Source organism: Phasianus colchicus, chromosome 5 (genome assembly GCF_987193195.1).
Source record: "Phasianus colchicus chromosome 5, bPhaCol1.hap1.1, whole genome shotgun sequence".
NCBI lineage: Eukaryota > Metazoa > Chordata > Aves > Galliformes > Phasianidae > Phasianus > Phasianus colchicus.
The window spans coordinates 57098623-57170711 of NC_143440.1; the positions used below are offsets into that span (position 1 = coordinate 57098623).

The following is a 72089-nucleotide window of genomic DNA, read 5'->3' on the forward strand; positions in this document are numbered from 1 at the left end:
ACTTGGCTTGTGCCTGCAGCAAGCCTTGGGTTTTCCCTGCATTGCTACAAACCTATCAAAAGCCATGTCATAGTGGAATCAACACAATCTCTTTTTGGGACCACTGCTCTCACTGTTGGATGAACTCCTTTGACACTGAGTTTTTACTAAACAAAAGCCACATACATCAAGACAGATAAAACATCCTATATGTAGCTGTGTTGCATAATAAAGCACTGGCACAGGTTAACCAGAGAGGTGGTGGATGTCTCATCCCTGGATACACCCAAGGTAGGCTGGATGGGCTCTGAGCACCTGATGGAGCTGTGGGTGTCCATTTTCATTGCAGGGGGGGTGGACCAGATGGCCTTTAAGAATTCCTCCCAACTCAAATGATTCAGTGATTCTGTTGACCTCACCTGTGGGATGTAACACAATTCACTCACCTCCAAACTCTTTATGAAGGATTTGTCCTAGTATAGCCAACAGTGGAGACTTTCCTGGGTCAGTGGTGGCCTGGAGTCCACGTCTCTGAGCAGCGAGGAAATAGAGAAAAGCATATGTAATTAAAAGGCAGCAAAATACCTCTTCTCCCCAGTTTTGATTTTCTCAAGGACACTGGGAGGCTTCTCTTAACGAGAAACATAGAATAGCTTAGGTTGGAAGGGATCTCAGAGCCCATCCAGTTCCATTCCCTGCCATGGGCTGGTAGACCCCCACTAGAGCAGGCTGTTCAGGGCCCCATCCAGCCTGGCTTTGAATGCCTCCAGGGATCACAGAATCACAGAATGACAGAATGGCCTGGGTAGGAAGCGACCTCAAGGATCATGAAGCTCCAACCCCCCACCACAGGCAGGGCCACCAACCTCCACATTTCAGAGCAGCCCAGGCTGCCCAGGGCCCCATCCAACCTGGCCTTGAACACCTCCAGGGATGGACGGGGCATCCACAGCCTCTCTGGGCAGCTGTTCCAGCACCTCACCACTCTCATAGGAAAGAATTTCCCCCTGACATCCAACCTAAACCTTTTCTCCTTCAACTTCAGACTACTTCCCTTTTTCCTGTGAAGAGTTGAATGGGATGGGGCATACACAGCTTCTCTGGGTAAACTGAAACGCAGAAAAACCCCAACAACAATTTTCTTCATACAAGAGAGACACTGCAGGACTGTGACTGGTTCAATCAGCAGCTTGCATTGTCATTTCCTTGCCTGTCCCTTTTCCCCCTCACCCAGGATGCTCAGGATGGTGGTGGCTGGAGCTCCAGATAAAACCACGACAAGTGCCATGCCCTCTCTCTGCTGAAGGCAAACTTCCTTTTTCCCAAGCATGCTTCCACCCAAGCTCAAAACAGCAGGCTCATTTCAGCCATGGCTTTTGCACAACCCAGCCCTGCACACACAGTCTGTTCTGCACCCATGCGAACCACCCACAGCCATTCTGCACTTCCAGTCTCCTGGAATCTGCTGCTTGCTACTGGTCTGAGGGTAGGACCACAGAGTTGCCATGAGGTGAGCACACCGAATGTTAATTGGCCTGCAAATGAATCCTTACATACCACAAGCCAGGGAGTGCATGTGCTTTTTGAGCAGAGGTACAGCTGCCACAGCGGGGGAGAACGGTTCAGTCCCAGCTCTGTCTTGGCTGCCACGACCTATCTCCTCAATTGCCACGTGTGAAATTGCTCCTGAGATGAACAAAGCAGCCCCACATACAGAACAATTACAAAACCAGAGCTGTAAGATGTTCATCCTCACTTTATCTGGGCTCTTGCTGAGGTGTCCTTGGGGGTTGCTGTGGGATCCACAGCTGAACCCCACATTTTCACTACCCAAGGCAGTGGGGTTGGAAGCAGGTGATCCTTAAGGTCCCCTCCAACCTCAGCCATTCTATGCTGCTATGATTTCACCCTCTTTTGTAGAACGATGTCCAGAAGCTGACCTAAGACACCCGCACAGGGGTATTATATAACAATGGAGATTGTATGCGTAGTTTATGTAAAAACACTTAATCTCACAGCTGCTTCCCTCCCCTACATCCTCGGCAAAATTCTCCTTTCATCTCCCATTTAAATACCTGGTATTTAATCATTTCACAGGGTTGGCAAAACAAGTACAATGGAGGCAATGTTTCCTCAGACCTATTTTTGTGTGGATGCGCGCGCGTGAATTTTTGGCAGAACCGGTGTTTGCGAGGAGCAGATAAAACTTTTCTGTTCAAGAACCACTGACAGCCAGGAATTGCTGCCTGCCAGCAAATCCCTGCTCACCGGGGGAGATCATATCATTGTTAGCCAGGTAGAGAGGCCGGGCATGGGAATCTAGAGAGCTTCCTTGTTAGGCTGTCAATGGAAGGGTTGTTTAGCAATTACTCTAAGACAGTAAATCTCTGTGTGTGGACCCACTTCAAGATAAAATCCAGACTTGGTTTGCCCTGCTTATACAGCACGGATGCATATGCATCCTGGAAGCGACATAACCCAGTAATATTTTATTCACATCACACTCCAAGGAGCTCACTGACTGGAATTCAATAGAAACTGTTCTCTGTGTGAAAGTAATTTCAGAAAGTAATCTAGTTTATGGAAATGAAAGGCATCAAAACACAAAAAACACTGTTTCTGTACAAGTGCTTTGCTTCAAATATTTGACATGGAAATTTATATAATCCCTCTGGGGCACATGGGTTTCACGAGTGTTAACATCTTTTGAAATGAATTTCACAAATGTTTATTTGGAATAGCAGGCATACAAATAATTTAGAATATCAAGGCATCTTGTTGAATCAGTCTTAATGATACAGATCTCAGATGGCTGCGGAGGTTAAAAGGTATGAATTTTAATTGAGTGTATGGGAGATGTCATTTCCAATCATTGCGCTGCACTGCCACAGCTATCACTTTCCAATTCTAAGCTCCCTGCTACCTCCTCCTCGACTCTCTGTTACTTAAAAGACCAAAGTGAAACATTTTTCACATTTTATTTGAGTGCTGGGCATGTATTAAATCCAGAGTTTTGCTGCCTATCTTGGTTCGTACAAGACCACATCACCGTCATATTGCAACACTTCTCAAGCAAGAAAAAAGATGACTTTTTCCAGATAGATAGTAGCACATTGTTATTCCAGCCTTAGAAAAAAGTTAAACGATAAAAAGCAAACAGTGTTGAGGCCACCTACAGCATGAATGGTTGCTAAGACCCTGGCCAAAGTCAGATTTTCTTCCCTGCTCCTATGGCAGCCTCTACTTATAGTACAGCATAAAGCCAAGGAGAAATTCTTTTGCCGTCTAAAAGCTAGTTTTTAGTTAGAACATCTATATTTATCTGTGGCTTGGGGCAATGTGATGGATAAGCATGAAAAGAAAAACTAACTGGGTACCTGTCTGGAGATCTTTGCCCATCCTGTGTGGCAAAGGAGCAAGGATCCTGTGGGAAAAGATATCGTGTGATTGGGTAATTAAAAATTATCATAAGCCATAGGCAGTAGGAAGGCAAATTAAGCCTGCAAAGGCAGCATGCGTTCTGAGAGCTCCTCAGATATTGAGTGCTCAATATCACAACTTCAACGCTCGTTTAAAGTTCATTCGTAACCTAGATTTGTAATCAGCAGGATTTTATCCAAGTTCTTATTTGCCCACGTGTGACACACACACACATACACAAACTGGGGAAGAAAAAAAACAAAAGAGCAGTTTTCTCACATGGAACAAAGTGGTTAGGCCCATTGGTAGCTTGCTGCCTGGCTAACCTTGTGCTCCTTAGAACCTAGGTGTGTTCTGACAATATAAGGGAGTCAAGTTGGGCGCGTTCCAGGGGAAAAAAGTCTCTCTGCCATTCAACAGACTTGGGTCAGAGCAGGTGCCATGCAGACCATGCCTTCAGAGAAACACAGCTGCCAAATTGCAGCAAACCTCTAAAGAACATGCACAAGACTGATAACTTGGCCAAAGACGGATGGATTTCAACAAGAGCATGAAGAGCACTTCGTTCGCAGGCAGCGTACGGACAATTTCCTTTCTTCTCCCAAGTGTGATGATAAAAGCTCAGCAAATGGTTGTGAGGTTTTGGTTTTTTTTTTTCTTTTTGCAAGCAAAAACTTATTCCAAGAAATACTCCTTGTTTTCTTTAAAATGTCTATTGTCAGCAGTAAGAGTACAATATGTTTGAGGCAACCATCCGAGCCATACAAGTTTGAACCACTAGAAAAACATTGTTTTTTTTTTTGTATGACACATTCAAGATGCCTTGCTATGGACTGAATCATCATCTAGAGTGACTCTGGTTTCAAACACTTTTTTGTTTGCCAGGATTTGTGATCTTAACCAGGTGATAATAATCATTCTGGGTCAGACAACAGACAATCATGTCACTGACTTTGGCAACTACTCAGAACAACAGAAGAACAGGTAAGTAACTGTGTTTTCCCAAGTAACCTTCCAGCTTCTGGCAATCTGCTGGGATTTATGAGGCTACTGACCCTAAACAAGTAGGATTGAATGGAAATGACCCCCTGCAAGGCACAAATGTTCCTAGGACATCCCTGGGAGTTGGGAATCCGTGATCATAGAATCATGGAATCATTTGAGTTGGAAGGGACCCTTGTGGGTCACCTAGTCCAATTCCCCTGCAATGAACAGGGACATCTGATCCTATGGGGCCATTTCAGGGTTTCAACAGCTTCACAAGCAGAAGGTATTTCCTGGCATCCTCTTTAAGATCCTTTCATCTTAGAGGAGACTGGGCACAACATTTGTCCTTGTTCCCAGCAGCGCTGTGCTGCTGCAGCATCCCCTCTCCATGGTGCATGAGCACACCCTGCCCATTATCAATCCTGAAACTCCCCTCTAGTTAGGGCAGGCTGAGAGGAACACAAAGCCCTCTGTTCTGCTTGAGTCTCTCCTGTGAATAGGTGGAACAAATGAGAAGCACAGAAAGCAAGAGAGGTTGTTCAAATGGGCAAATGAATTCTCTCAGGGAAGGGCTTTTCCTTCCTCTCCATCCCATTTGGATGGAGTGAGCCTTCTGCTGAGCAATGTGGGCATCAGTTTTATCCCTCCACTCCTGACAGCCTGCCTTCCCCCTCCTATCACACACTTATTACTGCAATATCATTCCTGTCCTACAAACCACCCTTTCCAAACTGCATCTACTTGGGCATCTGCTGGTTTTAAAGGAGCACTGAGTTCTGTTCAAACTAAATCCATGCCTATAGAGGAGTTCTTGAGTCCCCTTGTTCAGCAAACCCATTTCCAACCCAGAAACCAAGTAGGGTCTGGACACTGAATGCTTACACTGCACTGGCTGATCCAAAAGATCTGCTTGGGTATTATACAATCATAGAATCATTAAGGCTGGAAAAGACCATTAAGATGCAGAGATGCCTGCTTGTCTTATATGAAGTAGAATGGGCAGCTGCTGGACCTATTGCTCCAAGTGCAACTATAAAATGATAAAAATTGTCTTTTGCGATATATATCGAGTTACATTAGAGGTCACTACTCAAGGAAGAGGATTCAAATGGGTGGTACCCAGTAATGTGTCTGCCAAGGGCAGGAAAGCAGTGCAGAACATTCAATTGCACAACAAGCACATCCCTTCCTTGCAAGTATGGCAACACTCCCCTTGTGTACACCTCATCCAGGGCACACATGCTTCATCCCTATTTGCCTGAGTTTGCAGAAAGCCTAAAACAGCGTCAACTGCCAGTTTCCTCAATGCATGATGGCAGCTCCAGGATTTTCTAGGAAGCAGCACCAGCACTGAAGAGGAAACTAAAGCATCCTAAAACACATCTGAGGACAAGAAGAGCCCCCTTTAATCACCAAGTCCTCCCGTCACTTTCCACAGCAACCAAGGCACACAAATCCCATTTCACAGGCTGAACAAGCATCAACTTCAAATGAACTGGAGCGTCTGCCCCAAGGCCATTCCCAAATCTCGGTTGTCTGAGAGTCTCAAACTCTCTTCTGATATCCAGCTTGAATATATTTCTCCTCACTTCATGTCTCTCCGTATTTGCAGCAGTGCAGTCTGTCAAAGCTAAACAGTCTCACTCCTCTCACAACCAGCAGCTGCATCCTCTTCAGCCAACATCACATCAAGTTAAATCCTCCTGGCTCTGCCCATCTCTGCTCTTCATTCCTGCCTCAAATTCCAAGCAGTCCCTGCTCCTGAAGACCCCAGATCTTGCAAAGATCCATGTCAAAAAGCAGAGATGCACAAAGAATATTGTGCCTTTTCACTGCAGAGACAAAACCAGGAGCAGGACAGTTGGTCTCATTAGGTGGCTGCTAACCCTGGCTAACAGCCTTTCCTTCCCCTGAGGTGCAATTCTTCCTTAGATGAGTTCTCAAGATGGGACAGGAATTTTCAATAGAGTATAGACATCTATATGGGCTTTCCAACACCCAGATGGCCACCATAAACACCTTCCTCAATGGACACCATAAGCACTTTTATACCACAGGAGATCTAACGATGGCCAATTAGTCAAATCATCCAATGGGAAGGAGCTAGTTACTGGGACAATTCACTCAGGAAAACAATCAGATCTCCAGAAATCATTGAACTATCTGAGTTGGAAGAGACCTTTAAAGACCCCCTGCAATGAACAGGGACACCCACAGCTCTATCAGGTGCTCAGAGCCCCATCCAGCCTGACCTTGGGTATCTCCATGGATGGGTCATCCACCAACCCTCTGAGCAACCTGTGCCAGTGCCTCACCACTCTTTTTGTAAAGAACTTTTCCCTTACATCCAGTCTAAATCTCACCTCTTTTAGTTTATAACATTTTCCCCTTGTCCTATCACAACAGACCCTGCTACAGAGTCTAAATGCAGGCCTTCTAATGAAGAAGCTGACCAAGCATCACTGAAATCATTCCGAGCCTTTGGCTTTATTTCAGTGCTGCTTAAGTATTTCTTTGGATAGATTTCAAATCCATTTCTCCATTCCTTTTGGTTTGATCACACTCATTGCAATCAGCATTTATTCTGATTTGAACAAGCATTGTTGTATAGATTGGTAAGGAAGGATCACATCTACAGCACATCATCTTGCTTGCAGAAAAATAAGTTTAAAAAACCCACAATCAGCATCAGCATCAAGTGGATTGCTTGGAAAATAATTTATCTTCCAAAATGTAATCATCTATATTGGATGCAATGTTTATTTCTTAAAAAGAGAATAAAAATGGAGTTTGGGAGCTCTCGTGTCTATAAAAAGACTACTTTTCCTGGCATTTATAAATATTAATATGGAACGGCAGTGAAGAACAATACATAACAATAATGAGAATCACCAAATCCCATCATTTTTGACATCGTCATATCAACAGCTTAAGGATTAGCAGGTGAACTTTAAACATATTGCTTCCAAATAATAATAATAACAGTGACGATAATAACATCAGAATGAAAAAAACCTCTCACCGCATTATGTATTCTTGATGGCTTTCTTCTTCTAATAGCGTTTACTGGATCATTGCTTTGAACATTTGGATGACATGCTTAAAAAATTAACCTGAAGAAGGGGGAGGTCTTCTTATCTCTTTCCATTCTTGCCAAGCTTTGCTTAGCCCCATCTTTGTTTCCCACTAACCCCTGACATTGGCAGAGTCAAAGGCCTATCATCTAATACCCTAATTTCAGCTGGATTTTATATATACGTATATCTATGCACGTCTGCAAATACTGTGTGTGCCATCTCTACGTCTGTGCACGAACTGAAGCAGCGGTTCAAAAGATAAAGATGCACCAGGTGTCAGTTCTCACACCTCCTGCTAAATACATGCGGTAAAAAACGACGCCACAATTTCATTGGAAATCCAAGCTATTGAGATCTAATCGCTGCTTAAGCTGTGGCTTTATTCAAATCTGGATCACCAATAGGGCTCAGGATGTAAATGAAGTGCAAAGAGAAATAAAGCAAAGGGGGAAAAAAAAAAATCTATGATAGCCCTTTTCCTTCAGCCATTTGATTCTCAAGTCCTTATCAGTCAATTAATGCATACTAAAACTTTGGTGGCAGCCTCAGTTTAACAGACCTAATAGCTGCAGCAAGTCCCAAGCATTAGCCAAACAAAACACACTTTCAGCAGCCTTAATATGAGACTGAAAAAAGGTCAAAATAGACAGGCTTTACAGAATAAATCCCGACGATCCATTCTAATTTCCACTCAAGGATCTTTTAAGCAGTTCTTGGATGCTCTTTATGGTACTTTGATCCAAGCATAGTTTCATTAAAACTTTGTGGCTTGGTATTTTTAAACCTGATAGCTTCACTAAACTAGTTCTCAAAATGTTAGCTAAGCCGCTATGCATAAAACTACTTTACTGTCATGGTGTCTTCTAATATCACCTAAGTACAGGCTGCTGCAATTTTGAAAATGAACCTTTTCTACATTCACCAGATCTCAGCTTGGGAATTTTTGCTTTCGCACTTGAAGGCTGTCTGGCAGCATAAAGGGAAGGTGCTGCCTTACCCCTTTCCTCTCCCCCTCCTTGAAACCTAAAACTAAAATTAGCTGCTGTACCTTATTTGTTCTGGAAGCAAGTTACACAGTACTTTTATCCACCGTGGTTTCCAATTGCGGGATTAACACTGGATGCTAGAAGAAAAAAAAAAAAAGAAAAGAAAAAGAAAAAATCCTAGGAAAATAACAAAACATTAAATGGTGGTTTAAAATCCCGTTTAATGATGGCAAGATAAATTCCCTAAGGACTCGGGAAAACAAATGTTACTTCCCACCTTCATAACTTGGCATGTTAATAAATCTGATTTAACTGCCCATGGATGAAAACCTCTGTGCCTCCAGAGAGTGTCCTTTGCTCCCCTGAAAATGAGGAGGGCTGTAAGGTTAGGTGACAATTTTCTTCCTTTCTGCCTGTGTTCACAAAAGCCTTGATTTCTCGAGGAGCTCTCGTGGGAAGCTTGCAGTGCAGTGTTTCAGAGAATTACAGAAAGATGGCTTCAGAAAAGGCTGGGCTGAGTTTTCAGGAGAAAATATACACAGAGGATTGTTTTTAAAACTAATAACAACAAAACCAGTAATAAAACAACTGCTTCACCAGGCACTAAAGTCCAGCTCTGCTATTGTTTGAGCCATGTGTCAACCTGCTGTTGGCTTTCATGGGAGCACGTGGCTGGTGCAGGGAAACATCCAGCAAAACGTGTAAAGTTGCCCAAAAAAACCTCAGGTGGCCCTTGGGTGGGAGACTGCTTCCATGTATGGTGGACATTCAGGGAACCCATGCTGAAATGAGCATCCAATTCAAGGTCTGAGCCCAAGGACCCAAAGTCCAACTGCATCTCTCCCCACAACACCAACACCGAAGGAGACAGAAGTGAGTATGATCATAGAATCATAGATTTGGTTGAGTTGGAAGAGACCCTTTAAGGCCATATGATCTAACTCCCTTGAAATGAGCAGGGACACCCACAGCTCCATCAGTGCTCAGAGCCCCATCCAACCTGACCTTGGATGTTTCCAAGGATGGGGCACCATCACCTCTCTGGGCAACCTGTGCCAGTGCCTCACTACCCTTAGTGAGGACACTTTTTCTTTATATCCAGTCTAAATCTCCACTGTTGTAATTTAATAACATTTCCCCTTGTCCCATCACAACAGACCCTGCTAAAGAGCCTGTCCTCTTCTTTCTTACATTCCCCCTTTAGATATTGAAGGTTTGCAGTGAGAGCTCCCCATAAACCCCCAAAACCCAGACTACCCCAAAAATTCATGAGAGAATCGTGGTTTGGGAAAAAAAAACCTGCCCCACTGACCACCTCTTGGGCAAGCTTTGCTTCTGAATATCTCATGGGAAAGGCCACCAAACCCTTCCTCTTTAATTCCCTTGGATGCTCTCTCAAGAAGCCCATGAGTTACCAGTTTTGCCATCAACCACAGCCCGGTGAGCTGGGACAAGGATGTCCCACTCCATCCCCATCACCTGGCAGAAATATTTGGGTATTTTCACAGCTTCCCACACCTCGGACAGGTCGGAGGCAAATCCGGTCAACTCAATGTCTGACAAAAGCGTCCTGATGTCAGGTATAAAGAATGCCACCTACAGCTTAACGTCTGCAAAAAAACCCTCCGAGTTCGGGCAAACAATGAACGTTTTTGTCTTCTTAATGCCCTGTATGCAATCGAGTGGAAATGCTACTTCCATCCTTAATCTACAAATGAAATTAAAGTTGTTGAAAGACACATGATAAACCGGGATCCTTTGTTTCTTACAGAAGAAGGGAAAAAATTGAAACCACTAAATATTTTAGCAGATTTACTAAATTTCCAATTAAATCTGGAATTATGGCAGAGCCTGTATCTGCCTCTCACTCCACCACACACATTTTCTATTTGAATAAAGTAGGTTAGATGCAGCGCTCCCTCCGACCGCCCGCCCCAGCAGGAATATTAATGAAGCAGATCCATCGTGCTGGGCCAGCGGGGATGCTCGGGCATCCCTGGGTCGGGGTGGGTGGGAAGGGCTGGTATGAAGGGGAACAGCCCCAGCTATCCGGAGGGAGAGGGATATGCTAGGCAAGAGCACCCTCTGCCCGCTGGCAGGAGGGTCTGGCTCTATAATCATGCCCCCATCGCTCCCCCTCCTTCCCTCTGCCGAGGAAAGGTCACGGGAAGCAGCTTACACAAGCCAGATGAGGTGGAGACCAAATCGGGACCAAGATTATGTGTCAGGGACTTAAAAGGAGGAGCAGAACGGCAAGTAACGCTGGTGCGTGATTTCTGCCTGTTTACTGCCCTTCCTTTCATCCCACAGAGCCTTGGCTATGTCAAATTAAGAATAACTTCTGGTCCCCCGTGCCAAGCTTTCCAGCACATGTGGCCAAGCTGGCCCCTGCTTGGCCAAAAAGGTCTGGGAGAGCTGGGTGTGCTTAAGGTTCTTCCAAGCTGGTCCAGATCCATTCAAAATGAAAGGGAAGGTGGATGCTGAAAGGGAATGGGGATGCATGGCTGGCCCTCTTGGCAGACACAGCCTCATTGTTTGGGGGAAAGATGGGGATTTATCCCCTGCCAAAGGAACCTCTGACCACAGAGCCCAGACCACCAAATCATAACACTGGCTATAAGAGCTGGATCTAAGGAAGAACCTACCTCCAACCCCAGGTGCATTTAAGACCATCCCTCAGCATTTTGCCTCCACATAAGTGGGGCTATATCAGAGACTCACAAAAACTGCTGACCACAGATCTCTTACTTCTCTCATGCATTACACTTCTCCTCTCTGGACTCATCACATCACTCCCCGCTGCACACAAGAGGCTTTTTGCCCTGTGCAGCAGCCAAGTCCACGCTAAGTTAGTGCAAAGTTTGTTGTGACACAGAGCAATTGAGCATAAGGCCAAAGAGATCAGAAATTGCACTTTGTTTTATTCTCTCATAAACTGGTCCATTGCAACTCATTCATACTGCCTCTATTTGTATCTTTGCTTCTAGGCAGCTGACAATTGATGCTGCACGTTGGCACTGGGAGGAATATACAGCTCTAAAATGCTTTTTCAATCACATTTCGATATTTATCTATACAGATATCTGTATAAGGACCAGTATTTCCCAACCTTGTATGCCAAGAGAACAGAACAGCTTTATTTGCTAGCGGTCAAAAAATGCAAATTGCAGCCACAGAAGGGTTTGCCACCTTTCATGGGATTTCCTACACTGCAATTCTCACACTTGGGCTCCCTTCTGTGCTGGTGTGAGAAGGGGGCCCAAACCCACAATGTGGATGGGATGGGGTGGGATGGGTCTCACATTCTGGAGGCACTGTCCAACTCAACCACAAAAGGGTTTCCATCCTGAATATCACCATCAGGGCAGGAATAAGAGATCAGCAACATTAGGGGCATTTTGGGGAACAGTTCAGAGACAAGTCATATTAGCAAAACCCTCATCTTCTCCATCACTCCCAGCGTGGTGCTTGTGGTCTTGAAGAATCCCATGAGGCAAATAAACTCCTTCTATTTTTTCCTATAGTTTTTATTCCTCTACTTTGCTAACAAAGGACTGGGAAATATATCGACCTGCCCCAACAAAGACCTCAAATCATGTTTTCAGTGGTAAAGGTACATAAGACACGTATGAATTACCACTACCTGAATCAAAAGTAATCCTGAAACACCAAAACCATTGCTATATTCAGGTAGATTTCAGGATATTTCATAGAATCATATCATAGAATCATAGAATGGTTTGGGTTGGAAGGGACCTCAAAGATCATCTAATTCCAGCCACAAGAAACAAGGTAGAAATGTCTGTAAAAAGCAAGCCAATATTTCATTATTAATAATTCACATTTTCAAAATGTAGGTCGGAATTTTTTTATTTTTAAATAATGGGTATGACTTCTAATTTTGAATGAGGAGAGTTTCTATTTTAAAATGGACCTGGAAGGATGAAAGCTATGAATTCGAAAGGCTGAAAAAATCTTCCATACGATGCAAACCATTTCACTGCTGGCTGAACGGAGAACCACAAAGGTGTATTTCAACAACAGAAAAGATGACCTAGTCTAATCCACATCGACCTCCTTCCAAAACCAACAATTTCCAGAATTCCCAGTGGGAATCCCTCTTTGTCATTGCCGTGTGGTGACAGAGATCCCCACTACCATCAACCTTGGTTGGAGAAGGACAGATCAAGACACTGCGACATCTGCTCCCTCGTTGCAGTTGTGGTTTTCCACTTCTCACCACTCAGGATGATTGAGCAATGTCTTGGGGCTGCAAACCTTGGGGACTACCTATGTTCCTACAAATGAAGGCAGCAGAGGGTTGGGATGATTCGCTCTCACCAGGTTTGTAGACACTACCATAGGTTATGTGATGAAACAGCAGCTCTGAGTTTGCAAAGCTGTCAATCCATACCTTTCATCAGCACTTAATTCACTGGGGAAAAAAAAAAAAAAAAAAAAAAAAACACCAAAAAAAACCAACCACACACCAACCCTTAAAAGCTTTGGAGTTGCATTTCTCATGGCTGCAATAATACTTACAATATGGACTCTAACCGCTTTTTATGTAACTGCCGCTCTTAATCAGCTCAGTATTAGCAGCTCTAACCTGCTCTTCCTTGATTTATTTTATTTTATTTCTAAAACAAACATAGATTTACGATCTCTCTGATTTCCCAGCTTTTATGCCACTCCACTGAGGCGCTTTAAACATCTCATTTATCTCCCATACGTTGGGAAATTACAACCCCCTCCTCTCCAAAACAAACAAGCAAGGAAAAAAAAACCTCCAGCTAAAATCTACACAGTTGGGAAGTGTTGATTTAAACAATAACCCTGAAACAAGATAGGGAGAGACGCGAACATGAAAACAGACTTTTATTTTCCCTTTGCACAGATCGAGCTGTGAGGTTGTTTGCATCAAATGTTGACTTGTTCCAAGGCAGCATCTATTTATATGTTGTGCAACCGTGAGGAAGCAGTGTGAAATAATAATTTTCAGTCTTTTGGGAAAGACTGCACCATTCCATTTGTTTTAGCACACGTTTTCCACCACGTTTTTCCACTTCCACGTCTGTCCTTCTGCAAAGCTGGAAAGCATGGCAGTAATATTAAGTATTGGACTGCCCAAGTGAGGTTTGGATAGGAAGTACATGTGAACATTTTTTCTGATCTGTATCATTTATGAAGAAAATCCTTCCCTAATTAGACAGGCGATTTAAGCTGTGATTGCTGCCGATGGATGTTTGCTGAATACAAAAGGCTGTGCTTAAACACAGTACCCACACATTTTGCACCAGGGAAAGCAACTCCGTGCACCAGCGTTGGAATCTGTTTTGCTAATTGCAAAATTCATTGAATGCACATAGTGCGTTTTTACATTTTTATTGGTTTAGACGCCTATGTGTCTTTCTCTCATTTCTCTTTAGTCTATATTATACAAAACTCATACAAAGCTTTCTCTTCCTAATTAATATTTTGTAAAATATGAGCAAGCAACTCACATTTTTCCATGAATAAAAGGGATAACATTCTCTTTCTCAGCATTATCTCCAACCTCTGTTTTTTTTTTTTTTCACTCAAATGATGTTTTTATTTACCCGTGGCAATCTGCGTAAAATTACCACCCAAAAACACTCCTCTGCGAGATGCATCAACTCCATATTAACAGTCAAGGTTGGAATTTTGAATTCAAGATAACCTCCAAACACCAAAACTGTTCCCTGTACTTTTTGCAGCAAACCCAACAATCCAACGCTCCCCCCTTGAAAAGAGAAAGCGATCAAACCCCAAAAGTCTCCTTTGTCTCAATGGGGCGTAGGGGGACAGTTACAAATCTAAGCCCTCCATTCCGGCGCACATCCCCAGATGTAAATAAGCACACAAGCATGTTGCTACATATTTTTACTGAAGCAATTACCAACAGCCTTATCAGCGGCGCGTTCCGCACGGCGCGCATTACTTATCCATTGTGCCCTCTGCTGGATGCGGCACACAAGGCAAGCGCTATTATTTCCAATTAATTTTTGGCATCATCACTTGGCATCCGCTTTAGGAATGCAAAGCGTGAAATTTGTAGTAGCAGGTTTAATATTTGATCCAGCCAAAAATATTTTTTGCTACAAGGACTTACCTTTGGTGGTGTTTTCCTCCCCGCTTCCCCCCCCCCCCCTCCTCTCCGTGCTGCCGAGCCTTGTTTGTGGTCCAAACTCAAAAATCTGCCACCGAACGCCGTACGTGGCAGGAATAATTTCATGCTGTGCAAAATTTGTTTCATTTCACATCCTGTAAGAATAATTACTTAGCATAATGCCACTTAAGCTGCGTTTCTAGGTGCAAACGTTAAGGAAATGGTAAAAAGCTAGATCCTGGTTGGGAGAAAAAAGGGTATTTAGGGGTTGGTGGGGTTCCGTAAAGCTAGATGTTTTTAATGCCAGGGACAACAAGGAGAATTAAAACATCATAAGTGCTATCACCAAATAAATACCAAATAATAAAAACACAATAAAATTGAGCACCTTGATAGCACACTGCCTTCATAAATACAGGACAGTGCTCCTGGTCTGTACTGCCTCAAGTTTCCTGTTCTGTAATGAGGTTTATTTGAAGGTGACAATTGCCCAAGCAGCCTTGAATAAAAGAAGCCCATGTCATGTTACGGACTCATTTTTACATAGAGAACAGGACAAGGTAGGTTTGGAGGAGACTTGATGTGGCGTGTGGGAGGGGTGTGTTGAACAAATTTCAGCATAAGCACCTTAGTATTTCAGGGCACTGTGATATACAGTACCAAGGAGGCTCTGATCTCCCCTCTGGACCTCCCAAGAGAGGAAGAGTTTCTCTTTGTTTAGTCAGTTACTCAAGGTTCACTCTGTAAAAATGGACTTACCTCCATCAGAATCAATCTGCAGTGAAATCCAAGGGCAGCTTGGCCTAATCGAATAACCTCAATTTTAAGGATCAAAATTAAAATTCTGATTCTTACTTTTCCTTTCCTAAATGGTGGTAAGAAATAATCTTCAGTGAAGAACATCTCCTGAGAAGCACCTTATTGCCTCATGCTTTATCCATCAACGACAACACTCCTGTGCACCAAGTAGCTTCATCTTCCTCAAGGCCATTGTGTCTCTTCCTTACTTCTAGTGGGGCCAACAAAGATTTACAAACACAAATTCACTGACGACTGTTAACTCTGTGTTGAGCTGGTTCAACCTGACAAAAGACACATTCTCAGATTTGTTAGGAATGGGCTGAAGAAGTTCTCTGGATGGAGACCAGTATGTGCTATCTCCCACCAGCCCACCACCAGCACGAATTGTGGTCATGGCCCCAGTTCAGTGCCAGATTTCAAGAAGCATTTGGACCACACTCTCAGAAATACATTTTCAAATACAAATTTGAATTTTGGGTGGTGCTGCATGGAGCCAGGGGTTGGACTCAATGAACACTGTGGGTCTCTTCCAACTTAGGATATTCTACAATTGTATGAAATTCCCTCACTTCCACTCACCTGAAACAAGTTATTCCAATTTGTACTCATTCTTGTTTTCACTCCATTTTGAACAGGCCTTTTTTGAAATGTCAGGTTTGAATACAGCAGAGGAGTCAAGAGGCAGCAAGGGAAAAAATTACAAATTTTAGGAAAAAATTGTACCAATTTGGGCACACAGATCCACCTTGTGGTCTGAATTAGGCAGCAGACCCTCCCTGAGGAGGTTTCAGGAGCAGCAGTTCTACAGATGAGCTTTTTATACTACTCTGTACTTTTACTATACGCTTCGTACAAAGTGGTTTTGCTGCTAAATCAAAGGCCAAGACAAAGAGGAGAAATAAACAAAAGGCCCCCGAGCAATCTAAATGGAGGGCTTCTTCCCCTTCGATGTGTTTTTCCCTCCTGAAAATTGGCTAGTTGCTGCCCTATCTGACAAACAGTGTGTCACAGCTGTCCAAAACCTGCACAACTACTCATGCACGAGAGGCAATGTGTGAAGGACACTGTGCCACTGGCATTCCTCATCCTCTCTGCATGGCCGTTGGTGATCACAAAGCATGGTTGCTCCATGTACCAAGCTGGCAAGGGCAGTGCTGCAAGCGCTCGCTCCAGCTTTGCTGGGCAGATCTAAACCAAACAGCCTTTCGGAGGGTACTGACAAGGACATCTTCATCCCCTGCTGTGAGCAGAGCAGCTTTAGTCTTTGTTTGCTCTCCTAGCACTGTGCCAAGCTCCAACTCTGCAGGTCCCTGGGGTGGGCTGCAGCCAGGCCACGCTGAGGGCTTCCCATCCCCATAGGCATCACTCAGAGATGCCATCTGTAACGTGGGTGCCTTGTTTCCTGAATCTTAGAGATGCAGAGGCTGGGGAACATAGCAATAGGGTTTTGTGCTCTCTACCCCCTGCCTGATGTCTTCAGGCTGAGGTGGCCCACAACACTTCCAACAGATGAAATGTTTACATGACCTGGTGAGTTTTATTCGTTTTGAAACTGCAGTGGGGAAGACGGGGAAGTAGGGCGTTAAGTACATTCAAATCGACACAGCATTTACCGAAAGCAACGCAAACAACAACTCACACAAGAACACAAAAACGGTTCCGTCCTGAAGCACATCCTAGCTATAACTCATTTCTCACCAAACCCAGGGATGAATCAATGGCAGCCAGCGCTGTCCCTGTGCTGCTGTAACTTCAGCATCATTCTGCTTGACGGTCAAGCAGCTGCAAGCCATCCCAAATACCTGTGCCACCCTACAGACCCTCTCGAGCAGGTTTTGGTAATGGATGTGTGCGGCCGTGAGGCACGGGGATTTCAGCTGTGTTTCAGGATGGATCGCTCTGCTCAGCATCCGGCTCCACGACTCTCCTTTCAGCAGCAAATATAAGTTACCAACATCTTGACGGAGGCCAAGCCCGACGATTTAGCAATTGCCTCCCTTTATTTCTTTTTAAAGACCGCGCTGAATCACGATGGGATTTGGGGGTTTTGTTTTAATGGCAAGGCAAGAATTCGCTGATCCTCCCCACGGCGAAGTTACTTTCAAGTCAGTGAAAGTTCTTGGCCCACGATGAAAAGTCTTTGCCAATTAGCGCTCAACAACCTCAATTCATTCCTCCTGGTTCAAGATGAGTAGCAACCTAATAAGGCTGTGATAAAAGGGCAAAAGGCACCGGGTACCCAAAGGGGATTAATGGGCTCTTCCATTTATTTGTCTTCCCAACAGCTGAACTGTTACAAGTATTGACGGGCTTCAAACGGCCCCGCGCCCAACGCAGCCCCAATGGCCACCTCCAGCCCCAGCCCCGCAGGGCCAGGGCTTCCCCCTGGGCGATGCCAAAACCAACAAAGCCCCGGGGATCAGGTAATGAAACTTCAGCTTTTCCCCCTTTGAGATTTATTTACTGGCAGCTGACAAGGGGCAAATTCAGCGCGGATTGTGTAGTCAAGGCCCTGTCAAGCCTTCAGAGGCACCCTTGTGTCGAATCACCTTCCTGACTGGCATGTCGCTGAAAAGCCCTCGGCGCTGGTCCTTAACAGCTCCCGACAGCACAAAGGACACTCCAGACAGATGCCTACATGGCATCCTGCAGCATTTTAAAAGAGAATTAGTGGTTTTAATTATGGTCGTCGTATGAAAGGAAACCATGCAAGCTCCGCAGGAGACCTTTGATCAAACCCTTTTGCTAGCACAATGCCGCGGAACTGTGACTATTCCTAGCAAGGGGCCTTTTCTCGCTGAATGACTCACCAGTGATCTTTGAATGCAGACAAGTTCCTCGCCCTCCCTCTTCATTAGCGAGCATTTCTATACAGGCCCTATATAGCGCACGGAGTCTAGGAGCTATACAATGGGGGGGAAAAAAGAATCCCTACAGATTCTGGCCTCTACTTAGGAAGTGCTGAAGGACTCTGAGTGACTTTATTCATTAAAACAGGTTGCTATTAATTAACTGTCATAATAAAATAAAGAACTATTATTTGCATTTCTTAGTGCGCTCGCTTTAGTAATATGTATAAAAGATGCTTGTAACAAAAATGAATTTATAAGGGAGAAAAAGCCCTCTGAAGTCTCCCCCCTTCACTTTTTTTTTTTTTTTTTTTTTAAGGTCTAGGCAGCAGGAGTCTGACTAATTATTAGGGCCGGTTCTGCAAGAGAACAAATAGAGGTAAAACACAAATATGAAAGCAATTAGGAAAATGCAAAATCCTGTTTACTTGGCAACCAACGCATGCAACTGAGACTAACGAAGAGCAAATCAGCTTTGCTTGTTTGATAAACTTAGGGGTGCCACCTAAGAGGAGCTGATAAAAATTAAACTTCTGCCAGCATCCCTCAGCACTGCCTTTCAGCAAACGGGCTTACTAACACACACACGGCTTCGTCTGAAAGCACCAGCAAATCTAATTGGAACAGATTCGCAGGAGGAAATCTCACACTTCCTTCTCCGTTAAACGTTTTCACCTTTGCAATCTGCCATCGGTGATACCTTCCAGCTGAGCATCCAGCACAGCCACCCGTGTTCGCACGTGCACGCAATTCAGACGGTAGCAGCACTCACAGATGCAAGCATTTCTGGTCTCGCTCCTTAAAAAAAGCATCAACGCTTCCACTGCTGCTCACACCTGGGAATGCATGGGCCGGTGGGAAAGTTCTGCTTGCAGTTTGCATTGCTGCTTTTTACAATACACTGTGATACATCACTTGAAGCAGACTGCGGCTTACATACCTTTGTAGAGCCCCTCTTTTCTCCCAAGCAGATAGTAGAATTCACAAAAGCTTCCAATTATTTCAAGACTATGCAGCTAAGGAGAGGCATCGAATCAAGATAAAGAAAACTCTTGGCTCAATATAGTTGCTTGAATGGATTCTCAATAATGCAGGTAACAAAAGCACTCAAAAATTGGATTCCTAATGCTTTTCTGTCAGCCTGAAGGACTGATTCTGAGAAGTGAGAAGAAAGTCAGCCTTGAGAAAGCTGCATGGAGGAATGTATGACATTCTCTCCCTCTGTACAAACACTTCTGCAGGAACTGACAAAAAGGAAGAGATTTAAGTGAGGCACAGTCGACCTGAAATGTAGTCAATTACAACACAAAGAGTTAAAAAGACACCCCTGAACCGCTCTTCTTCACTCTCCCCTTTGCAACTCACAAGCCCAAGTTTTATTTTTCTTTTTCATTGGTCATTTCTTACCTGCTGCTCGGACAGGAATTGTTTCATAGAAGGACAGGGGAGAATCGCTATGGAAATCATACCGTGAAAATAAACTGGGATGAAAGGGAGAAAAACAAAGAAAAATAAAAGAATCCAAAGAACAGTTTGATTTTTATATATATACAGCACTCAAGTTAGTGCTCAAGTTAGAGGGACCAACAAAAGCCATCTTCTCTTAAAGATCTGTTAAGTTCAGCAACTACACAAGCACCAAAAACTGCACCTATACGTGTGCACAGCACTGCACATCCAGCACTCAAACTACACACCAAGTTCTGCAAGGAAGCATCCCCACAAAGCTCCCAGCAGAGCCACCCAGTAACGTGATCCTTACAGAAATACTTCTGCCTTCTCCAAAAAGTTTACTAACCCAAATGCAACCCAGGACTGACAGCAGTTTCTCTCCCATAAAACCACCATGCTGAGATTTCAGAGGATGGAGGAGCAAAGTATGAAAACTTTTTGCCAAACATGCACTTCCAGTAACACCACCAGAGCTCAGTGTCTGTTTTAAGCCTTTGTAAGACATATTAACTGACAGAACCTTGAAAGACAAGCTATTTCATGTCATTTTTTGGAAAATATGAAGCTGAGCTCTTGGGAACTGAGTCCTCCTTGGCCTTTGGGGCAGAATGGAAAGCAGGATGGATGTCAGCACCGCAGCCTCCCTACCCCAGACTCACACAGCACAGGAGATGCCATGATGCTGCATATACTCACACTGGTTTATGAAGAAAAACATAAATTACTTGCTACAGGAAAACCAGTGCAGTGAAGTCTATCACAGCATAAAATCCCAGTGCAATGAAAACAGCCCTCCCTGCAGTGAGCTGGGTTTGTCTCCACCCAACACCATCACCCCACGCCAGTTGCTGCATTTGTTTCCTGGGGGTCATTTTGGCAGCACCACAAAGGCACAGCCAGGGCACGGAGGGCACCTGAAACAGCACACAGTCATGCTCCTGCAAGGGCTCCATCCTGCACGCTTGTCCTGATGGAAAAATCTAGTAAAATTCTTTGCTCGACAACAGCAGCAATGTTTAAGGGCAAAACATATATTTTTGCATCTATAAATGATGATGAATCCATAAACAAATCTAAATGATTTTCACAGTGCTGCCTTTAGGAGGAAACACTCTTCTTGAAACACCGTATTTTATTTTGTGATGAGCTTTCCTCACATACAAACTGTTCATTCGGCAACAGCAATCAGATAACAAACAACAGTACGTTCCTGAAGAGCCCTCTGCTCTTTTTGTCACCTTTTACCAACATTCTCACATTGTCCGTGACCAACTCAAAGCTCTGGACCTCAAAATTCTCAGCACCTCAGAAGGAGCACAGTGGAACAGCCACTACCCAGCTTGCCGCTTCAGCTCAGCTTTCATTTCCCTCAGCCCCTGCAGCTCCTTCTGGAGGTGATTCACAGCCTGTAGAATATCCTGTCGCTGGGGATCATCCTCTGCTTTCTGGGTGTAGAGGAGGAAATGTTTAACGGTTTCGGAGAGCAACGCCTCGGGGTCCTCACCCACCCGATGGAGACGCAACATCCTCTCGCAGGCTATCGCGTAGTTTTTGTGCCAGTTCACTGGGTGATGTGGATGAGAGCTGACAATTTCTTTGTACGACTGTTAAATGGCAAAAAAAAAAAAAAAGAAGAAGAAGAAGGGGGACAAATTAAGCAAACAAAGGGGACCAACAGCTCTTAACAGTGCTTCAGAACTGCCCACAAATGAACAGATGCTACTAAGATGTCTACATCATCCAGAGTCAGAGCATTTCTGAAACTCACTGTGTGTTTGCCATGTGATGTGTGGTAGTGTGAATCCAAAATCCAGGGATTTTGTGCAGCAGCTGTTTGTTTAGAAACATTACAGAGAATCGAGATAACCCCAGAGCACATTATGCCCTTCCCCAAGAGGGAACCAAGCTGGGCAAAGATGGATTTCCCTGCTGCGCCTGCAAAAACACTGACTCAGTGTTCGAGGAGATCGAGACACCTTCAACAGGATGTGAGCAGTTTGAATCATAGAATGGCCTGGGTTGAAAAGGAGCACAGTGATCATCTCATTTCAACCCCCTGCTATGTGCAGGTCACCAACCAGCAGCCCAGGCTGCCCAGAGCCACATCCAGCCTGGCCTTGAATGCCTGCAGGGATGGGGCATCCACAGCCTCCTTGGGCAACCTGTTCCAGTGCCTCACCACCCTCTGGCTGAAAAACTTCCTCCTCATATCCAACCTAAACCTCCCCTGTCTCACTTTAAAACCATTCCCCCATGTCCTATCTCTATCCATCCTCATAAACAGCCATTCCTCCTGTTTACACACTCTCTTCAAGTACTGAAAGGCCACAATGAGGTCTCCCCGGAGCCTTCTCTTCTCCAAGCTAAACAAGCCCAGTTCCCTCAACCATCCTTAACAGGAGAAGAGTTTGCAGAGGAGGGTTTGCTAAGTGGCAATATTGGTAAGCTCAACATCATGCCTGGGAACTTCGCGGAACAGAACAGCAAAAATGACAGCAAAATGGGCAAAACTTTAAAGGAAGCTATTTCCAGACTGTTTGCTGGGGTATAAAACATCTCCTCTCTGCTGACACACACTGATCATTTCGTGCATCTGCTGGCATCTCTGGCAGTGCAGTATTTATTGAGGTACCTACACCAGCTTACGTGTGTCATTCTCTGCTGTGAAATGCAGCAGAATTAATTTGCAGTGAGAAGACTGTCGGATTTTACACTTGCTGGCTCAGATGCAAGACTGTGTAATGACAGAGAGGACAAGTGCATAGAGGGGACTTTAGGACAAGCAATCTCTTGGCATGGGTTTGGAGCCCAGCGCAGACAACATAATTATAGCAAAAGGAGGGTGTTGACTGGTTAGCTTTTGGCATCCTCTGTGACCAAGAGGGCAAGCAGGAATGGATAAAATCCCTGAACAAATCTCTTTGAATCTGCTATGCTCCTGATTTGGATGAATGAGAGAGAATGCAGATTACAGGACAGCCTATCTAGATACACTGTGATATTTCCATGTGGTCAAAAGAATTAAAAAAAAAAAATAAAAAATACGACTTACAGTGTATGCCAACGTGTACAGCTTTGCTTTCATTTCTGCAGGCACACTGGCAGTTTCTGCAAGGCCAAATATAAAGAAAGCTGTTTTCATCCTAGGAGAATAAGAAAATACTTTATAGCAACTGCTTAACATGACCAGCTCACATCTCCTGATCACATCTTCAACATGTCCATAAAGCTCTTTAATTGTATGGGACAGTAAACAAGACTTTTTCAAGTCATTAGTGAAACAGATTTCTTTCCAGGGTATGCCCAAACTATCCTCTGTTCTTCAAGATGCTTTGAGCAGAACCTTTAGGTGAATGAAACCACTGTTTTCCTTCTGAAGTTTGGCACATTATGATCCAATAAGGCTGTGCACTATCAAGCTGCCTGCTTGATAGCGTACGTGTGTATTTCCACGCACTGGAAAGCAAAGGAGCATCACCTGGCTTGCCACATCTCCTCATTGGCGACAGCTTCCCAGGAAGAGGGCTTGAAACTAAACGGGAATTAAAACAAAATTCAGCCATCAGATCCATGTCATTGTGTTTTGCTCACTGCACAATCATCCCTTCTAGCCCACGCAGTGACAGACCTCCCAGGCAGCAGAAAACCTGTCATGAAGCCTACGGCTCTGACAGCAGGGAATTCAGCTGATCCTCAGTCATTCATAAAACTTTATCCCTCTCCCTGCACAGGGGGAGCCTCTGGTGTTTACATCAGGTGTTTCACAGCATCCCAGCTATCCACAAAGTGAGAGATGATTTTTACCATTCCATCATAGCTCAGTCTACAACACTTAAAGCTTTGGGTGTCCCGTGTCTTCAATGGTTTTGGGCTCCCAATCAAGTTTTAGGATCAGAATTGGACCTGACAGTTGACTAGAAACATCCTCACCATTTTTAACACTAGCAAAAAACAAAAAAACAACACATGCAGAGATATTGTGTGTTCCAAAACACAAAGCATTAAGATTAAAGCTCACATTTAATTTCTCTAACACTGCAATGAATGTGGTCATGAGGAATAGCAAGCAGGAAGGCACAGAGCTGTGCCTCTGCCTCATACCTCCCATATTCTTCAGTCCAGTTATAGAGATTTCTTGTCAGACGAATCCACTCCTCTGGGTCAAAGACAGCATCAGAAGGAACCAATTTCTCACAGATACCCCATGGCCAAAGCGAGTAACTCCTCTTCCAGGTTGAGTCCCCTTCATGAAGACCTATGCAGACAAACACTTCTTTACTGCCAAAAAAAGGAACAGAGAGAGGAATGTTGAAGCCACGTCAGAGGCCCTGGGCAATCCCACGTGCTTGAGCTGCCCATCCACCCCAGGTTGGTGCAGCAGACAGGTTTCAAGAAGCACAGCTGTAGATGTCTCTGTTCAGTGCGGGGGAGCTGAACTAGATGACTGTTAAGAGTTCCTTCCAACTCAAACAAATCTACGATTCTATTACTTTCTGCAGCACAGGTACCCATCCAGAGCATCTCACATCAGAATGTGCACGTCTCTGGGGCACTGCAGAACAGCTCTGCAGGCAAATAAATACCCCCATGGTACTGCACACCTCGTGCACCAGAGCAGGAGGGACCTCCAGGGGAGATGTCCTCTCTGTGCCACACCTTACCTCCGTGCCAGAAGCAGGAGAAAAGCCCACTTCGTCCCAATGGCACCTGGCCCTGCTTCTCTGCCTCCCCACGCTCGCCCCAGCTAGTCTAAATGCAGATGCTATTCTTATTCATGGGAGTATCTAATCCTTTCTCCACTCTTACTAAGCTATTTTTATATGATGATTATTCCTGGAATACATTCATTCTATGCTAATCACTTGGCCACAATGTTCAGGAAGGAGAAGCTGCAGCAATTTACTCTCCAACCATCATCATTTTGAGTACACAGGAATGTTTCCTTTTTTTTTTTTTTTTTTTTGTGACAAATTGTGTCAGCAAAAGAAAAAAAAAAATCCATAAATATTCTCTGCCAATCACTTTCTTATTTTTCCTTCCTAAAATCCAAACTTACCTCAAAACAACGAGAGTATTATACCTTGTTCAGCAAGATATAATATTGTTCAACAACACTGAACAACATTATATCTGGATGGAGTTACTTCCGCACAGATATTTGCTTTAATTGCAAAAATAATCTCACCACTGGGGAGGAAGTCAGTAGAGAAAATTGGTCTTTTGGATGCAGCACCAAGCTGTTCCATAAACAATTTCAAGAGAAAAAGGTTGAAGATTTTAGGAAAGCTGTTACATATGAAAGAAATGCTTACTGTTTATTTGCTCTGAGGAAACGGTGGAGATTAAAAGCAAGTTTCCCATCGGGTAATATTCCTTCCACAGGGTTCCAACGGTTTCCAGGAAAATGAACACCAGGTAAATGCTTTGCCAGCTTGGGTAAATACCATTCATAAGTCATCATCTATCACCAAAAACATTATCGTAATTAAAACAAGGAGCACGGTTTCCATCCATTTTACACCAGCAGTTGTGAGAAAGCCCAAAGTCCCACTGCCCAAGGGCTGCTGGCTGACTCTCAGCCCTCCAGACTGCTCCCAACATGCAGTTTTCTGAAAACAGAAAGGGTGAAGCTTTCTCAGCAAGGTAAACATCAACCCTGTGCAACAACTGGATATCTGCCATGTTGCCTCATTCAGTATCACCTTCTGAACCTACCTCTTGGTCCACTAATGTGATATCTGGCCTCACTCCTTCAACATAATGCAGGTAACGAAGGGTGTTCCCAGGTAAGTCTCCTCTTAGCAAAATCACTGCACCCATTGGCATAGAGGACAGCAGGTTTCTTGCAAACTTATCAACAATGTAATTGTTGCTCTGATCACAATCACTGAAGAAAACAGATGAAAAAGAACATGTTAAAGCCAGGCACTTGCATGGTTTTGCCCATCTTTAGAACTATTTTATGCAATAGGCATCCAGTGGCGAGGTCCTTCCCCTTGGTCAGATCTGGCTGAAAAGCATCATCTCCACTTAGAAGATATAAACATGAAGCCTTTAGATTACTGTCCCCCAGAAGCTAGAACAAGAGACATGCCACTATGGTTTTGCAGAAATACACACACAGTGAATGCATTCATCTTAATTCTGATCTTTTTTTTCTAATTTTTCTTCTTGGGCTAAATGTAAAGATTTGGAGCTGGAAGTGCCAGTACATAGTAAGTATTTGAACCCACTGCAGAGTTCTCAGCGTGGTTATGGAATAAGGAAGCCTTACGTGATAAGATGTAATTCATTTTAAAAAAGAAAGAAAAACTAAGAAGAAATACCGGGAAACTTGAAGCAAAGCATGAGAAGGAGAAGGTGATGCCCCAGAGGATGTCTTACCTATAGTTGGCCCAAACTCGAGCAGCAACGAGAGCCCCAGCACAAAGCCACTCCAGCCATGGCAGCACCCGGCTGCCCTGCAGCACAGCACCTCCGAGGGACATGAGAGCAGCCAGCCCCAGCCCTGCCAGCACAGCCACAGCCACATTGCTCTGCATCCAGAACCGTTCCACCTAGGACAGAAGGTGGCTTATGCCAGCTGATGTGGTAATATGCAAGTCTACACTTTTGGAGTGGGATAGTCTCCAAGCTGAAAAGCTCACAACTGAAGGGCAGATAGAGATAAGGAAAGGAAAAGTTTCTTTCCTTTATTCATAGAATGGCCTGGGTTGAAAAGGAACACAATGATCATCTAGTTTTAACCCCCTGCTATGTGCAGGGTCGCCAACCAGCAGCCCAGGCTGCCCAGAGCCACATCCAGCCTGGCCTTGAATGCCTGCAGGGATGGGGCATCCACAACCTCCTTGGGCAACCTGTTCCAGCGTGTCACCACACTCTGTGTGAAAAACTTGCTCTTAATTCTTCCTTTTAAACATACATTATCTATCTACATACCCAGAGACCATATTTATGCTTCCCCAGCTAAAAGGGAACAGAAAATGTAGCTGCATGCTTGCACCCTGTGCATCTCCAAGACAACCACCTGCTCTTGATTCGCAAGGGACCCAACAGCTAACGAAGCATGAAGGAGGCTGCTTCCAAAAACCAACACCCCAGAGCAATTTTCAGAGTGAAACTTACCACTCCCAGAAACAGAGGCTTTGTAACATCCAAATTTGCTCTCCAGGCAAAAAAGAGTGAATAAACACAGAGCATTCCAGTGAAGAGACAAATCACGGGTGATTTCTGTTGCTTTATCCTATAAAAAAATAACGTAGCACTATAGTGGCAAGATCAAAAGTAGGAAAAAGTTGTGTGTGCATGAAGACAGCTGTCTCTCTGCATATCTGAATGTGTTTAATGCAAGGAGCTGGTCGGTTTTTCTTTACTTTTGCAATTTATGAAACTTCTGTTTTTTAGAGCACGCAGCCATCAGGACCTCAAGATTTTTAAGGCATCTACAGAGTCACAGGGTAATCAGGTGCAGGGCTGTTTTGCTCTTTGACAATAACACAGGATAACAGCTGAAATTTCTGCCCAAGGAAGCAGAATAGCTCCATGTGGCACACGACAGAGAAAGTACATAAAGCTCATGGTTGGCCAGTAAGGAAATGCAGGTGGGAGTGAATAATCCCCTCCAACTTACGGCAGTGCTGTGCTGAAACAGGCCATGAATGCCAGGGCAAGGACAGGAAGGGACAGCTCCGACCTCATCTGCTCCAGCTGGAAGCTGTGGGGAAATCAGTGCATGTCTGCATGACCCTCAACACAGTGCCTGCATTCAGTGCAGTGAGAAAACAGGGCAGCTGTATGGCAGCACCCCTGTTCTGCTGGGGTTGAGTCTACCAGAAACAGGAACAAGCCAGGATTGTGAATCCCCAGCAGTGGAATAGTCATGATTTTACTCACACCAGCATATCTCTCATACTGGATCCAGTCTCGGACTTGGCCTGGATTAAAAAGAAAGAAAAGCCATGAGAAATTCACACAATGACTGGGGAAAGAAAAAGTCTTTCCGCTTTCTGTCTGCAGAGCCCTGAGCGTAAAGGGCTGCTCTAGAGCTCCTTCAAATGGTACCACACTGATCACAGGAACAGGTATTGCTTAAGCAAAACCAAAGACAGCAAATGACTCGAACGTTCACTGCAAAATTTTCCTCCATTTTTTTTGTTTTACATTTTGCAAATGGTGCATGGTTCACCGCCCAGATGAACCCAACTCTTTACCCTGTGACCAGAGCACATCATATGGCTTAGCTGTGAGCTCCACTAAAAGTGCATGACTGGGGGCATCTCCCCACAGCCTCGGAGCATCAGGTGGGCCTCAATTTCTATTTCCTTACCTACTTGGAGAAGACTTCTAAGGTGAAGTCTAACCCTAACCCACCCCCATGATGCTCACTGCCCACATCCCTCTGTGCCACATCTCCACCATTCTTGAACACCTCCAGGGACGGTGCCTCCATCACTTCCCTGGCTATGATTCAGGAAGTCTGGAAGGTGTATTTAATCTCAATAAAAATGGAATAGTACATTACATTTAAAAAAATAGTTAAAAACGTAAAAGTGTCAGAGGATGGCTGTGGCATTAGCCCAACCAGCATTAGGACCAAACACTCGGATTTTGCTGCATGTACTGCTCCAGTTTCAGACCAGTTCAACATAAATACAATTTGTGGTGTGGGATTACACACGGCCCATCCTTAAGCTTCCTGAACATCAATTTGAATCCATCAGATCTAGTGGAGAAAGCAGTCAAGGGATTTGTATACCTTGGTATTGCTCTGCCCAACAGAACCTAATTCTCAGGAGAGGTCTGGGAACAGAACGGGGAAGCCTCAGAAGTCCTTCAGAGGGTGGATCTTATCTCTGAAGGAGCACCATGCTTTGTAAAACACAACCCTTTATTTTATTCCCAGCATTCTGCATAGAACTCTGAGACAGGATGGAAAGAAGGGGTGCTGGGCACTGCTCCCCTTGTGTAGCTGGAGCTCAGAACCCAGTTTGGGTTGGAGCAGAAAGATGCAAATCCTACTCTCTGCAAACAGTTATATCATATCTCCCTCTCTTTACAAGAGCACAAAGCAGACAGAATAATTCAGAGCAAAGGATTCTGAGGTTCCCCCAAACCTACCATTCATTTCAATGCAACATTACTGAGATGTAAGTTAGAGGAATCCCTTTTAAGGTTAAAGCAATGAAAAACTGCTTGCAGCCCCTTTCAATAGGTGAGTTTAAAATGATTAAAAAAAAAAAAAGCCAAATATTTGTCTTAAAATAAGAAAAACACAAAACAGGTGTTGCCATTTCTCTCAAGGAAAGCCTTGGTCTTTGGGTTTTTATAAATATGATATATGTGGACAGCCCCTGGTAAATAATACGGCTCATCCCATAAAGACAAAGAGAATCAGGTCTTGCTTTCCCACCCATCTAACCCACACCCAGAAAATCTGACAGATCCAAAGGTCGAAATCAGGAAATTATTTTTAAAAGAAATTTCCAATTTTTTTTTTTTTTCTTTACTTCCAAGCTATTTAACACCACGAACAGAAAGGTTCTGCTACCGCATTACTCAAAAGAAAGCCTTGTAGGAAATGATCTTTATTTACCAGATTGAATGTCCCATATTCCTCCCTGAGAAAGTGGGTCAAAAATCCTTGAAAAGTCGTCTGGTCTCCCCATGTCCAACGGGCTCGATTGAGGTAGGACGAAGCCGGCAGATAGAGATAAGGCAGCAAACCAGCCAAGAAGCATAAACCCAACTTCAGCAAATGGCCTAGGGACAATTCCTGCACCAAAATATGTCATATTGCATAACAATGTTTATTTTAGTTTAATCACGCTGGAACTTCAAGAACAGATAAAGAAAAAACATCAAATATATTTACACAGAGCTGATCTCTCAATTTATAGTAAGTCCCTACAAAATGCTATGTTAAACCTTATGATTTTGTGGATTACTAGGAAACTGCATCAAACTGATCTCCTTTGCATGGCAGGGTGAAATTTAAGTGAAGCAAATAATATTAGCTAGGACTCATGAGTATCATACTCATTGCATCTTTCACATTTAAATCATGGCATGACATGCATAGATGGCTGAAGCACTGCAAGGCTGAGATAACCCACTTTGCAGTGATTAAGAGTTGGCTGGTATTCCATCTGGCAAAAAAAAAAATGCTGCTCTAGTACAACTACACACATCATCACCATCATCAGGAGTCAGTTTTGCCATTTACTTTATCATGATTACATTGGCTAAATTGGATAGGCCAACTTTTGGGGTGGGATTTTCAAGATTGCCTAAGGGGTCAGGAAGACAAGACTTTCAAAGGGACTTCTGTGCCTAACTCCTTTAAGTGCTTTGGAAAATCCCACCCTAGAATATTGCACGCTTGCTTTATCATTAGCCACCGTCCTGTCAATCAAATACTTGTTCAGAATTTGGGGTTTTGTGGAATAGACACCATTCAGCATTCAGAGCAACGACCTACAGAGCAGAGAAAGTAGCCTGATAAAGTTGGTGGCCAAAATTTCTTTAGAAGACTGGCGATTTCTTAAATTGATTTTTAACTGAAAGGCACTGTTTTTGATCAAATATCTTATTATTAGGTGGCTTTCTGCAGCATGCTTTCCTGTTCCCAGGAACATTATGTTGCAGAAGCATTCTCCCTGCTGGAAATCACAGAGATCTGTGCACCTCCCTGGTTAAAAAACAACAACTGTCTTTAAAGAAGAAAAATACACTGCATGAACCATCACTTTGTTAAAGGAAACAGGAAATCTGCAGGGCTTTTGCTAGAAGCACTGGACTTTTGCATCAAGCTTGTATGAACTGCATCTTATCTCTTGCTGCTCACACACTTCACTCTAGGCTTAGCTATAAGCTGTGCCACTGTGTAGAACCACACCTGATCTGCCAGGCTAAGTGTGTAGAAATACAAGCAGGAGCATCCCAGCACAAAGCTGCCCAACTGTCATCTAAAGGTAGAAGGCAGAAGGGTACACTTGTAAAGTGATATTAGTACCTAAATCTTTTGAGATATGCAGCACTTTTCAGAGCAGAGTTCCTACAACATATCTGCACCCAGCCCAACAAAGCCATCTGCAGAAGACCACCTACATCTGACAAGAGCACTGCAAAGTCCCTAAATGTTACCATGGAACCTCATCCAGATGGATGCACATCACCTTCCTGAGCCAGGTATGCAAAAAGGTCTTTTCACCTTATTCAATTAACGAGCTTAACAAAGAGGTGTGAAATGAGGGACATCCTGAGAAAGGGATCTTCTAGTAGATGACATGGAAGCATTTCTGGGTGTTCTGTTCTTGTTTGAGCAGGGGCTGGATCAGAATCATTTGAGTAGGAAGGGAACTTTAAGGTCATCTAGTCCAACTCCCTTGCAATGAACGAGGAGATGACCTCCAGAAGTCTCTTCCAACCTCCAATCACTCTGTGATTCCAGGACATCTGACCACTTCAGGGCTTGTTGTTCACTAAAGGTCAATTTTGCCTTGGTCTTCTCCAGCTGGCACAAGCCAGGCGCCTCACCTGAGAGTTCATAGAGTCATGGCTTGTGTTGGAAGGGAGCTCAAGGATCATCAACCCCCCTGCCATAGGCAAGGTTGTCAGCTGCTAAGTCAAGTACTAGATCAAATTGCCCAGAGCCTCATCCAACCTGGCCTTAAACACCTCCAAGGATGGGGCATCCACAGCCTCTCTGGGCAGCCCGTTCCAGCAGCTCAACACTCTCTCAGTGAAGAACATCTAATCTAAATCTCCTTTCCTTTAGTTTAAAACCATTCCCCCTTGTCCTATCACTACCTACCCACGTAAAAAGTTGATTTCCCTCATGTTTATAAACTCCCTTTAAATACTAGAAGGCCTCAGTGAGGTCTCCCTGCAGCCTTTTCCAGGCTGATCGAGCTCGGTTCCTTCAGCCTGTCTTCATAGGAAAGGTGCTCCAGCCATCAGATCATCCTCATGGCGCTCCTGAACCTTCTCCAAAAGAGCCTCTTGCAAGACTCCAGTCCTAGCAGTGCCAGAGCTGGAGGCAACCAAGCCTGGCATATCTCAGTGGCATGCTGAAGAGAACTCCATGAGATCAGCACCGGCAGCATCCTTACGCTGGGCTGCTAATTCTTTGCGTCTTTGCTGACAGCAGTCACACAACAAGTATGTGGACAACACACACAACTTGTGGACAACAAGTCAATGCAGCTTTCATTTGCTATCACCAGGGAATCAACACAAAGAAACTCATCTCCAGTCATAAGCCAGTGCCTTAAAGCAAGCTAAAACAGCTGTGAGTCAGCAAAATACGCACCGTCTTTCTGAAGAGCAGGAAGAGAACCCAAGGTACAATACAAGCAATATAAAGCACTATCGTGTGCTGATTGCACAAACTGAGGCCGCAGCAAAAGGCACCAAGCTTGGCGATCTGGAAGGGAAAAAAAAACAAGAAACACCTCGTAATTACTCTTCACAGTTTGCAAAAAGAGCCACACGCCAAAGCAGCATCAATGCAGCCCACAGCAGATGTAGAGAATGAGTCAAAACACACCTGTGAGCACTGGTTGGTTGTAATACCAACAACGCAGGTGACTTCAGTTAATTTTTATGCCATAAAAATAATTATGCCATAAAAATAATTATGCCATTTCTATGTATGAAGATATAATTTTATGTAACAGGAGTTAATTCTTCCCTCTTCTGCAGGCACAGATGGCTAAAGTCAGGGCCACACAAACTTGCTAAGCAAAGGGAATTAAAAACAGTATCACCCAAGAGCATAATTCCATTTCAGAGTTTGTTTTCTGATAACAGAGGTAATGTGTCCAGACTATGCAGGGTATTTCTCGTACTCACTTTATTTAGCTTTATTACCAGCACTGTGATCATCCTGGGCTGATGCTACAGAAAGCATCTCTCCACCCTAAGTGGCCGTAAGCTCTGCTCAGTCCTGCTTATTTCAGTCACTAGTGACAATGGCATGTGAGGTGTAAACATTTGCCTTCATGTGGAGATGGGATCACCCGGTAGTTTTTAATTAGAATTTAACACTGGATGTTGCTTTGTCAAAGAAAAACCTGCTATAACTTCAAAAAAAAAAAAAACCTTTGTGGTCTTCAGAGCTGCCCTGCAGGATGTGGGACACCTCAGTACTTCTTTGAGTATATTGGTGAACTCCAAGCACACTGCTAAAGATGTTTCAGGCTGGATATTAGGAAAAAAATCTCAGCAAGAGTGAGCAGGAACAGAGAGGTGGTGCAGTCACCATCCCTGGAGGTGTTCCAGAACTGTGGAGATGTGGCACTGAGGGCAGTGGGCATGGTGGGAATGGGTTGGGAATGGACTTGGTGATCTTGGAAACCTTTTCCAACCTTAGTGATCCCGCAATTCAACGCTAGCAAGAAAGTCAGATTTCTGAAAAGTGTTGTCAACTTGCTGTTTGTAGCCTGACCTCTTTGAGTTGTAGGGTGCTGGACACCCCAAAAAAAAAGGAAATAAGCTCACTGACTACTTCTGGAAAACTCATTCGAAAATCCCATTGGAAACTGGGTGCGCCAGGCACGGGAGCAGCTTGGAAAATGCCCAACTCCATCTCCATGGAGTCCAGTCTCTAGGGATCTTGGGACAGAATTGAGTAGAAAATAGGAAAAAAATAAATAAATCCAGTGATGAAACAAGGCTTCTCTAGCCAGTGACAAAACGTGTTATTTGATCACTCGCAAAGCTGAGTAAACTACCACTGTGGGCTCCTGAAATTCTAGGTTAGCCTAACAAAAATCCTTTTATTCACACAATTTATAGGAGTCACAGCAGGCAAGTCAGTAAGTAGAGAGGAGATCAGATGTTCAGGCAAAGCAAAGTAGAAAGAACAAGACTGGTGAGTAAAGCCATCTGACCGCCTGGTCTGCTCCCAAAGTAGTGAATACAGCATGAATTGTCTCTGTATTTAATAATGACATTATTTTGGGGTACTTTTCATTTCAAAAGAGTATACATTGAACTGCACAGAACTGACAGAAAAATTGGCCGTTTCTGTTTTTCATTAGAAACGTGGGATTCTGTCTAGATGAATTTTTCTGTAAGACGTATCTATTTACCCTTGGGGAAAAATAACAGTTCTACCAACAAAACCTTGAGCACTCACAGCCTACTTTGAGTCTTTGATGCAGAAAATTAAACTTTGTGCTAAAACATTTAGATGAAAACGATTCTGCTTTTTCCATTCCTATCCTCTACGTGTAAAGCAACACAAAAATGCCCATCCAGTGTGTCCCAACAAAACCCTTAAGCAACGTGCACAGATTTTTAAATGTTTGGCACTTCTGAAAATGCAGGTGGGTCAAGGATCAACACCGCTGAACCCAGCCCCAAAACCTGCCCTCCTTTGCTTAACAAAACTGAATCAGGACTAAATGGATAGGAAATTAAACAGACTCGTCATAACTAATTGAAAAATAATAATAATAAAAAACTATTCACTTTGCTTGAGATGCTTTACCTTTGATCTCTCTTTTGCAGTGGATGCCTCCTCAAAATGCACGGTAAGAGCCATAAGCAGCCCCACAAACAGATTGTTTAAGCTAAAAACCTCCGCCGTGATGGACCACTGCCATGTTAGACGAGAAAATGAAAACACCCCCGCAGCAAGGATTCCTCCAGCATATGAGCCAGAAAGCCTGCAAACACAGATAACATGAAATCTTCTTTTCCAACAAAAAAAAAAAAGAGCCTACTTTATTGTCCTTTTTTTTTTTTTTTTTTTTTTTTTAAACACTGTAGCAGCAGAAATTATGACTGCCACCCAGCATCCTTCCAAAACATCATATGGTTAATATATCCCTAATAATTTCTTTGCAGAGAATTGCAATTAGGAAGAGCACACCTTAGCCATCCCATGTGTTTGCAAGGCACCAAATAGTGAACGGCTGGTGAGCCAAGCTGGCTTTTTCTCCACAAACGCCACAAAAACTCCCAGTATTCAATTCAGTTCCAAAACCTTGATGAGCAATGACACAGCAGGTCATGGTAGGCTGAGCCAGAGAGTCATGCCTTTAACGGGATGCTCTGTGCTGGAGGACACATGAGCAGTGATGCAGCCTTAAGTTCATTGAGGCCCTGCATAAAGAGTGGATTAGAGCTATTCATGATGGACAGCATTAGCAGAGCTTCCCTAAGGGAGGTTGGACTGTCTCAAGCTTGGGCAGGGATTGCAGCACCCATAGCCCTGGGATGGAGAGGCACCCACCAGGGAGTGGGAAAGGAGACAGTGGGTGCCATCTGCAGCTAGATGGACTTCAGCTCTTGTTCCCAAATGAGCTGGATGTTGCAGGTAGCTTGGGAAGCCCAGAGGTCAGATTCAGCCCAGGAATCCCATTGCACTCACTCTGCTGGTTGCATTATGGGCTCTGCTCTTTGGAAGCATGGTTTTTTGGGAGGTCTGTCCTATAGGAAGTTACCCTGGAGAATGGGATGGAGGGCAGCACAACCAGTTCAGCCACGTCTCATCCAAGGACTGACAGCTGTGACTACGGTTAAAGCTGCTCTCTAGAAAATCACAGGCTCTATACAGACTGGTATTTTTCTAATCCCACCCCAGGTATACATATTTCCATTTAGATATAATATTCCTGGCAGGTTTGAAACAAAAGTAGCATACACTAGTCAACCTCTTCATCAAGCTGAATCATCAGCTTGATCATCAATACCTGAACACTGATCGTATCCCCTAGTGCAACCACAGCAGTGTCCCCACATGGTTTGTTCTGCCTATCAAAGATTGGGCATCCACATAAGAGCAGCTTATGGAGTTCCTCAGAGAACGTAACTGAGATAAATGGAGACGAGCAAACAAAACCTACAGCCCTTGCAAACAGGGACAAGAGGGATTCGGGGAAAGCACTCTCTAGTAAGGGCTCCTCTCCTTCATCATAAGTTTCTTCCACTTTCACAAAACAAACTAAGGTCTTCCAGCAGGCTGAAAAGCTGATACATTTCTGTAGATGTCAGAGAACTCACACAGTTAAAACTGGAAGCTGTAAACCATTAAAAATGAGGTAGCATCCATGGGGAGAAGACAATGAGCATAAGGAAGTGGAAAGACCCGATCTTCATTTCTCCTCCTAACATGGGACATGCTGGATGGCCTGTGGCTGCCCCAAAGACATCTGCAAAATAGAACTCATTTACCTTCTTTGTAAAGATCTGCGACTGCAGGATATCGCAAGACACTTCCAGTGTGTGAACTTCACACAGTTCTACACAGGTTTGGGCATTCAGCACAAAAACATCCCAGAAAAAAAGCTGTCACTCAATACCCATAGCACTCAGCAAAATAAAAGCCACGTTACGACTATACTGCGATAAAGAAGTTGCTAGTTAAGTGTTTTCTGGCATGGAATTTCATCTCGAAATCTTCAATAAATTGAATGCATGCTCACAAGTAACTGAAGGTGCCAACCATTACAGGTTTTCCACCAGCATTAATACGAAGTTTCAAGTCACACAACCACACAGAGAAGAGGTTTTCGCAGGCATCAGTGCTGCTCCATTGATCTTCCTACCAAGCCAGCCTAACATGACAGACTTTCCTTTCCCTTAACCAGCAAAAAAACTTATAAAGAAATGGGGTTGTAAATCCATTTGAAATTCTTGCAGGGAAACACAGTAGAAAAGATAAAACAACTTTCTCAAACACCGTGGGAAAGAGAAGCAGAATTTTAGGCAATCTTCTCAATCATTTACCAGTTTTCTTCATCTTTCCTAGAAAGACTCGAGCATCTTAGTAGAGTTCAAATGAGATTAAAGACCTTCCATCCCCTGATAAAAAGTCTCAAACCTACGCTTCAAGTTTTATAAAACCAGGCTTATGCAAAAGTTACTCAACTCAAAGCTCAAAGCCTCATCCCAGCTTTGTAGGCAGGGGACACCCCTGCTCACTATCCAGCCCCCCAAGTAGTGCAGGTTCAGAATCCAGCACTGGGCACAATCCACAGGCTTTTAGGAAGAAGAGCTGACTTCATCTTTCATTTCCACTGAAACTCTCAGGAAAAGCTTCCTGCTAAGTTCACTCTGAGAACATGTTGTGTGCATGGAGCACTAAGCTCCTACAAGTGCACCAGGTGCTTAAGAAAAATAAAAAAGACAAAACCGTATGGGTGTGCACTCAACTGTCTAAGAACATCACAAGAGCAGCTTTGGGAAATGCACAATGGAGACCAAGAGCTTTTTCCAAATTCTGTTATCAACAATGGGAATGATGGAACGGGTGTTTACGAGGGTGAATAGTGATAGGACAAGGGGGAATGGTGTTAAACTGAGACAGGGGAGGTTTAGGCTGGATATTAGGAGGAAGTTTTTCAGCCAGAGGGTGGAGAGGCACTGGAACAGGTTGCCCAAGGAGGCTGTGGATGCCCCATCCCTGCAGGCATTCAAGGCCAGGCTGGATGTGGCTCTGGGCAGCCTGGGCTGCTGGTTGGCGACCCTGCACATAGCAGGGGGTTGGAACTGGATGAGCATTGTGCTCCTTTGCAACCCAGGCCATTCTAGGATTCTATGATTCATTTACAACTGATGATTCAGAAGAAAACACTCTGAGAAGTGGAAGTGATAAAATCAGGTATTTCCAGAGAAGACCTAACTGGCAGAAAATAACACACCAAGCAGCTCTGCTCAGCACAACAGGTGACAGAGCAAAGCAGCAGCAGCAGAAATGAATCCCACACAGCTATGCCACACAAGGCTGGCCCCAAATGCAATGAAACCTGCCTTGTGGCTGAGCTAACGTGACCCACATGAGGATTCCTACATACCTGGTAGTGGGAGAGGCATGAAGATAAGAATAAAATAGAGAAAGGAAGAACTGGAAGAGCAAAAGGACGGGGACTGGACTGGAGGTCATGAAACTAAGAAGCATGAAAGCATGAAACTAAGTTTCACGAAGCATGAAACTAAGAGGATGAAAGGATTTGCAAAGCAGGACTGCAATCTACAAGTGAAGATGCTGTTGGTGACAACATGTTGCAGGCAACAACTCCTTTAAAGGCAGGAACAGATGGTATTTTAATGACTAAGCCAGAGTATGGTGTGGAACAAGGTGAATATAAGAGATGAAGGAGATATCCTATAACTGCAGCAAAACCTCAGAAACAACCAGCCTACTAACTGGAACCTTACAAACATGGGCAGAAACTCCCATCACCTGATAACATGCTATGAGGGACAGGAACAGTCAGCAAAGAAGAATTCACACAGTCCTTTGTGAGAAGTATTTTCCCATGGCAGCCCTAAACATAAAAGAATAAAAAAAATATTTAGTTTTCAGAAACAAGAACATTAGAATGTGTGCCTGGGCTTTAAATCCAACGACATGGGCAATACAGACTACTTTTAGCCAGGAGTATGGGGGCTGCAGGTTTTTATTAGGAGTTAAAACAGCAAGGAGAACTCAGATTAGATGTTTTAATGTGTCTTTGCAAGGTTTTAGCTTTTCATCTGCGGGTAATCTCTATGATGTGTCAACGTGCAATTCAACATTCAGCCTCTGTCCTAAGTTTGGTAGAACTTTCCCTAAGCTAAGAGTATAGGTTCTACCTATACTGAGTTAGCAAACTACTTAGCTGCTGTTTATTTAAAAATTAATGCCTGAAACTTTGTATTTAGTCATTTGCAAGAAGTTATTAAACGATTTGGGTAAAGCTATATGGGTATGGGAATTGAAACTTAACTGGAATGTTTTAGTTAAATACAATCTTCAGAGCAGTGGCTTCTTAAGAAAAGTCAGCTAATCAAACCACACTTTATATTTGAAGCTAATGTATTAAACACTGGAAACACCTATCTACTAAAATAAGCTGATTATTTCTGCCTTCTGTTTCCTCCAAAACTTTAGAGGGTAGCAGATCTGTTTCAATTTTTCTTTTCCAGCACTCTCGGTATAAGGAACAACTCTCTTGCTTTTAACCATCTCCATCACTGAATGGATTTTTTTCCATTTTCTTTTCTCCCTGCTAAAGGGAAGCTAAAGAAGAAAGGGAAGCCAAGTTTCCACCAGTCTTATTCTAAATGTCCATTCTAATCAAAAGAACTACTTTTTAAGGAGAAAACAAATAAAAATCAAACATGAATTTAGGACCGAAGTGTTGATAATCACCCCCCAAACGCCAGTCCCTCTGGATCTGCCTGTCACAACACTCAGCAGACAAAAGCCAGTTTCTCCTGCTCTCAGCCCTGAAGAGCCAGCGCAGGTACTACAGGGAATAGCAACCCAGATTTTATTCTTCCTTAAGGACCTCATCCTCAAGAGCCACTTGAGCTGTGCCTGCAGCCTCCAATCCCAGCACTGGAGGAGGAGGCAGCACGGAACCCAGCTCGGTTCGCCCATCCTGATGGAGTCTTCACAGCCATGAAGAGATGATAATAACAAAAAGCATGCAAAAAGGCAGGAACATCACAAGTGAAAAGAAGGGACTGTCAGGACTGGCTGGGAAGTACTGATGCAGGAAGAATTTTGGCTAAGGGAGATGGTCCTGCCCGCATCCTTTTACACAGGCCCTATTGGATGGGAGGCTTGCAATGAGGCCACCACCACTGCAGCTCTGTAGGGTCACACTGAGCTCCTGTAGGATGACCCCAAGTCCCCAGGATCAACATGCAGCCTTGAGCACTACCAGCACATGTAAGAGGTACCCAACCAAAGGCTGGGCAGGGGAGCAGCAGCCTCTTCTCAAGGACTTTGGCAACTGAAGGCTACCACACCAAGCCATCCCAGGGCAGCTCATGGGGCTGAGCAGCTCCCGACAGGCCAATAAAACCCATTAGAGCTGTGCTGCTCTAGGAAATGCCCTGCTGTGCTTGCAACTTTCTAATAAGTTGAGTAAAAACTGCACTTCCAGCCACCCAAGCCAGGAGGGAACTTCTCTCTCTGTGTCTTTGTAAGCAGAAAGGGAGCATTAGTTAGGCTTGATTCACAAACTCAAAAATCCTTAGAAAATAGGTACGCTTGATCCCGGGCGCTCATAATAAATGGTGTCTGCTTCCAGCAGCCAAAAAAAAAAGAGAAAAAGAAAAAACTCTCGGTAGGAACCGGCTTTAGCAATTTGAATGTTTTATAAGTTTTTTTTTTTTTTTTTTTTTTTTTTTGTAATTGCAGAAACTTTTCCTAATCTGACATTTGTTAAAACCCCTTATTAGAAATTATGCAGCCGCGGTAGCTGCGGCAAGAAGAAGCAATAAAAAAAAAAAAAATTAAAAAAATAAAATACTGGAGCTGGCTTCACAATTACCAAGTCAGCCCATGCAGCCCTCCGCTATTGTGCGGGGTGGCATAAACCCCCCGGCGGGCTATCAGCTCCCTGGCAGGCAGGGGGCTGTGCTATTCAAAGCGCGAGATACAAGCTGCGGGGCACAAACCTGGCAGCTCCCATCTGACCCCGCAATCCCCGGCTGGTGACAGCTCCAAGCTCCATGGCAAATTAGGCCTTCTCACATTACAATTGCAGGAGACAGATTCCATTAGCGGTATCTGAAATTGAGTGGAGAGCTGCTCTGTTATCAGACTTGACTCATAAGCGCCGCTATTAATCAGAGCTATGATAGCATTTATATATTTCAAGCTATCTGCTGCCGCTGTGATATTCTGCTACAAAGGGTTGATGGGACTTAGGGAAGTGAACAATAGAGCTTTCTGGGAAAAGCAGAGTAAATCAAGAAAGTCTGTGACTTCCGCACATTCTGAAGGGATTGCGGTTTACATAAATTTTCTCCCAATTGGAGATTGAGCTCTTCCTCATCTTACACATGGGATTTAGTTGTCACTCAATGGTAACAGCTGTGAAAAGGTGAAGCGGCCCACCGCTCAGAATATTGCCTCCGCTTTTAAAGCAATTAACCCATGAACAGGAGGATACCTGGTGATATCAAAGGGATTAAGCCAGGCAGTGCATTATTAACATTTCCTTGAACTAATTCTAACTCTGACTAGCTGTCAGAAAAGACTCTTCAGTCTTTAAAAAAAAAAAAAAAGAAAAAAAAAAAAGAGTTTTTTTGCCCTGCTTTCTCTTCCCCCCCTTCCAAATGAAGCAGTTATTTCAGCCTAATGTGCGTACTTTAGAGCCGAATGCAAATGAACAGATTTCTTCATGTCTTCACAGCAAACTCAATGCCGCTTTATTATGGCTACAGAGGGGAAAGAAAATATATATGATCAATTAGTCAGAGGTCACAGTAGGTAGTCTCCTAAAAGCAAATCAACACTGAAGTATTTTCCATTCTTCTCTTTGCCCTAAAACTTACTAACTACTTGTTACGTGTGCTTTTGAACCCGTATTTGGCTACAATGGCAATAATCTAAAATAATCTGTAATCTGGAATATCTAAATGTGCCCTAATAGATGATTTGTCGCTCTGTGAAGCTCAGTATTTTCTTTTTCTCATACCTACAGTCAATGGGGCAGCGATAGCTGCCAGAGCATGCTCTTCTCCCTCACTCTGCATCCAAATCCCCCTCCAGAATCCCCTTCCTGAAGCATTTGAAGCTGAAGCATGAGGATGCTCTTATACCCTGCCCAAAATAAGGGTCAGGCTGCTGGGAGCCCCATCACATTGCACACCCAGAGGATGCATCTCAATACATGCAGTAAGCATATTTTTTGAGCACATGACAACTCTGGGGGGCTTCCACACTCCCTTTAGCCATGAGCATCCGCTGGAAAGGGCCACATCCTCCCACACACCTTGTCCATCAATATGTCCTTCCCACAGGAGCATCACCAGAGCAAGGAATCTCAAAAGGGCCTGAACAACAAGTCTAGAACACCTCTACCATAACCCGTGCACATCACCACCAGCCCTCACTGTTAGCATGGGGAAAACAACAGGCTCCAGCTTTCATGTACAGCCACCGCTTGTTGCTTGGCAGAGTGGTGGGGGATACATATGTCTATTTATATACATATACATGTGCATATATATATATATTTCTAGATGTATAAATAGAAGTCCATATAGACTTTTTTCTTATGTGTATAAAAGTCCATGTATATATATATATATATATATATAAATAAAATATTCTCCTGATATGTATAAATAAAAATCCCAAATTTAATGCAACACGCAGAACAGCAGCCGAAGAGAAGCAAGCTGCTCAGCTCAATGCAACATTTTTCTCCTTTTCAAATGCTCACGTGCAACGTGATTGCAAGAAGTCCTGTGGAAAGGACACCTTCTACTCTGCGACTGCACCTGCAATAATTCAGCTTTGTATGTCTGCACAGAGCAGAACACCCACGCTATGGAAGGTAGGAAAAATGCAGCTAGAGCAACGAAAAGCGCACTATTTCTATTCATAACAGAGAATGCAAAGAACGCATCATCTGTGCAGAAAATTACACTTTGGCAATCATATTATAAGAACATAATTGGTTTACTTTGTCAACTTGCTATGCTTTGCCTCCCACAGTAAAACAAATAAATATTTGTTTAAGGAAACAATCGTAGAGGCGCGCTCGCCGCGTCCTAAAAACATAATGCTGCTCCCCCGTCTTTCAAAGCAAAGATGAATTATTTGCATCAGTTACAAGCAGTCGGAGAAAACTCTTTGTAAATGCCATTTTACGATAATTACAAGCGATTCCTTAAGACTGCGCGGAGGGGAAAAACATATTTGATAAGTAATTCAAAGGAGCAAAACGCTCATTCAGCGATAGTCTGGATTACTGACAAAAGGGTTTTTTGCATCCGCGCGGTCCGACGCAACTTTGCTGGGAGAAGCATAGTTCTGTGTTTAGCAATGAATCAATCAGAAGGCTGAGCTGCTTCCCATCGCCCTGCAGAGCATCCTGCCAGCGAGCACCTGGGAGAGGAGAAATCTGGTTAAATGATGAACGGACCGAGCACGGTTTGGTCCTAATCCCACGTGCACCGCGGTGCCCTAAATAATGCCACATCGTAACCCTTGTGTTAAGCAGGAAAAGAAATTACCCCGACCCGGCGGTGGATAAAGTCGGGAAATGCCTCTCTAACAAAAAGGAGAGGGTGATGTAAAAGGAATAGATGTACTGTAGGCAGAGTGAAATGCAGAGTGATCCCCTCCCCGCCCCGCGCGATGGCAAACTGCACCACGCCGGGCTGGTGGGTTCGCGGGGAGAAAAGAAAGGTTTTAGAGGTTAAGTTCAGGTCAGACGACAAATGAAATTGTAACAGCCCAAGTGACATTGTATAATGTCTTCTTCCACTCAATCAATAGGGCACTGTGAGCCCCATTACCATAGAGATGGCTTCCTCCTTTCTGAAGGGTGTCTATTGTTTGACGAGAGAGATTTGCCACTTGAACCGTGCTGCTCCCAAAGGATGTGTACTTCATCAATTATTTGTATTCCTAACATCTACATATTTTCATATTAACGTCCCCAGCGTTCGCACGGCAGAAGGAGCGGCCGCTCGCTTTTCCTCTGGTACCGAAGGGCTTTCAGGGGTCACCCCGTCAGCTCAATTTTAATTAAAACACAAAAATGCAGCAGGATTTGATAGCCTGGTTTAAAGCTTTTGTGAAGACACACAATCCCAGTTCAAAACAAAACACGCAGATATCGGAGGCTTTGGAGCAGACAGTGCCAAGCAAACGCTTTCGGAAAGACTTCGGTTTGGTTTAAGCAGGTGGCAAGAGAGAAAGAACTTTTTTTTTTTTACCTTAAAAAAATAATAATCGATTTTAAGGTGCTTACAGGGAAAACCACGACATTGTAATTTGTAAATAAAAGTGACCCACAGCACCTTACAAAAATCAATCACCGCAAGGCTGAATAATTGATTCTGTCACTCACTGCCTTACATCTATGAAATAATTTTCAGCAAGCTCTGATAGTTTCCACCATCTCCCACTTCCAGGTTTTCCGTTCCTCGATGCGAGTTTCACGTTTTTCAGATGCAACCCCTTCCAAACCCAATTAAACAATAACAACAAAATTAAAACCTCTAGAAGCAGAAAGAAAATTCCTAAACTTCACTCATCGTTCCCCCTTTGCATTCCAGCTTCTCTGAAGCGATGACAACATCCCTTCATACACACAAAAGGGGCATGTGGGGGAACAGTCATATTTGAGTTAGAACTGTAAAGCAGGGCAGATCTCTACAATAACTGCAACAGCTGTAATTAAAAATATAAAAAGTAGAATTCAATGCTTAAAGAATTCAGACTTGGTGATCCTTACGGTTCCCTTCTAACTTAGGATATTCTATGATTCTATAGTCTAAAATATTGAGCAGTTCCACGCAAGACTTCTTAATGTAATTGGAAAATGGGCTCACACGGGAGGGCAACCCCCCACCAAACACACATTACGATGCAGGATGCTCCATAAAAAAGGCACTGACTCAATCACACATCTGACCCAACACTAAAATCAATCCTACTCCATAAGACACAGCACAGCACCCGGACAGAACCACGGACAGTTCTTGCTCCCACCCATGTTTTAGAGCTGCATAGGATCCAGTCCCATTTATTCCTGCTTTTATTCTGAGGCTTCCCGGGGGTGGCAGGGTGCTGTGAGCTGGGTTAGAAAACAGCTTTTCTCAAAAAAAAAAAAAAAAAAAAAAAAAAAAAAAATCAAAGGACAAAACAGGGTGCTTGAGGACTGCATCCCCAGCCCTGATACCATTTCAGATTTCACTGCCATCCGCAGCCTAGAAACGTGCCCTATTTTCCCCGTCAAAGAACATTAGAAATTGTTTGTCGGGGTTGAGGTAATCCTCTCCAATCTGGGTCAGGCAGAGGTTAAGTGCAGGGAGAACTCGCACATCAAAGGCGGTAGGGGTGAGCGCATCCCAGGACCGCACACCTCCCATGGGCAGGGTGTGGGATGCAGGGACGATGCCGTGGGTAAGGGACAAGGGTACCTGCCTCTGCTGGGAGCTGTGATTAAACCCAGCTCTTGCTTTAGCCACAGGTGAAGCTCATCTTGTTAATTCAAACGGACCATCTGCGTCTTCCAAGAACGACAAACTTCATTAGTTCTGCTTAGTTAGAGCGCTTGCTGATTTGCGATAATGAGCCCCAACAGCCTGTCACCTCTTTGTCAAGAGAAGGGGCATACTTTTTCTTATCATTACTATTACTATTAAAAAAAAAAAAAAAATACAGAGAGAGCAAGCTTTTGTGCAAGAAAGAAGGTCAAATTCAGATTAAACCACTGCTCCTTTCACCCGAGGAACTAATCCCAGCCAGGAGCTGCCAGTCGGGGGGGGCTCAGCCCCATACCTGAGCACGGTGTAGAAGAGCAGCACGGCTGCCACAGCTCCCAGCACAGCACACAGCAGGTTGACACGGCCCGCAGCGGCCCCACTGGGCAGGAGCCTCATGGCCAGCCCAGCCAGCAGCGTGAACAGCGGGTAGCCGGGCGGGTGGGCGACCTGCAGAGAGAGGGATGGGCTCAGCAAGAGGACTGCGGCATCCCGATCCAAGCAGCGCATCCCAGCATCCCGGTACCCAGGTATCCCAGTAGCACAGCATCCCGGTACCCTGGCATCCCGGCTGTTTTTTGTTTTTTGTTTTTTTTTTTTTCCCCCCCCTGCTGAATGCTTTTAGGTTTGGTGCCAATTTTTCACTCCGCAAATATTTTCCCCCTTAGTGGATTTGGCGGCAGGCGTCACCCGCGTTAATGAGCGGCGGAGAAAAGAGGTGACACGTCGCATTATCGCGCCTTAAACTGCTTGTTGTTTGGGTTCACAGTATATTAGGGTCATTCAAAAGGCTGGTTTTTTTTTTTGGTTTTTTTGTTTTTTTTTTTTTAAAGCAGATTCTCAACTATTTTATTGGGTAGCAAGTTGAAAGACCACACTGCTATCGGATTACCACCGCGCTGACAGTCCTAAGGTCTTGCCTAAAGGGATCATGCACCATAATAAAGTTTATTAAATAATAAAACTTATTAAAATTGTTAACCCGATTTATTTTATTCTCCCCAGCTTATACAAAATTTGGGTTGATAATAAGCCAGCTACTGTATATACAGTAAAGCCTTTGCTTTATAATTTAGTTTAATTGGATTTAAAACTTGAAGTAAATTGTCGCGTGCTGTACTTATAAGTTAGTAAAAACTGTGGTTTGAAAATAAATTAATCTACTTTACTCCATGCTTAATTAAACTTCCTTAATTCCTAAAACTGTTAATGAGAGCATTGATTAAACAATAAAACTAATACTTACTCCAAGCTCATATGCGGCTGTGATCAGCTCCCCTGTGAAAAAATAATGTAAAACCAATAATTACTATTAGGAAATGACACTCCTCCAAAGTTTTCAAAATCCAAATGCTTGCATTGGGGTTTTGCATTAATTTGACTGGATAAAACTGTAAATCTGTAGAGATTTAACAGCATGAAATTTTCTAAGAATATTTTCTCCCTCTGATGTCATGGCACAAAATATCTTTTGTATGTTTCCGCACGACTTTTATGAACAGATAAGGGAAAGCATAGGTGTGCTCGGTTACAGCACGGCCTCAGACATCCCAGTTGCAGACATCTGCATGCATCAGTGTATTTTTCATTTAAAACCCATTGATTCGACGACTCCCAGCGCTCACGTTGTGCTGCCTTTTAACAAATTGGGTGTTTCTCATTAAAAAAAAAACACCACAGCAATAAGCAAACAAACAGCAGAACGCATAGCTCGTGTTTTAAAGGGGGTTAAATGCAATCACTCTGCTTGCAAATCTGCAACCTCGGTGCTAAAGCAACCCCTTTACCTGTCAGGGTTATGCGCTCAGCAGCTGCTCCTGTTACACAGCAGCACCAAGATTTTGCATTACATTTGTACTCGATGCTGGGATGAATGACTGTCGCAGAACCATCCGCGTTAGCACAGCACCAGGGAATCCTTGGCATTTTTAGAGCACTTGGAGCTGCAGTGCTGTTGAATTGCATGCATTAAATCCAGCCTGTGCACATGAGCACAGTCAAGCTTGGCGGGCTCACCAACGAGGCAACAAAATTAAATATTACGGCACTGGAGGCATTGATTCTGTGGTTTTCGATGTGATTCTATGATAATTTCATGCAATTCTATGATATTTCTATGTGATGTTTCTATAAGATATTATTTCTACATGATTCTATGAAATAGCATAGGCTTGGGTTGGAAGAGGCTGTAGATATCATCCATTCCAACCCCCTGCCATGCGCAGGGCTCTCCCTATATCATTTCCATGTGATTTTATACCAATTCTATGCTATTTCGTTGAATCATCATGCAACATCTGCCATCCCAGCTATGTCAAAGAGAAATTTTCCTCTCCCCCTCCTCAAATTGCTGTTTCTGGAAACAGAACCTCATCTTACTGCTGTCTTGGAAGTGCCAAGTTTGAGGCAGCTTCATCCCATCGTTGGATGGCAGAAATGCAAAACGAAGAGTAGGATAAATTTCTCCAAAAGAGAAGTGATGCAGTGGCACAGCTGCCCAGGGAACAGTGGGATCACCATCCCTGGAGGTGTTAAGAACTGTAGAGATGTGGCACTGAGGGACATGGGCAGTGGGTACGGATAGGTTGATAGTTGGACTACTCTTTTTGAGAAGTAGTATTTCCTCATATCCAACCCAAAACTGCACTCACTGACCTCCCATGCGTTGTGGTGATGTCAGTTTGCACCATACATAGAAGCAACTCCAAAGCAGCACAGCCACATTGGGACCCAGCCACATTGGGACCCAATCCCAGTAAAGGTGGTCAGGCAATGGGGCCTAAACACACCTGAAAACTGACTTATCTCCAGCAAGGATTGGAACCAGTGTCTGAAACATCAGAATGAAACTTTTTTTTTTTTTTTTTTTTTTGTACTTGAGTTTATTCGACCCCTTTTTAAGTAGTTTTAACATCTGTGGATGTATCCCAATGAGCTCTAAAACTCATTCTCTTGTTTCTTTATTGTAACGCTAAGTAACACAAGAAAGCTGCCAATGGAAATATCTATTGCCTTTTACACTCCAGGATTACTGCAAGCTTCAGGAACAATTAAAAATATATGGATCACTTAAAAAGAATAAGAATAGGCTCCCTGCCTGAAAGCAGATACAGCAAATCCTTAGGCACCTCTTTACTCACACAAGTAGCTTCAGTAATTTCGATGGTACAGGCGAGAGCCCATCGAGTTCAGTAACACCACAAAGAGCTCCTAGAGACCACAGTCAGGTCTGCAGCAGGCTGTTCTCCATGAGAAATGAAGGGAACAACCCCAAAAAGCCCTATTACCATATGGTGGTGTGGCTGCTGGCAGGGAAAAGCCCAAAAAGGCAACTGGGATGAGGCCATCACTGATGGTTGGACTAGATGATCTTAGTGGTCTTTCCCAATCTTAGTGATTTGGTGTTCAGCTCTGGTGAATGCATTCAATCCACGCAGCAGGTTTGGAAGGAAACAGAAAAAAATAGGGGAAGAAGGGGAGGAAGGTGATGGGGCAGGGAAGGGTGGGTCATGCCTGCACTGCTCTGTGGGTCTGCACTGGTTGCCCACATCCCAAGGCAAAACACAAGCTCAACTAAACCAGGCACAACTAAAACCCATGCTGGAGGGGTTTAGATCAGAGCTAACAGCTCCACGTGAAGGCACTGCAGGTTTCAACACGTGTTCATTTCCCATGAGGGAGTGCTTCCCTGGAAAAACAACAGTAGCTGCATACCTATTGATCAATGTATACGAAGTGGAGCTAAACCCTTCTAAAAGCTTTGGAGCAGAAACAGAGCTAGCCTCACACACCTCACCTATGGATTGTAGGATGCAAGAAAATATTTAGAAATAAATTCTTTTAACACTTGGCAGCTCACAGCACAACAGAGTCCCTCCGATCTCACACAGGAGTGCAGGGAGATGAATAACACCAAAGTGTAATCACACCCATCTGAATGTACGAGCTGTGAAAACATACGACCCCACAGTCTGCAAACCCAAAAGCCCTCACTTGAATACCCCATTTTTTCTTTAATGCATGGTGTATGGATCTGAAACTAGAGTTAGGCTGGAGTTTAACACTCATTCAACTCTTCTTTGCCACATAACAGAAGGAAAGCACATCAATGTTCTTGTTCTGTGACCAAAACATCGGAGTACCTAAAACATCCCAATCACAACCACAAACACATACAGAAACTGAGTAGTTTTTGTTTGCTTTTTACACAAAATGACACTGAATTCACACAACAGAGGAACTTTCTTCCCTCTGCTCAAGTCAGTAAAGCAAGACACAAACTGTCAGGCAGCTGCATTCCCAGAAGGGCAAAGGCAGAGATTTCTGAGCACTGCAGGACAACTGGATCCCATGGAGCTGATGAAGGCCAAGAGGTGGCTATGATCTGCTGAGCCCCAGAGATGAACCCCTGTAGGGTGGCTGCAAGGCTCCGAGCCCTATGGGTTAGCAGGCACTATACTATAACAGGAGACTGTAAGCAACAGCCCCTATGGGATGAGCATCTTTATGGGGTGACAGCAGTGCAACAGCCTCTCTAAGATAAGCATCCCTATGGGGTGACAGCAGTGGAACTTCCTCTTTAGGATAAGCATCCCTATGGGGTGACAGCAGTGGAACTTCCTTTTTAGGATAAGCATGCCTACGGGTGACAGCAGTGCAACAGCCTCTTTAGGATGAGCATGCCTATGGGGTGACACTGCAACTGCCTCTATTGGATGAGCATGCCTATGGAGTGACAGCAGTGCAACTGCCTCTATAGGATGAGCATCCCTATGGGACGGCAGTAACACACCAGCCCCTATAGGGTTAGCAATCCCTCTAGATAACTGCAGTTCACTACAGCACTCCTATAGGATGATCAGCCCCTATACAGCATGAACTAAATGATCTTTAAGATTTCTTCCAGCCTGAGATCAATGACCCTTATAGGATAACTGCGACGCATGGCCTCTATAAGGCAAGAGGCACTACTGTGGGGCAGTAATGCAACAACAGTCCCTACGGAGCATCCTATAGGATGCCTGCGATGCACCAGCCCTTACAGGACAAACATCCCTACGGGAGTGACAGCAACCGCACAGCTCGGATCTCCCCCGGTGCCACCACCCCAAAGCCAACCCCCATCCGACCCAAGCGCAATCCCCCGGCCCCGGTCCGTGCCCCGCGGTGGGTGCTGGCTACATTACCCGCGTCCCCGCCGGGCAGGCTGGGCGGCAGCGTGCCCGCATACACGGCCGCAACAGCAGCACCCACAGCCCCGGCAGCGGCCGCAGCGGCCGCATCGCTCCCGCTCCCCGCGCCCATGTGCGGCCGCTTCCGGTTTCGGGTGGAACGCACCACTGCAGCGCCAACTAGGGGGGGGAGTGGGAAGCGATTCGTCATGTTTTCCTTCCCCTCTTCTCCCTCCAGACAGCCTCCTGGGAGCCGTCGTTAATTATATAGGGATAGAGGACGAAAGGCTGCCGTCGTAATGGTAAAGCGACGCAGCAAGGCCTCGAGAACTCGTTCTGCATCACCACCCCCCCCAAAGGACTTGATACAGCCGGGAGGGCGGGGCGGAGGAGCCGGGCAAGGCGCGCTGCAGGGCGGGACCACAGCGCGGGAAGTGGGGGGGGTGGGCGCAGCGAAAGCGGTGCGATCGGGGCTGCTGCCTCCGGGTCACAGAGCCGGACCTGAGCGCGGGGCCGTGCAGGGGCAGAGCCCGTCTGCTGCCACTGCGCCAACACCGGCCTCCACGTTTTAAATACAAGTTCAGTGAGCACTTCCTCTTCAAACTGGTGTAAAACCAGAGTGAGAAGCCAGCTTGGCTCTGTGTGAAGAGGCTATAGACAAAAATAATAAAGGTTTCTTCCAGCCTGAGAGGTTGCCTTGAGTAGAATCGGGCAATTCTCTAGTGGGAGGCGGGTTTGATAGGTGGCCCAGAAAGACCTTGTCAGGCTACACTGATGGGCTCAGAGCAATGGGATGAAGTTAACAGGACCAACTGCAGGATTCTGCACTGTGGCCACAGCAACCCCAGGCAGTGCTACAGGCTCGGGGCAGAGTGGCTGGAAGGCTGTGAGGAGGGAATGGAGCTGGGGATGTTGGCCAAAAGCTGGCTGAATGTGAGCCAGCAGTGTGCCCAGGTGGCACAGGAGGTTGATGGCATCCTCTGTACTCAGCACTGTGAAGCCACACATCAGGTGCTGGGGCCCTCCGCTGCCAGATGGACACTGAGGCCCTGGAATGTGTTCAGGGAGGGCTTTGGAGCACACATCTGATGGCAGCGGCTGAGGGAGCTGGGGTGGGTCAGTGTGGAGAACAGGAGGCTCAGGGGAGCCCTCAATGCTCTCCACAGCTCCCTGACAGGAGATTGCGATGACTTGGTCTTTTCTCCTGGATGACAGTGTTAGGACAAAAGGTGATGGCCTCACGTTGTGCCGGGGGAGGTTCAGGTTGGATATTAGGAAGCATTCCTTCTCAAGAAGAGCAGTGATGCAGTGGCACAGCTGCCCAGGGTGTGATGGGGTCACTGTCCCTGTTCAAGAACCGTGGAGATGTGGCACTGAGGGACGAAGCTCGGGCGGATGGGTTGGAGTTGGACTTGGGAATCTTGGAGGTCTTTTCCAACCTGAATGATTCTACGATGCTATGAGATTGCTTAAAAAACAGCAGCTTGACCCGCTCAGAAGTTAATCTGGTAGCTCAGGATACTGCTGCCGGCAGAGTGAGGCCGGCCCGCGTGGCTGCTTTCCATCAGAACACAACTGCTGGGCTCTGTGGTGACCAAGCAAGCTCCAATGCACTCCACCTGCTGGCAGGTTCTTAGCGTTATTGGCTGAGGTTCATTGGGGAGAAGAAAAAGATATGTTGCAATCTTCCACCAGCCATTGTCACTATGGTAATGAGAGGGGTCATTGTTCCTGCACCCGTTGGGACTGCTAAAATGTAATGTTAGCAGCAAAGTGTGCAGTCTGTGTGTGAAAGCAGGCTGGTGGCGAGGCTCTTTATCCAAAGCGTGGCGTTTTTCTTTGCCCTATTTTTCTTTCTCTGTATTTAACTTGGAAAAGGCACCCAGAGACAATGCGAACTGTGACTGATTACAATTATATTGATGGGGGTGGTAGCAATTTGAACGCGAATATCGAAATGTGGAAGAATGGCTGGTAATAATATGGTAAGGACAAACTATTCTTTAATTGTCCTGCAAGTTGTTTTATATCTTTGTCATGCAGAAACTGGAACTTTTAGGGGGCCAGTGACAAAGTACTTTGCTCTAATATGGTAGGGCAGGCTCACAACAGCTTTTCTCTTATTGAATAACTACCACCATTTCAAAGGCCAGGATTACAAACCCACTTTATGTTGGCACAAACGCTTTGGAGAGCGCATTTACATTTTTCTTCTGTAAGCAGAACTCTATTAATTCATGAGGTTTGACTTCCATTTCTTCACCAGCCATAACCCAGAGGGGTGACCAAGACGAAGAGGGATTGCATACCCTCTTTTTTTTTCTTCCTTCTACATAGTGTGAGCCAGGAAGATGTTTTCTACTATTTTCATGTGTGCTCTGATAGTTGAGAGAGTCGACCAAACCCATATCAGAGTCACCTCACCCCAGACAACACTGCCTTTTCTCAAAGCCGTGAGAATGGGCTCAGCAGCAATAACAAAATATAAATATATATATATTCCTTAGGGAAAAAAAAAAAAAAAAAGCACCAGGGGAAGTGAAAAGCTTTGGAAAGACGGCTTGTGCTACACACATCGATTTATTGAAAAAAAAAAAAAATAACTGAAACTTGTAGCACGAGAGCATACTCTAGTGGTAAGCAAGCACAGAAAGTGCTGGTTGGTTTGCACAGTTTGTGTGCTGGGTGCTGCTGTAAGACGCCTGCTGCCTTTCCATGGGAGGCTTAGTGCTCCTATCTCCTGCTTCGTGCTCCACTCAGCCTGACAGGAAATACCCAAGGCAGGCTGAGAAAATAAACAGGAACTTCTGAAGTAATTTAAAAACACAGCTTGAGAACATATCTCCAAAAAATGGCTGTGTACTTAGAGAGCTGCCTTTGTACCGGGCTCTGTTGCAAATTTACTCCTGAGAGACACAGTTTAGAGGAGGCAGGAGATAGGAAAGGGAGAATAATACTTAAAGCAAATTCTCTTCACCCATGGCAGTGTCATTACAAACTTGAATGAGCACAGTTATTGCAAATAAATAAAAACAATAGACCAGAACCAGTTTTACATAAGAAAATACTGGAATACTGTTCAATTAGTCCTAAGCTTTAGTTAAACCTTTTCTTTTGCCCATCAGGTGATAAGGTTAATACAGAAAGCACTCAACTGCTGTACTTGTGTAACAACAGTCAGCATCCATTTAATGAACTTGCATGTATACACATTTAGCAAAGCTTCAATATTGTCAGCACTGGACTGGCACAGAATTTTAATGGCAAAGTAGCCAGCCCTTGTCTTAATCGTAAACAGTGTCCTTATGGAAGAAAAGCTTGTCCTCATGGGGAGCATTAACAGTGCAAATAAGCACTGCTTCTATATTTAAACAAGAAGTTTGGCAGTATTTCTACCAACAATATATGCTTGCCTGCAAAGCATGAAGAGGAAGATTATGATACTTTTATTTGTTCTTAAGTGGCTTGAATAAGCTGCATTTTATGACTTCTTGCTCTGTGGAGGATGGGAAGTCCGGACAGCTGAAATTGTTGGGTGTGGTGAGGAGTACATCCAGTGGAAAGAAGCAGCATGCTAACTAAGCAAGCATCCCTCTGGTCCCATTCACGGGGCTGTCACCATGCTCATCCCATGAATGCATGTGTTTGGAATTATTGAGGTGAGCTGGGACATCTCTGGTCACACAGTGCACCTCAGGACCTGTGTGCCCAGATGCATCGTGCAAGTGGCTTGTAGCAGTCACCTTGGACATCTGACAAAATGAGCTTTATGTAAGTACAGCATGTATGTGCAGCCACTGTGGCACTTCTCAGTGCCTTCTGAATCTGTGTCCAATTTAAATAAAACCTGTAAAAGAAAAAACACAAAAATCTCCCCTGGTTAGGCTACCAGCACAGCCAGGCTGTGCTGGGTTTGGGGGACTGGGGAGTTGGGGATTAGGACCCAAGGGAGAAATGAGCCTGCTCCATCACTTATAAGATAGCTTGCTCCCTATTACACAAATCAACTTTCTTCTCTTCCCAAAATTAAAAAAAAAAAAAAAAAAGACTAAAGAGATTTCCCCCTGCAGTTTTTGTTTTCCATGATTTCGCAACTTTATGAAACAAGCTTTATTGTCTTGCAAAAGACCTCCAGTTCCTGCTTGCCACCATTCTTTTCAGCCTTTCAGCTGATTTTCTGACACACTGAGCAGTCACAGATCCCATTTGTCTCGGCTGGTTTTCCCAGAACTCTGACAATCAGCTCTATGTTTTCACACCTGATTTCCTTAAACTTATTTATTTCTCCCAATGCTTTACTGATAGACTCAGGTCTGGTGCCTGATCTGCACACTGTGTTGGCACAGAAGTTTTCCAGAGAGCACCTTCTCGTGAGTGTGACTGATGCACCACATGAGGGCCCCATTCCCTTCATCCCCAGACCCCTCAACTACTCTATGATGAGTATTTGCAAGTATGGTATGCTGGAAACATCTTTTACCACCACAGAACACATTCAAATATGGTTGTTTTTTTTTCCCCTTCTTTTTAAGTATTAAGTATATGTGCCAGATATCAACTGCCGCCTTGTATCTTGGCTGCCAAACTCATCAGCCTGGCCTGAGAAGCACCCAAACACAACATCTATCTGAAGTCCTGCAGTAGCAGATGATGTTCCAGGGATCTCCATGGTTCAGTTTGTCATCCATGTTCTCACTGCCAGTAAAACTCATCAGAACTCACTTAGGTGAAGCGAATAAAATACTGCTTTCTGTTTTATACCTATTTATTGAACTGTGATAAGAATGTATCAGCTCAAGGTATTCACACAAAGGAAGAGTATCAAGCAAAACAAGAATTGCATCCTCCAAAATCGCTCTCCTTTCTTGGTTTACCAGTGTCTTCTACTTGGACCTGTCATGTCTTCATTACACTCTTGCATTTAACAAATCTCCAGGGCTGCTACTGGTAGTTCAAGTTCTGTCTTTTAATCTAGTTGGAAATTGGCTCCAGTCACTTAAAAAATCTGTATTCTCCCCTTTTGTCTTAGTCTCATTATGGTAAGGTGATAGCACAAACCGTTTCTCTTCTCATTCCACTAAGTTAAGGTTCCTGGCCAGGACTGTGATGTGTCATGGTCAAAATTAACTTGTCTGTCATGCAAGATGTTCATTGGCACAGCTGCCCAGGGAGGTGGTGGGGTCACCATCCCTGGAGGTGTACCAGAACTATGGAGATGTGGCACTGAGGGACGTGGGCACTGGACATGGTGGGGTGGGTTGGGGCTGGGCTTGAGGATCTTAGAGTTCTTTTCCAACCTTAATGATTCTGTGATTCGATGATGCCGAACACGGAAGATGTTTTGAGGGGAGAGGGTTGGAAGCTTAGCACATGGACAGAATGTTGAGTTTGTTAGTCTGAAGGCATCGGTTTGCTTTTCCTTGGCCAGCTAAGGGCAGATCTGACTCAGCCCTCTTAATCCCTGCTTCAAAGGGTAGCAATCCTGGAGATGTTTGTACAGTAGAGGAGCAAAACACCATCATTTTCTCTCCCCTTCTATTCAGAAATGTCTGAGCTATCTCCAAAATTCTCCCACAAAATTCACCAAGGGACAGGAAACATTTGGCCCAGGAAATTTCAGCCCAAACACTCAGAACTGTGACACTCCATACTTAAAAAGAACTGAGACTTGCTGGGTGACAGCAGCATCCCCACAGCTCAGATGTGCACATACCTCCTGCAAAACTCTTGAGCATGCTCCAACCTCTTGCTGCCTGGTCTGTACAGGCCCTGCAGTTGCTTTCCTTAGAGGTCAGGAAGCACAAAAACAGAATCAGGATATTTTGGCTCCATTTATATTTCCTCCAGAAGGCCAGGCTAGGAAGCAGATTAAATGGATTACATTAAATCCAGACTAAATCCTGGCGTGTACCCAGACCCGATTTGCCCATTCACGTTCCCAGTTACTCAATGGCCATGTGGCATTGACATTGCACAATGGATCCCAAATTCAGTTTATCTGCTGGACTGCTGCTATGAGATGTCACCACAAGGATCTATATAGCCCACAAGACAGAAGACTGGTGAGGAGCAATCATCCCAATGCATCAGAATGAAGACCACCCTAAGCACACATTAAAACACAAACTGAACCCAAGTCTCCTCTCTGTCATGCTCCAAAGATTGCTTCAAGCTCACATCTGAGTATCAGCTTATAACCTTGTAAGGTTTTTCCCAGAGGGTTATGCCTTGTGATGCTGAGGATGGATGGTGGCTTGGCAATAAATCAAGGAACATATTCATTGATGAACATGCTGGAGACTCTCAAGGGGCTGCAAATGAAAGGGAAACCAAAGGCATAGCCCTAGTAATTTGTCATGTGGATATGGCTTTCTAGGAAGGGAACTGGGAAATTTGGTCTGGTCCCTCTGAGAACAAAAACTTCCAGTTTGGCATTGCCTGCTCCTAGATTTGAGGTAGAGTGATCTTACCCTGAACACCTTTCTGACAACAACTGTGTGTTGACAATCACATCCGAACAACACATAACTTAAATCACAAGGCCAAGGCAGACATAGTGACGCTTCCTAGAGATATTATTTCAAGGATGAATGAAAAGAAAAAATATCTAGGCAGGGCAATCCTTGAGACCTTCAAAACCTTCTGTTAACTGAGAGGCAACCTATTCTATAGCCTCCTCCTCCTCTCTTGCATCTCAGAGCCCAGGGAAAGGTGATTGCAGTGTGAGGTGGTCAGCAGCCACTGCGACATCTGCAGTTGTTGCCACTGCTTACAATTTACAAGCCTCAGACTTCTCTGCTTTCTATGGCCCAGGATTTTCAGGCTCTTCGCAAGCCAAAATGAGAAAAATGCATCCCATTTTTCTAAGGCCGGAATTGCTGGTGCAGAAAATAGCTAAGTGCTGGGACTGAACTATGCTGCTGCTTACACTGAGAGAAATCCAGCATCCCTCACTGCCTTCAGCTGATTTACTCCAGATTCCCTGTCACCAAAAGCAGAATTTGGCTCTTGCTGGTTTTTTGTTGTTGTTGTTGTTGACATTAAGGCCTTTAAAGAAAATCCTGCAAAAGATTTAACCACAAACAAAATCTCTTGCCGTCCACAGATCTGCCTGAACCTGTGAAAGGCTATGAAAGGAGTGGAAACCTCTTGCAGGGATGGGGACAACATCAGGGTCTGCTGTGTGGATATTGGTCCATGATATTAGCAGGACAAAGGGCAGAACTGGTGCACCATGACCCAAGGTGGGCTGACCAGCCTGTTCTGTCATTACTGCTGGGGTCAAAGGCATTGCTGCTTGGTGACTTGATAAGTTTTATGAGCTAACAAGCAACAGCTCAAACAACATAAGCAGTTCTTCTGCAATCTATGAGATAATTACACTTGTTTTCCCCTAATTTTAAGGAACCCTGTGGATTTTTTCATTTTTAAGTAAGAAATAATGGCATACAATTTGACCTTCCCAAAAAAACCTTTTTGCAGAAAGCAGTATAATCTCTACTGACTGTTCATGAAAATAGCTAGCAAGCAATATTACATGCATTGTCTTTCATGAAGATATCTATTAGCTTATCTAGGCTGGTTTGGGTCTAGTTGCAGCTGACTGATTAGAAAGACCACCAGGAGAACTGCAAGAAAAACCTCAAAAAATCATTTAAGTTTTGTACACATACATAAAGCCCTGTCTATAATTTTCACTTCAAGGGAAGAACTCCTGTTATTCTCTGGAAGACATCATAGGCAGGATGAAGAACTCCTCAGGCTCACATCTATTCTACGATCCTATGAGTTGGACTCAATTCTTATGGGTCCCTTCCAACTCAGGATGTTTTGATTCTCTGATCTTCCACCTCCCACCTCCTTTGGCTCGCTTGAGTTTCTCCCATCATCGAATTAAACTGAAGAGCCAAATTCCCTTGGTTGCAGTCAAAAGCAGCAGCTGCCCATCTCCACTCCCATGCATGCAGTGAGTGGGTTTTGGAGCTGCTCTTCCATCCCAAGAGCAGCTGCAAGCAAACGCCAGCTTGGGAATTAATTCCAAGTAGGCAGGTGCAGTGGCTGGAGAGCTTGTGGGTTGCCCTTCTGCCTCAAAACAACATTACTGCACATATGCTGCAGAGATAGCATTGTCAAGCAAAAGCTGGGGGCTCACTGCAATTTGGAGGCTTGTTCTCATAGGGGTTCAGAGCAGGAGGTGTGAAAACAGAGGATGCTCTGAGAATGAAGAATAAAACATTTTGGCATCAGCTCCACGCAAGGTGAGTACATTTGCCCCAAGAGATAGCAGGTGTGGAGCAGTGTCCCTTTTCAGCAGTGCTGGAGAGCTGGGTTTGAGGCAGGCTTCCCGAGGAGACTTGTTACAGCACAGGGGAGGTCAGAAAATTGCTGCAAGCAGCAGTAGGGGTGCAAAAAAAAAACAAACCACAAACCCATCCGCTGTTACATTTAGCAATCTGCAGTTTAGCAGAGAGAAGGGTAGGCGGTAAGTTGACTGCAGACTGTAAGTACCACATGAGGAGAAGATTTCTGATGGTGGCAGGCTGATTAATTGAGCAGAGAAAGGCAAAGTGAGCCTGAAGTGCTAAAAGCTGCAATTAGATGAACTACACCTAGCAGTAAGGTGAGGCCCTGAGGGAAGGCAATGAAATGCTGGAGAAATTTTCCCTGGGCTGGCAGCTTGTGCTGAGTTTTGATGGCCTCTTCCAGCACTTTCTCCTCCTAACATCCCCTGTTTCTTTTCCAGCTCCTTTTTGTCTTTTCTAGCAGATGCGGGGGATGCTTGGGCTTGAGATGACTTAAATGTTCCTACAGCCATGTGTGGGCAAACAGAAGGTCATAGATTCATAGAATCATAGAATAATAGAAACACAGAAAGGTTGGGTTGGAAGGGATCATCTGGTTCCAACTCCCTGCTATAGGCAGAGTTGCCAATCACTGGATCAGATTGCTCAGGTCCCATCCAACCTGTGTCCATCCAGTGAGGTTCAGTGCCAGGGTACCTCGGCTCCCAGCCCAGCAGGGACCACTTAGCTTTTTTTCTTAATGCATTTGGTTATTGGGTTGGAGACCCCACGTTTCTGCTGATGTCCTGTGCAGAGTTTCTAAAGGACTACAGCAGGGATAGCAGCCCAGCCCCATACATAACAGATGACCCTGACGAATATCCAGTGCCACCACTTGTTGGCTTTGGCCTTCTGCCACCCTATAAAGCAGCATCTGTTCCTCAAGTCCATGGAGCTCCAGGACACCAAGGCTGGGAGGAGAGAGAAACCAGTTTCTAACAGCCTCTAATCCCTGCCCTCCATAAGCAGTTTTAAAATGGCCATCAAATCTTCCCTCTGCCTTTAAATGAAAAAGTGATGTCAGCAGTAATCTGCTGCCCCAATTTATCCCCATATAGTTGGGCAGTTTGGGCTAATGCATTGTTCCATAAACATATGTTTTAACGCACCCGTGAGCGCATACACACAAAGAGAAAGCTTTGAATACGCTGCACTAGTTATGGAGACTAATGCCTTAAATATTACTTTTAAGACTAATGTCAGATTATTAAAAACATAATCCATTCTCCTGATTGGACCTAATGTAAGCAGGAGGATAAGAGGGCTTCTATCCATGCATTAACACATTTCATGGAGCGTAAAGCCACTTTCTTCCTCTTAAAACATAAGGTCAGGAACTAATAGAATCTGCACTTCAAGTGTTTTTTTGAAACATATTACACAGAAACTTTAGTGAAAGTTAATCTGTTGATAAGTGTTGGCTGGAGCTGTGTGGGTAAACAAGAAATAAATGTAATTCACATGGAATTTTTTTTTTTTCCTGTTAAAGACCTATCTGTGCACTTTAAAACATTTATGTTTAAATAGAGCAGAGACCAGCACTAAGAAGCACTCAGCCCAAAGCAGCTTTATGTAAATGTGTCGTAAGGGACTAAAATAAAGTAAGCTACCCAAATCTCCCAAAGCTAACAGGAGAGGGGCTCTGACCCCATGGGAGCTCTCCCCCCACCCTGAACACCACCAGACCTTTCTGGATTTCATTCCCTTTTCTGGCCTCTTTTTTTTTTTTTTTTTTTTTTTAATCATTCCCACTGTAGCAGGTTGAGTTGTTCCCCAAAACAGTCCTGCTTCCCCATTTCCTTTGCCCAGCCTCTGCAGAGTGATTCAGAAAGCCCAAAGCAGGTGCTGATACAGAGATGATGTCCACAAAGAGCTGGTGTGGTGTTGCCCAGGACCTATAAATCAAAAACACCAATTTTCAGCATCCTCAGCTCCTCAGTGGTGCTGGAGGCCAGGCAATGACCCAGCTGCAGTGGGAGAAGCAGGAGGTGGAAGCCTGTGCTGGCAAGCTCCGGGGCTTTGGCCCTTGTGCTCCCTGCTTCATGCCAGGGACTTAAGCTTTGGAAACAAGCAACAGCCACCAGAAAGGGATTGATGACATATGGATTTCATACATTCAGCAAATGAAGGAAAAGCTCGCTGCGGCTGCATGGGATTAGAGCCATTCATGTGCAATTCCTTACAGGGAACCTCCATCTCAGGAGATACTGATAGGAAGATAAGAATCAGAATTTGGGGTTTTAGCCAACTCCGAGGAAATGGGGAACAAAGCGATTTGGCATTTCCCAGCCAACCAGCAACACCTGCCAAGATGGAAGTAAGTTCCTGGTGCTGCTTGCACCCCGAGGCTGCTACAAATCCTTTGGTGACCAAAGTGCCATCAAAAAGAAGCAGCAGCACCTTCCAGTCAAATACAAGCAAAAAATATTCCCATCAGAACCCAGATAGTTCCTCTTACCTTCAAATATCCTCTGGATGCAACTGCTTTGCAACATATTCATCCCTGTCAGATGTCATGCACCAATGAGGCTCCACAGTTCATGAGCAAAATTACTAAAAGAGGAAGAAAAAACAGTAAGATAAAAAGAGCTGTGATGCTGGACAGTGAACTCTCATTGTGTGGCCACGTTATTTGAAATAGTAAGACGTGATTTTGCAAAAAAGTGGAAATTGGTTTGTGTGTTTGGTGGTGGTAGGGAGCAGGAGGATACTGCTATCTAAATCCCTTCTGTGGCTCTTGTCCTTAGCAGAAACTGATCATGCCTCAGGGGACCAAAAATCCTTACAAATGGGAATTCTTTGGCCATCTAAACGGCTATGATTTTGTCATGGCAGCCACAGGAGCCATGAATTTGAATTAACTCCATGAAAATCTTACAAATGGATGGGGAAATATATCTAATTCGTCAGGTTCTTTTTCTCCTTTCCAAAAGACCATGTCCCGCCGATGGCAATTCCAATCAGTGGAGACATCACTCAGCAGGGAATTAGCTCTGGTAGCTGTGCCCATCCCCAAGGCACACAGCTGAGCAGGGAGGTGGGAATATTGGGAATGCCACCAAGATCCCAAAGGGATGGGGAATATTGGAGCAAGAGCAAGCGTGGCATGGCCAACTGGGCAGTGCACTGTTATTGTATAGGAGAGAACACAAAAGCTTTGAAGAAAAGCAGTAGGGAGAAAGATAAAAGGTAAAAACGATATAATAATAGTAATAAAAAATGCTAAATAGAGGCTTTTGCCAGTGAATTCCCAAGTCTTTCAGTGGTGACAAGCACTTGATCCTGGTCAGGCCAATCTTCTTGACCTGACTCCAGTGTGCAGTTTTCCCATATTTGAAGGGTACTGTATCTGGCCAAAACTAAATTCAGAGCTTCATAAGCACAATTTCCAGTTAATTATATGAAACCCTCTTGAATTTCTGTGTGACTTAAGCAATAGCACTCTTGTTGCCACCGTTGCCTCTAAGAGGTCCATCAGGAGCCATCAATGGGAACGAAGTTGCAGATGGCAGCCTCAGCTTCCAATCACACCTCCATCAGGTTCTCTGCAGAGTAAATTAATGCCTCATCACACCGTTAGGGAAGGTTGTAGCTCTCTGTTATGTGCATATGTAGGTCTGGCAGGTGTGCATTTTATTATTTAAAAGCACCTTTAAGCCACCTGTGCCATTTGGTATCATTCCAAGGACTTTTCCCCAGCTCTTACCTCCTCCATGACATAAGCTCGTTTTTACTCCTTTGAACCCATGGTTGCACTCATCTGCTGGAAAAATTCTTCTTTACATTTAAGTGTCTTTTTAGTGGTATTTCCTGTATGGCAAGCAACTGCAGGTTGGAGTTTCAACTTCTCCATCTCAGTGCAATGTCCCCTCCCTAGGCAGGCAGAGTGGGATTGGTGGTGAGAAGCCACAAGGCAACCAAGATGCCCATCTGAAAGGAAAGCAAGTGGTTCAGTAATGATGAGTAAAAAGCATGCAATTAAATTACCATGCATTTTAATTTACAGGCCATAGAGACAAACTAATTTAAACACATTTTCATTGCAAAGTAGGTAAGAGCATTGAAATATCACCCTCAGACTCGAGGACCAGCTCTTAATTCCTCATTTGCCTTTTGCTTAGCCTTTCCTTTGGTTCGGTTCAGCTTCCTGGCTGTCACAATATGTGTGTATAATCCTGTAAAGACTTGGCTAAAGTGTTCAATTGGAGTGGCTTGATGGAAGCCGTCACCATAGACGAATGAGTTGACAAGGCCAAAAAATGCTCTGCTCTGGGTACACAGCAGGGATGGAGGAAGGTCCGTGTGCTGAGGGCAAGGTGACCCAGTGCCCTGTGAGTAGAGTCACATGCAATGTGAGCGTCCTCATCGGGTCCCTCTCCTATAATCATGGCCTTCTACAGCTCCTGCCTTCTCACTGAGGAAGAAGAATAACCCTCCTCCAAGCCAGCCTCCCATTGGGAAGGTCATCCACATCTGTCCCTACCATGGTAAGAGAGAGAAGAGAAGCAGTGAAGGCAACGAGACAAGGTGAGTTGCAAGGCTGTCATACAGGGCAGAAGGTGGCCATGTCATTAAGGAACAAACTGCAATACTCACACGATGACATTACTGCAACTTCTTTACACATAACGTAGGCAAAGAGGTGGCTGTCAGCTTGTTTGCCAAGTATGGGTCCCACCAGGAGCAGAATGCTGGACGATACTGGAGGAAGGTGCTAAAAGTCACCTGCAAACACAGGCAGCTGAATTTTAAAACATTAACAAGTTAGGAAATGTCTCCTGTTTAGAACATCAGTGAGTATTGAAACAAAATGGGGCCAGAAGCTAATTATATGGAAATATTTCTATTTGCACATTTCACTGGAAGGCAAAGCGAAGAGTGCAACTAATACATCTCTGCAACTGACAGGAATATTAAATTTTCTGTCATTTTGCTACCACGGCTACCTCTCTCAGCATGCATTCTGTCCTATTTCCTATTAAGGTGAGAACAGAATCAAACTCATTAATTGTCTGCATTTTAGATATGATAAGAATTTAGTGGCTGGTCTTAATTAAACTACAAAACAACTCCTCTTGCTGCGGTGTGCATTCCAAGTTGGAGCAATTAATTCACTCACTTAAACTGATCAAGATTTAATTACCATCACTCTGTGCAATTACTCCATAATTAAAGTAATTTGGTTCATTCCACTCACTGACAGTGTCATTGAACAGCCATTCATTGTACCAAAAGAAGTGATAATTAACTTAAAGAACAGCTCAAGGCAGTTCTACACGGACTTTTAGTTATTCCTAAATATACCTGTACCAGAGAAAGCAACCTATCATATCCTACATATCCCTGGTAAATGGTTTTTCATTGAAATTTCAGGTTTCCTTTCCTTGAAAGAGAGAAACACCACCAGAGAGCAATGCATGCTATCTGAAAAGGACTGAAGGCATTTGGCCATCTTCTCAAGGAGCCCATTTTTCTCCCCAGCGTCATGGGAAGACAGATCACTTAGATAGTACCATCTATCCATCTGCTCAACCTCACCCTGTAGCATCCCACAAAGTCCCCAGTTTTGTTTTCATACCCACAGGTTACCTCCATCAGGCCATGAGTTGGGTGCTGATGTGAACGGTGATGGTGGCACTGTGCTCTGTGATTTCCTATTGTAGGCTGCCTGTGTTCTCCTTGAGCATCCTTTCCTTCAGGGGACCTCAAGGGACCCATGGGTGCACAATCAGCACAGAGCAGCAGGTTTGGGAGATCTCATTTGTGAGAAGAGATGAAAGGACAAGAGGTAATGGCTTTAAGTTGCACCAGGCAAGGTTCAGGCTGGATATGAGTTAAAATTCCTTCTCAGAAAGAGCGGTAGGGCATCGGAACAGGCTGCCCAGGGAGGTGGTGGAGTGACTGTCCCTCAAGGTGTTCAAGAAAAGGATAGATGTTGCACTGAGTGACATGGGTGGGCAGGCATGGCGGTGATGGGTTGATGGTTGGACTTGATGGTCTTAGCGGTCTCTTCCAACATTAATGATTCAATGACTCATATAGGCACCAGGAAAAATGGCTTTAGGTATCTCTGGTTGCACCTAAGCCCAGGTAAATGTTAAGTGTGCCACAAATGATCTCTGCACCTGCACCCCTGGTAAAGCCAAGTGCTTTGGTTGGGATCCCAGTGCTTGCTGGCCTTTGGTGACTTAGTTGGCTGAGTTAATATCAGCTCTGCCCAGGGGAACAGAGACAATATTTCTTTTTTACTTAAAAAGAAACAAATCCCAAACGTTATTTTTCAGCTCCTAAAAAAGAGCATTACAAAAGAATGAAGAGGAAGAAGGAAAAAAAAAGGAGACTACGTAAAGATTGCTTACCGGAGTCCTTTTACAGTAGTCAGCCACACAACAGAAATAGGTGGACATTAATTCATGCTAACCTTGCACACCTAAATACCATTAATTCATCAAAACTAATAACATTAATTCCTTCAAAAATGAGATTAAAGACAGGCACCCCTTGCAGTCGTAATCTGTGGCTGATGACACTAAAATGAAACCTCTGCTAGACAAAGCTACCAGCAGAGCTCGTAGAATCTCATAAATTGCAGCTGGCAATACATAAATCCTCAAGACAATATATATTATTTTCCAGAGAGCATGCATTTGCACACCAAACACCAAACAAAAAGGAATGCAAAGTTGTGTAACTTCTCTCTCCGCAGGAGCTGTCAGAGCAGTGGGACGCTGCAGGGAGCAATACTCACCTAAATGTGTCACAGCAGGATTGAGGACACCCGGCTGGGACCACATTTGTTGTGAGCTGGGTGCACAAAGCCCAGCACAAAGCTTGGGCTGACCTCCTGGGATGGTTTCCAGCAGGGATATCAATAGGGCTGTCCTTTATTTTCAGCAGGTTGGGGGCTATTGGTGCTGACGTGGAGCACCCTAAGGGTAGGATTTGACCATAAGGACAAATATTCCAGGAGATGGCACAAATTGCTGCAGATCTTCCTTCCCCAAGCATGTGGGAATTTGAGGGTTTAGCTCCCACACCTGGGATCACCAGGACACGCATCTGTCTGATTCCTCTCTCAGCCCCATCCCTTTCTATGATTTATCTTCACCCTGTCCCCAGTAGCATGGAGAGGTTGAGTGAAAAAAAGAGGAGAGAAGGCACTGTGGCAGGATTTGGAGGATTTTTGAATCTTGCTCCTTTCTGAGCAGATCAGGGTTTTCAATGCTGCACATGGTGCTCGCTTATGGGGATAGACCAGGGCTTGCTTGGATTAAATGAGAAACAACCAAACAAGAGCAGTGTGGGAGCCCTGATACACTCATATGATATGATGAGCTGATATGCATCCGCTCCATGTTCTGGATCCATGCATCACTTTCAGGTTCTGGATCCCTAGCCTGGTGCTGCCTGCAGCTTCACCCGCATGGTCTGGGACTGTCAGCAGCTCCAGCAGAAGTAACACGGGCACATCTTGAACCTGCAAACATTCAGACTCAAAGCTTTCTATAGATTGCACCAAGAGGTGCCCCTGTCACAGCTGATAGCCAGATTGAGAGCAGGACCACCTGCAATGGGATGGATGCTGTGCACCTCTGGCTTGCCCAACGTCACTACTACCCCTTGGCTCTTTGGGGAAGCACTGATGTGTCCAAACACCGGAGGTATTATTTCAGATTAAAACCAGATTAAGCCCATTTAATTTTAACTCGGATTAAGCCCCTGTTTAGAGTCTGGCCCCGTTTCCAACGCAGTCAGGCTTCCTGCAGCCAAGTGCCTTGGCCCTGGATTGGAGCAGAGCTGCATCTCCTCATGCCTGCCTTGGGCTCAATGGTGCACTGGGGCTGTGCTTGATGGTTTTGAGTGGGCACCCCTGCAATCCCCAAGTGATAGAGGTACCAGTGTGTGCACTGCTCCAGATGAATGTGTCACCCACACATGTACACCCTCTGCATGTTTAATTACACAGTGCTTTTCCCTGCTTTGCTTTTTCAGAAACACAATCCATCAATGCCTTTCAGAGAATAGCTGTTTGCAGTGAAATTTAGGGAAAGAAAGCTTTTGGACCTGTTCAATCTAGCTGGAACACAGCAGCAGAGAAAACGCAATCCATCTCACACCGAGTTACATGGTATCACAGGTCTGATTACTGGGATATCTTTAAGTTATTTTGAGATTTGGGGGTTTTGCCTGTTTCCCTTGGGTCGCTCCTCGTGGTTGGGGATGGATTGGTGCCCCATGGCCCCACACTGCATTTGATCTAGGAGCAGTTCCTTGGCTGCAAGTCCCACACTTCAGTGTTAAAGCCACTTCTTGCTTCTGCTGGAAAGCATTTTTCATTTGCGAAACAAACCCAACACAATTTTCCCTACTCCACTCACCGTACTGGGGTGTGCTGGTTTCAGCTGGGCTGTGCTCCCAAGTGGAGAGCTGGAAACAATGCACGGCAGTGAGGTTGCAGCCTGGGTGAGTAGGAGAAGTGACTGACCCAGACCATTCATCCCCTCAAACTTCTGGCCTCTTGAGGTGAATTCTGGGTCTGATCAAGGGCAGCAGTGTGCACAGGATGTATGGGACCTGAAAAATGGAGTCCCAACCCAATGGGAAGTGAGCTGCGGTGATTTGTGGAAGCCAATGATGACATCCCCAAACATGGACACAGAAGGTTCAACATTCTCAGAAAACACAAGCGAAGACTCAGTTTCTCAGCAGGACAGCAGAGCCTGGCACCAGTCACAGTGTTTGCAGACCCAGGGCTACTTCCAGACAAATGCCAGAGCCCAGAGCAGTACTGAGATGCTCAGCTTCCCTACTTCTCCTTCTTAGAGCTCTCTCCTTAAAAATATCAAAAACAAATCTGATATTCTGATCCTTCCTGATAAATCTTACATCTGTCAAAATGACCTTTTGGTGAAACAGCAATAACTGGCACTAATCCTATTATTTTATCATGATTATTATTATTTTTTTTATCAATGCAACGCAGCTGCCATTTCATCTTGCACTAAGTGAATTGAAGTTCTCAGCTGGGGCACACCATGCTCTCAGATGTGTGAAATACTGATAGCCATGACAAGAATCAGAGCTCCTTCCCCTCCTGAGCCCCCGAACTTCTTTCCAAGTCTGCACTGAGACTTTCAGAAGAGTCAGCTCAGCATTGAGAAAAATAATCTCTCACCAAATGATGGAGGCATCAGGTGAAATTCATGGCTCCCTCTCATGGTATCAGCCCTCATATTCCTGAGCTGGACAATGCAAGAAAGAAAGTTTGTTAGTTCTGCAAAGAAGCGGGATAAAATTGCTAATGATTTGTCTTCAAAGAAACAATAAATGAATGTTGAACGATACTGTTCCAAGACTGAATTAAAAGCAGATAAAGACATGAGCTAAAGCTTTATGAGTCAGTTAGACAAATATCTTTCCGGTTCAGATATCACTGCTCTTACCTGAGCACCAGACATGGATTGGGTGGCCTTGTGATGTCCCTACCAGCTGTAGTCTTGGTTTCTATGCAAGGAAAGGGTTGGATTCTCAGGAGGTGGCTTTACAGAGCTGGTCCTGCTGAGCTGTGCATGGGTGCAGGCCATAGAAAGACATAGGAATGGGCATGGGTATGGGCACGGGTAAGAGTATGGATATGGCTTTGGGTATGGGGAGGGGTTTGATAATGGGGAATGATGATGGATGTGGGCATGGGGATGGGTATGAGTATGGACATAGGGATGAAAATGGACGTGAACATGGATAAGGATGGGTAAGGACATGGGTATGGACGTGGACAATGCAATGGTTTGAACAACCACAACGGGCCCTTTGGGACTCACCACTAGAGCTGGTGTGGTGGGACTTTGTGCTGGGATTGGAGGCATCCCAACAGCTCCCTTCCTAAGAGCTTTCCAAAGAACTAATTTCCAAGGAGTTCAGCCAACGCAGAGTAAAACCTTCCTTCTGCAGTCCTACACTCACAGTCCCAAAAAACCTTGGGTTGAAATCCTCCCAGGGCAAGGGGCACCTGCCCTAAGAGACCCCTCTGCATTGAGGGGACAGCACTGGACAGTACCTTCTTCTGCAACTCTTCATTTGTCCTTTACAAGGTTCTGTGATTTAAGAACGTGTGTTAAATCTTCTGCAACAATCAATTCAAATATACAAGTTTGGCTATTCAAATTACTTTTCCAAAAGTACTTTAAAATGCATTAAGTTATTAATTGCCTGCTGGCACTTTAATCAAACGGGAAAATTGACATAGCTAGAGGCATGTATTTTTGTGGAAAGGAAATTTATTTAAGAAGAAACAGCAGCTCTTACTGCTTAATTTAAACTGAGAAAACTGTGGAAAATCAACTGCTATGGAAAATTAATAAAACATTTCCAGCTGCAAACAGTGACTAATTGTACAAGATGAAGACTGCCTGGAATTAATAACTTGCAATCTTCTGTGTGAAGAACCCCCTACCAGTTCAATTTACTGGGAGATTAAATTACTTCTAAGTTTGCCATATTAAAACAGAACATGAATAAAATGTTAGTGAAAGCACATCTATTATTTACTGTCTGTGATATGGATATAATTATTTCCAAACAACCACAATGTGACGTGACTGGCAATATTTAAGTTATTTGCTGGTGAATGTAGTTATACCACCTCGGTTTCTGTAAAAGCAGCCCAAATGGGTTCCTACAGCTGGCATATTCCTGCCACAATGAGTTCTCTCCCATCCAACCCACCATGCCCAGCATCCCCATCGCACTGCTCTTTCAGCACCGACACTGCTGTGCTTTCTCCACCGCCCCACATTCTATGAACTCCGTACCTTCTTTGCTTTGCCTGGTTTTTATATATCCCCCCCTCTTCCCCCATTTTATAACAGGAGGCAGCTGGCTGCACTGAAAACCTCATGGAGCACAATTAGGTGAATGCTTTTCCTGCATGTAGGGGCTCTTCGCTGGACCCGCTGCAGAAGCTCGCTTTCTTTTTCAACGCGTGCCAAGTTCCCAGGGTGCATAAACCCCTTTCAAAGCTGTAAAAATAGAAAGGTGAAAAAGACAGAAAGCCAGGTGAGAGAGTATTTGCTAAAACCCAAACAAAACCTGGTGGGATTTCAAAGCAAACCAAGGAGTGGTGGGAGACGAAGGAGACACGGCTGCTGGGATGCTGTGCTGTGGTCACGGTGTTGCATGCTGACATGAAGCAAAAAAACAGCTTGTGCATGGCATGGCTTGGCTTTGATGGAGGAAATGGTACTGAAAGTTTCAATGCTGGGAATGAGGAGGGACTACCTGGGACACACTGGGGCTGATAAGCTTGACAAAGGTCCTTTGCCATGAAGTCATAGAGTCGTTTAGGTTTGAAAAGTCCTTGAAGATCATCGTGACCAGCCATCAGCCCATCACCATCATGCCCACTAACTGTGTCCTTCAGTGCCACATCCACACATCTCTTGAACGTGCCCTGGGGAAGCAATAAAATAAGGTGGGAGGGATGGAGCTGGGTGAACCACAGTTGGAATCACTCAGCAACTCATTTGAATAGAAATAAATGATTTACCATTAAAAGGGACTGTCTCTAAAGCTTTGCACAGACATTATAAACCATGAGTGCAATAAGCCACAGCTGCCGGGGCAGCCGTGTCAGAGGAAGTCAGGACTGGCTGCACCGTGCTGGTCTGCGTAATTATTAGCATTGGACATTGAAAGATAAGCAGCCCTTCTTCTCCATCCATGAGAAAATGAGTTGTAGTGCAGATCTGTAGGTTAATATACAGAATGTGCATGGATGGAGATGGAGTTTCTGGAAAATGTTTTCACATTTCGATAATTGAGTGTGTCACATTTAATTGCAATAGGCTTTCCACTGTGCAAACCCAGGGACCTCTCCTCTTGATATCAAGTTAGACCTGATTGCCTAATTGCAATTACCTGGGTAATTAGAAAGAAATGGAGTAGCCCTGTGTTGCCCGATAGTGAGATCCACTTCCTAAAAGAATTAGCCTAGCTTTAATGTGGAAAACTTGTACATGGGCTGACAGACAGACAACTTAACCTGCCTGTAATTGCACAGATTATACCTGGAGTGCATTCCCTCCAAGCAATAGTTGTAGATGTCACTGGAACAGGTTGCCCAAGGAGGCTGTGGATGCCCCATCCCTGCAGGCATTCAAGGCCAGGCTGGATGTGGCTCTGGGCAGCCTGGGCTGCTGGTTGGTGACCTGCACACAGCAGGGGGTTGGAACTGGATGAGCATTGTGCTCCTTTGCAACCCAGGCCATTCTAGGATTCTATGTTAATTCTGATTCCACAGAGACTCATTTGTGGATCTGGAGGTACCAGAGAGCAAAGCAGCCAGCATGCTCCCACCACACAGGAGATTTTTGCCACTGTGTCACCATGCCACCACTGTGCCTTTCTCAGCCAGGCAGGAAAATTAGCTTTGCTCTGGAGCAGGTTCCAGAAGCAAGAAGAAACCAATAATCCCTCCTGGCAGGGTGCATTTCTCATAAACACAAGTGGTTGTTAATGCTTACCTGGAGATCGGCTTGTCTTAAAGTTCCCTTTTCTCCCCTGTAATCACGTAAGCGGGGGATATGCCAGCCCCGAGCTGTATCTCCTTGGGATGGAGATGACCAACGTTGGCCACGGTGTGACCGAGCCTTGGTGAGGAGTGGGAAGAAGACAGCATCTCCATAGGGCTGCTATTTAGGACGCCATCAGCTCCTTTGCCAGCCCTCACACCAAACCCCACCCCAGCGGAGGTGGCCTGGCTAAACTCTGAAGGGCCCATTTCAGCCCCATTCCCCCATCCATCCCTCACCCTACCCTTCATCAGGCCACCCTCACCCATCACATTTCTCTCTACTCCCACCCTCCCTTTTCTCCTTGCTTTGTTACACTGCATTTTTCCCCCCCTTTTCCCCCCCCCCTTCTTTTCTTTTACCCTTAAAGAGCGAACAAAACAAAACAAGAGAAAGCGGTGCCAATCCGATCCTCTTAGCACAACGTGCCCACCCCGGGGAGGGATCTCGCCTTGAGCCCCACGCATTCGTGCTGTTCCTTCAGAGCAACTCGAGCAAATTGAAAGCCGCGGAGGGGTGTGTGCCCCGAGGCACTCTGCAAATCCACTTCCTTTGTCATAACAAGAACAAATCCCACCTTTGAAGTTTTTTCCCCTTCTTGTTACAAGGGGAATGTCTTTTGTTTAATCCATTTTAGCCTTTAATGCCTGACCTGGATCAATCCTGTTGGGTAGATTACACATTACTCACGCCGACTTTAAACCACCCTACAGGGATTTTTATTTCCCCCCCCCCCCCCCGCTCTCCCCACCGTATTGGTGTGAGAATCTCAGCAGTAATCAGCATTATGACTTCAGACCATCGCTCACTTTGAAGGAGGAGACCTTCCTTTAACAGGGGGGAAGGGGTGGAAACCCTCAGATATCAAACAGATTTAATCAGCTTTCAGGCCCTTCAGTCTCCTGTTCAGAATGGATCTTTATTAGTTATGAAAAATCAGTGCAGAATTTGGTTGGGCTCTGTCTCCTCCTTGGCCATTCGGTGCTCTGTACCCCAGCACTGCTGCAAACTGATTGTTGGGGTTAATTAACATGCTCCCATATTACATCTGAACCTCCTGACCACCTTCATTCCACTGCTCGTGCAAATGCAAGAGGCTGAGAAGCTCTGCCAGCAAAACCTGGGCACCCTCTTTGATGACCCAGATGGAGAATAAATGTATATACAACCTTTTAACCTCACCTCATTTAACCTTACATTGGAACTTGTGATCTCAGCTCTCAGGGTTACCTCAGCTTTGCAAAAAAAAACCCCACAGTCTCAACTCCTTTGCTCTCTAATAACCACTTACAGTGGCCACGCTCCCATGTGAAAGCCTTCTGTCCATGGCACTCCTCTTCTACAGCACTTCAGCCCCCAATGGCTCCCAGCA

The 72089-nt window shown here is 44.7% G+C and overlaps 1 protein-coding gene and 1 long non-coding RNA gene across 5 annotated transcripts; both read right to left on the bottom strand.

The window, feature by feature from the left end:
• Positions 1-16897: 16897 nt before the first annotated feature.
• TMEM260 (transmembrane protein 260) lies at positions 16898-49978 on the bottom strand. Of its 3 annotated transcripts, none has more exons than XM_031605392.2 (16): positions 49822-49977; positions 45882-45913; positions 44934-45085; positions 34176-34353; positions 31992-32105; positions 29274-29453; positions 27575-27615; positions 27312-27395; positions 26807-26924; positions 26066-26238; positions 25397-25568; positions 24994-25142; positions 23783-23959; positions 23160-23213; positions 22734-22824; positions 16898-21285 (listed from the first exon to the last, which is right to left on the bottom strand). In XM_031605392.2, exons 1-16 carry the CDS (start codon positions 49937-49939, stop codon positions 21013-21015), a joined length of 2106 nt encoding a protein of 701 aa, XP_031461252.2. In that variant the 5' UTR covers positions 49940-49977; the 3' UTR covers positions 16898-21012. The 3 variants fall into 3 exon arrangements, with proteins under 3 accessions (XP_031461252.2, XP_089998006.1, XP_031461253.2); XM_031605393.2 differs by having other exon boundaries at positions 21035-21285; positions 22734-22789; positions 49822-49978; XM_090141880.1 differs by lacking the exons at positions 45882-45913; positions 49822-49977 and adding an exon at positions 40780-40849 and having other exon boundaries at positions 44934-44996.
• An 18343-nt stretch (positions 49979-68321) lies between these two features.
• Positions 68322-72075, bottom strand: LOC149917956 (uncharacterized). Of its 2 annotated transcripts, XR_016467376.1 has the most exons (4): positions 72009-72075; positions 70670-70795; positions 69426-69597; positions 68322-69166 (listed from the first exon to the last, which is right to left on the bottom strand). It is a non-coding gene; the product is annotated as an uncharacterized LOC149917956 (long non-coding RNA). The 2 variants fall into 2 exon arrangements; XR_016467375.1 differs by having other exon boundaries at positions 68322-69597.
• Between the last annotated feature and the right edge of the window lie 14 nt (positions 72076-72089).

Bases quoted from the DNA above. Each gene is read 5' to 3' on its own strand.
- TMEM260 (XM_031605392.2), bottom strand. From the start codon at position 49,939: ATGGGCGCGGGGAGCGGGAGCGATGCGGCCGCTGCGGCCGCTGCCGGG. The intron at 25,143-25,396 runs GTAGGTTCAGAA...TTTTGGTGATAG, and splicing joins TCACATTAGTGGACCAAGAG to ATGATGACTTATGAATGGTA. The intron at 22,825-23,159 runs GTGATGCTCCTT...TTATTCTCCTAG, and splicing joins GAGGAGATGTGGCAAGCCAG to GATGAAAACAGCTTTCTTTA.